A 71065-nucleotide genomic window follows, 5' to 3' on the forward strand; every position below is an offset into this window, starting at 1 on the left:
CCTACCAAGAGCAGAGAGCCCCCTCACCCCCGCAGCACTTTGGTGGAATTGGAGAAGAAGACAGGAGAGGCTGGGCTGATCACTTGCAGGCCATGGCCACACAAGGGGCTTTACCAGCAACCTCTTTAAACATAATGGGCTACTATCAGTTCCTTTTTTTGAGGTTTTCTCAAACTGGTCCATTCCCATACAACCTTCATTCCTCCTTTGGCATTTCCATGACACCTAATAGTAAGTCTCGAACAAGCCCCAAGTGCTGTTTCTGTCAACACTCAATGAGCGTGACACTCCCAGAGGCAGTAACACTCACCCTCAGTCTGGAAGGTCACCCCTGGAAGCTCTCCCATTGACCTGTGTCACTTGGCCTGTCTGGTGTGCAAGTTAATTTTCCTCACAGCAGTCTGTGTGGTGCTGTATTTTGGGTTTCTGAGCCAAACACACGCAAACACACTGCTGGTTTGGTTGTTGTGTAGCAGAGCTTACACAGTGTTGAGGTTGGGGTGTTTTTGTTGGCTTGTTGATTTTTCAGATTATTTTCCTTGGTGATGATGAGGCTGTTTCCCAGGAGGGCAGCCAGGTAGATGCCCAGGAAGAGCCAGAAGGTCAAGAGCTGCAGCTCCCGTGTGTCTGTGAATGCCGGGAGGAGGAACTGGGTGATGGAGTTGCCACTGAACATTTGTTGGACTCTGAGCATGGAGCACTGTTGTAAAAGAAGAAAACAGTGACAAGACACAGCAGACTTCTTTGAGCCTCCATTGACTCAGCTGAATCCCTTCCCTCCAAACAGGAAAAGGAGATTGCTCACTGGCATTGCCTGGGTGTCATGTCTAATAAGAAAAGAAAAAATGTATTCTTGGACCTCAAGTTGTCTCTGATTGAGAATTGAAACTCCTAGACAGAAGTGTCCCTCCCAAGCTGAGGGAGAGAACATCAGGGATGACTTCAGGCTGTTTCCCAGCAGATTGCCCTGGAGCCCCAAGGATACCCCCAGGGAGCCCAGACAGGGCAGAAATGCTGCAGTGCTACAGCCCAAACATGCGCTCTTGCCCTCAGGCAAGGGCATAGACAGGATGAGCTGGAGCATGTGCTTTTTGACATCCATGGCATAACTGCCAAGCCATGGTGAGACAAGGCAGACCCCTGGGCGAATGGGATGGGAACTGGCTTTTCAGGAGAGACAGGCTGGAAGAATCTAGAGTGGGGTAACCCCAAAGCAATGAAGTTTCTTTGATGTATGGAGCTCCTTCATGATGAAGGCTACAAGTTGGGTGAGCCCTTGTGAATGAGGGTCAGAGGAAGGGCCAGTCAAGGTGACATGGTGGTGGGAGACGAGGAACCCGCAGTCAAGGTGGGGAAGCTGGCACAGTCTTGCTTAAGGAACCCAATGGAAGTGTCTGGAGGTAGGAGCCTGGGCCTCACTGGGGACGTTAAAGGCCTTGGCATTTCCTGGAAGGGGAACACAGCAGTGTGAAAGGGTCCAGGAGGGTTCTGGAGTGTCTTGGGAGAGCTTCTCAGCACAGCTGCAAGACGCGCTGACAAGGGTAATACAAGCCTGGATGTGATCCTTGCCAGCGTGGAAGAGATGGTCAGGGACTTGAAGGTCAATGTAAGCCTTGGCTCTCGTGACACTGAAACAGTTGCAATGCAGCTCCCAAGGAGAGTGAGGAAGGAAAGGCAAATGGCAGACATCAGAGGAGCAGACTTCAGCCTGGTCCTGGGAGTTTGAGTGGGGATCTCATGGTTGGCAGCTGTGAAAAGCAGCAGAGCTCAGTACAGCTGGTCTTCAAGGACAGCATTTTCCAAGCACAGAAATGGTCTATATCAAAACTCAGCTGAAACTTCAGAGTCAATTCAAGGGCACCATAACGACCTGGTACTACTTCAGGGACAGTGGAAAAATAAGCACAGATAAGATGGTATCACTGCTAAAAAGTGGTCATAGATAGATCTGAGATATGTTGTGTGCTCTCTGACTGCGTTATCAGCAGCAAGGTCTCCCAGGTCTCTGTGCCTCAAGGCAGGACTCTAGAGGAAAACAGCCAACGGTGGATAGGAATCAAAGCAGGGGCTACTTGAGCAAAGTCAAATGTTACCAGTCAGAAGGGACCAGATGCATAATTCTGTACTTCCAGAGAGGGAGAGAAAGGGCCATCAGCTTGCTGGTGCGTGTCCATGGCCTATGAACCAATAATGACAATTTACAGACCAGCATCAAAGTTGAGAATATGAAGACTTCTTACATACTTCTAACACCGCATTGTTTCAGCTTCTGCTTAACATCTTCCTTCAGGGATTGATGCAGTTGCCCAGACAGAAGTGGCCACTGCCTCAGAGATACACATGGGTAGGTGATGCCCCCACATGACACTGGGAAAGGTGACTCAGGGCAGCTGGGAGACTTTCTGGAGCAGGAGCTGGTGGACAGATGGGGTAGGCCAAAGTTTCTCAGTTGAGACAACTCATTTCTCTCCCTTTGAGTAAAGGGAGTTCTTGACAATTGCACTCAAGCTGTCCAGCACTGGAGGGGAATGAGAAACAAGTGCGTCTAGATGCTGCAGAGTCTCCTAACGGTGCTCCTGTAACCCAGATACACTGGGATTACTGCAGATCTGGCTATTCAAAAGAGAGCATTTTGTTCACTTTGTCCCTTTGCTTCCCTCTGTGGATCGAGGGAGCTCATGACATCACCGTGTGCCTCACTGTGAGCAAAGATTGAATATGGAGAAACAGAGTCCATTACAGGGAGGGCTTTGGGTTCTTTGGATCAGGGCTTGGCAGACAAATGTGTTTTCTGTTGGTCTAAGGCCATCTGCTGTGAACAGTGGACTTGAGAGGAGGTAATGTAGACTTCATTTAAAGCAGAAGAGTGTTTTTTATTTTTTATTGAACCATCTCCTCCTTTGTTTTTGTTTCTGTGACATTTAGGAAGGAAACATCCGTCTGTGTCTGTGTGCAGCTTGTTCTCTGGGTAAAAAACGTGGAAACTGGTGCCAATGGACTGCAGTGGAGGAAGGTCAGCTGTGAACAAGGCTGCTGTAGTCCCGGGTGGCTGAAGAGAGAAATGGGGGTTGGGGGGGTTGGGAGAAAGACCGCCCACAGAGTGTCTGATATAAAGGGTCTTGACTGCCCTAAACTTTCAGCCTTCATTTGGAGATGTTCGCTTACAGTAGCGTTTGGAGATTGCCAATATCACTTAATGTTTAAGAAGACAAATGAAGACAAGTGGGGAAAAAAAGGAAGTCCTTCCTTATAGTTTTTTAATATTGAAATATTGCCACTGTTGACATCTCTCTCGTTAAGCAGATAAGAACTGAGGAGTGAAGGAAATCATGGTCAGAGACCTGGCTTGAGAGCTGTGCATGTGGATGAGCCCTCTGATGCCACGTTCCTGAACTGCAGATGCTGACAGGCTGACCAAGCCTCTGGAGAAGTAAAAGGCAGCAGCAAAGCTGCAAGTTTCTGAGGGTGTTAGCGAGCCCCACTGAGGGCCATCACTGGAGAGACCATGGAGGGAATGACCAGGAAAGGGACCATCCGTGGGGGCTGGTGAAGCAGGAAGTCAGAGGCACTGGTTACAGGTTGAAAATCCAATATGTATGCGACTGTGAAAGCCCTGGATGTGTTTCATCAAGCTGGATGTTCAAGCCCTGACCCACTTCACCTAGCAATGGGGATCCTTGCCCTCATGGGACACTCAGGGCTCCTCCTGGGGGCAGTGAGATGTGGGGGGGTGTGATGCCCAGTGCTGGACATTGCGAGGTCTCCTCCTTGGCTCTATGGAGTAAGTGGGTGGGTGAAGTGGCAGGAAAGCGCTGGAGCTGAAGGGACCTGGTGTCCTCTTGGGATCCTGAGGGGAAGAGACAGCAGCCATAGTCGTTTGCACGAGGATTTCTATACTGTTGGGTACTCCCACCAGCCTCCACTAAGATGCCCCCAGTTGCTGCCCTGTCTCTATGAACTGCTCCACTACAGCTTGCCATTCCCAGCATGCCTCTTGGTCACATCTTGCACCAAAGATGTCCCCAGGTGTCTGTGTCCGAACATCTTCCTCCTGCCCTCCCTCTCCATTACTTCACAAGGGAGCTGAGACCAGGAGCTCACATGCAGGAGCCGCTATTGTGCCCTTGTGAAGTGAGGCCAGAGGAATGCCACCTGCTGGGGGTTTGTGGTGGGCATGGGATGGAGCTAATGCCTCTTGTATCCCCAGGGACTACAAACCCAGGCTTAGAAGCTTCCATTGACTCATCAGAATCTCTTCCCTCCAAACAGGAAAAGGAGATTGCTCCCTGGCATTATTTGGGTATCCTGTCTAATAAAAAAAGAAAAAAAGGTATTCTTGGACCTCAACTTGTCTGATTGAGAATTGAAACACCTGGACAGAAGTGTCTCTCCCCAGCTGAGGGAGGAAAACAAGTGATGACTTCATCCTGTGTCACAGCAGGTTCCCCTGGAGCCCCAGGGACACCTCCAGGGAGCCCAGAGGGGACAGAAAAGCTGCCGCCCTGGGCTGGTCCTGTGCTGCTGAGCACAGGAGCCGGAGGGAGCCGGAGGGAGCTCCTGGCAAGCGGGCAGCGCTGCAGAGAGACATCTCTGCCCAGGAGCAGGGCTGGGGGCACTGCCTGCAGGCAGCGAGAGGAGACCTGCGAGGAGGAGAGAGCTTAAAGGCAGTTGGGAGTGGGGGTTGCTGAGAGCTCAATGGGGCAGGAATCTTCACCGCCCTCTGCGTGGTAAGTCTCTGGGTGTGGGGTAATGCATCTCCAGTTCCTGGAGGGATCTCCTCAGGCTGCTCCGTCTGACAGCTGCTGGGCTCTGTGTAGGAGGACTCTCTCAGTTTCTGTGCCATGGAGGAGGAGGATGTGCTCCAGAGCAGGGCTTCCCTGCTGCCTGGTGAGAGGGACAGCGCCTGAGAGCTGCCTTCTGCCGGGGATGGCTGTGGAGGTGTGTGTAGGGGTGTGCAGGCAGGGGTGGGCAGGGCTGTCCTTGCCAGCAGGGTCCCTGCACCCCGGGGGCTGTGTGCCGAGGCAGGGACTCTGCCACATGCCACGGTCAGCTCTGCGCCTGCCCGTGGAGCTCCCACGGTGCTGTGGGGAGAAGCTGTGGGTGGAAGGAGTGACCGCCAGCAAGGCAGATGCCTTCTGCTGTGGAGAGAGACCTGTGTGGGTCAGGGCTGCTCCCGGATCCCCATCACCCCCAGGATATTTGCAAAAATCTTTTTGAAGAAGGACATCGAGGCACCTTTCCCCTGAAAGGGAACAAGTCTGTGCTGTGAGGTTTCTCCTTTTGGCTGGCTGGGTGGGCAGTGCGAGGTGGGAATGGATTTCTCCCCATGGGAGCCTGCACAGCCAGAGATGTTCCTGGGCAGCGCTGTGCTGACAGGAGGGGTCTGCAGGGCAGAGCTGAGCACACAGTGGGTGGGATGGGCTCTGGAGCACTGGCAGGAGGAGACCCAGGGGCAGAGAAGCAGCTCCAGGCAGGGGCAGCTCCTGGCAGCCCAGACATGGTCAAGGGGAGAGAGGGAGCTGCTGCCAGAAATGCGCGGGCAGGGGGATCCCGGCACCTCCCGCCATCCCCTGACCTTCAGATAACTGCTCTGCAGCAAGCCTCTGCTCTCTTCTCCCACCCACCCCACAGCCACAGGGTCCAGGGCATGAGATACCTCCTCAGCAGCTGCACCTCCAGTCCAGGAGAAGTGTGTGTGTCCTACACAACAAACAGGCAAAAAACAAGTGCTGGGCAGTGACATTGTAAGGGGGAGAGCACAACTGGGTGAGAAGAAGGCTTCACTGCATGCCCGTCTGCCTCCCTCTCCTCCCTTCATTTTTTCAGAGCACACAGACATGTCTGCTGTTTCCCCACCCATCTGTTGTACTCTGGATCTTGGGGGTGTGGGTTGGCTTCTGACTGTGACTCTGGAAGTCCCGCCCCAGAGGTGTCCTCATGGAAAGTATGTGCCAAAGCTGTATTTTAAGTGGTCGGGGAGCATGTCACTGAGTTGGTGGTGTTGGGAATGATCTGGGTCATTCCATATTCAGCTGAGGGAGAGAGATTTTCATGAGGAATGGCATGGGGTTTTCCTCAGAGAAGTCTGTCAATTTGTCACTGCCTTTTCCTCTTTGTGCATGACAGCAAATGTCCAACAGCAGCTCCATCACCCACTTCCTCCTCCTGGCATTCGCAGACACACGGGAGCTGCAGCTCTTGACCTTCTGGCTCTTCCTGGGCATCTACCTGGCTGCCCTCCTGGGAAACGGCCTCATCATCACCGCCATCGCCTGCGACCACCGCCTCCACACCCCCATGTACTTCTTCCTCCTCAACCTCTCCTTCATAGACCTGGGCTCCATCTCCACCACTCTCCCCAAAGCCATGGCCAATTCCCTCTGGGATACCAGGGACATTTCATACTCTGCATGTACTGCTCAAGTCTTTCTGTTTATCTTTTTCATTTCAGCAGAGTTTTCTCTTCTCACTGTCATGGCCTATGACCGCTACGTTGCCATCTGCCATCCCCTGCACTACAGGACCCTCCTGGGCAGCAGAGCTTATGTCCACATGGCCGCAGCTGTCTGGGGCACTGCGTTTCTGTATTCTGTCCTGCACTCATCCAATACGTTTTCACTGCCCCTCTGCCAGGGCAATGCCTTGGACCAGTTCTTTTGTGAAATTCCCCACATCCTCAAGCTCTCCTGCTCAGACTCCTACCTCAGGGAAGTTGGGCTTCTTGTGGTTAGTGCCTGTTTAGCCTTTGTGTGTTTTGTTTTTATCGTGCTGTCCTATGTGCAGATCTTCAGGGTGGTGCTGAGGATCCCCTCACAGCAGGGAAGGCACAAAGCCTTTTCCACGTGCCTCCCTCACCTGGCCGTGGTCTCCCTGTTTGTCAGCACTGGTGTATTTGCCCACCTGAAGCCCCCCTCCATCTTTTCAAAATCTCTGGACCTGTTGGTGTCATTTCTGTACTCGGTGGTGCCTCCAGCAGTGAACCCCCTCATCTACAGCATGAGGAACCAGGAGCTCAAAGATTGCTTTAGGAAACTGATGTCATGGTCACCTTCTAAGTAGCAATAAAATTACTATCTCTCTCCACAGATTACTCACAGGATTTTTTACTCCAGTCCTGAGCTCTCTGTCCTCTTCATTATTTATTTTATTCTTTGTTTTTTCTTTTTTTATTTGAATGTTCCTGCAGAAATGTCTATATTCCTGCCACTTCTAAAGAGGCATTAACCCACTACCTCTCAACTAGTGCCTCAATAATGGTTTCTAACCATTCTAACACTAGGTCAGAACTGAAACTCTCACAGCATCTCTATAACAAAATGGGATCTCCTTTGTGCCATGGTCCTTTCTTCCAAAGCTGGTCTTAGAAGTTGGCTTGAGCAATTGCATCCTTAAAAGGACTGTTGCTTTGGGTTCTGCACAGCAGCATGAGCAAAAACCTCTCAGTCACATTGTGACCTTTTAGAGCTTGAGGATTGGATTTAGGACTTACTTGTTAGCATGTAGTGACAGTGGAAGCAATGGCTGGTCACTGAGTGGCATAGCCAAGGCTGTCACGTACAAGCCATGACCGACAACTTTATTCTCAAGGGGGAAATTGAGCTGCCTGGAGATCCCCCATGCTCTCCAGGAACAGTGAATGCCTGGGGTGAGTACTGAATGGAGCCCCACAAAGTGAGAAATCACCCAAGATGGAGTCACCAAGCTGAGTGGTGCGGTTGACACGCCTGAGGGATGGGACGCCATCCAGAGGGACCTGGACAAGATGGAGAAGTGGGCCCATTTGAACATCATGAAGTTCAACAAGGCCAAGTGCAGGGTCCTGCAGCTGCGTCAGGGCAACCCCCAGTACCAATACAGGTTGGTGGATGAAGGGGTTGAGAGCAGTCATGCCAAGAAGGACTTGTGGGTACTGGGGGATGAAAAGCTGGACATGAGCACGCAATGTGTGATCACAGCCCAGAAAGCCAACCATGTCCTGGGCTGCATCAAAAGAAGCGTGGCCAGCAGGGCGAGGGAGGGGATTCTGCCCCTCTACTCCTCTCTTTTGAGGCCCCACCTGGAGTGCTGTGTCCAGCTCTGGAGTCCTCAGCACAGGTGTCGTGGTTTAACCCCAGCCAGCAGCTAGGGCCATGCAGCCACTGGTGCAGTTCACCTCCTTCCCCCAGAAGGGCAGGGAAAAGAGGGAGAAAGAGAGGAAAGGGAAAGAAAAAAAAAAAAAACTAAACAAAAACCTCCAAAATTATGCATTGAAGTAAAGATAGTTTAACAGAATGATAACAGAAAAGGAAAAAAACAACAGCACCAACAACACTACTACTACTACGGCTGCTACTAATGACAATACACGTCACTCTCACCACTCAGTGAATCAGTAGCTGCCCGAGCAGTGCTCGCGCATACCCGCCCCCTGGCTGAACCCATCCAAATACTGAGCATGACCTCTATGGAATGGAATATATCTTTGCCCATTCCATCGTTCTCTTGAGGCCCTTGTTAGCTTCGATGGACAGCTGAAAATAAAGTCCTTGAAAAATATAAACAACACCTGGCAACAACTAAAACAATATGTATTATTGACATTCCTTTCCTACCAAATCTGGAACACAGCAGCCACTGGAAAGAAAATGAGAGTTGTGGTCAAGAGCTCTGTGTCCAAGTGGCAAGCAATGACACGTGGCTTTCCTTAGGGGTTGGTACTGGGACCGGTGCTGTTAAACATCCTTGTTGGTGACATAGGTGTTGGGATGGAGTGCATTCTCAGCAAGTTTGCCAATGACACCAAGCTGTGTGGAGCAGTCAACATTCTGGAGGGGAGGGATGCCATCCAGAGAGACCTGGACAGGCTGGAGAGGTGGGCCTGCGCAAACCTCATGAAGTTCAACAAGGCCAAGTGCAAGGTCCTGCGTGTGGGTCAGGGCAATCCCAAGCACAAATCCAGGCTGGGAAAAGAATGGATTTAGAGCAGCCCTGAGGGGAAGGACTTGGGGGTGTTTGTTAAAGAGAAGCCCAACATGTGCTTGCAATGTGGCTTGGCAGCCCCAAAAGCCAACTGCATCCCGGGCTGCATCACCAACAGCGTGGCAAGCGGGGTGAGGGGGGTGATTCTGCCCCTCTACTCACTCTGGTGAGACACCCCGCAGTGCTTCATCCAGCTCTTGGGCCCCAGCATAAAGAGGACATGGATCTGTTGGAGCGGGAAAAGAGGAGGCCACAAAGGTGATCAGAGGGGTAGAGCACCTCTGCTGTGAGGCCAGGCTGAGAGAGGCCAGGGGTTGCTCAGCGTGGAGACTCCAGGGAGACCTTATAGCAGACTGAGTATAAGAAGGGCGCCTCAAGGAAAGCTGGAGAGGGACTTTTTTCAAGTGGTAGATTTGAGCCAGAGCTGGTGGACAGGCAGGGTAGGGCAAAGCATCTCTGTGGAGACAACTGATTTCTCTCCCTCCAGGAGAAAAGGAAGCCTGGACGGCTGCACCTAAGTTGTCCAGCGCTGGAGGAGGAGGAGAAATAAGTGGGTCTGGATGTTGCAGAGTTTGCCTGAAGATGCTCCTGTAACCCAGACACCCTGGGGTTAGTGCAGATTTGGCTATGAAAAATAGCACATCGTTCACTTTGTGTCTTTGCTTCCCTCTGTGATTGGAGGGAGCTCGTGACTTCAGTGTGTGACTCACTGTGAGCGCATATGAACAAAGAGACTCTGGTGCAGGGAGTGCTTTGGGGGTTCCTGGGATGCGTGCTTGGCACAAAAATGTGTTTTCCTTTGGTAAAAGGCTGTCCTCTGTGGAGAGTGGACTTCAGAGGAGGTAAGGTGGACTTCATATACAGCAGAGTATTTTATTTTCTGTTGAACCGTGCCTTCCTTTGGTCTCTGTTTTTGGCTACGAAGCAAATACTGTGTGTGGGTGCAGTTCATTCCCCAGGTGAAACAAGTGGAAACTGGTGCCAAAGGGCTGAAAACTGCAACTCCAGACTGTAGTGGAGAAAAGGCCGATTTGAAGAAAGGCGCTGTAAGTCCCAGGTGGCTGATGAGAGAAACGCGGGGTTGGAGGTGGGGACAAAGCCTGCCCATAGACTGTCTGACATGCAGGGTCTTGACTGCCCTACACAGTCACACTCCGTTTGGAAAGGTCCAGTTTCAGTGTCATTTGGAAATTGCTGATATCAATGAAGATAAACACACAAATGAAGCAGACAAATAAAGAAAATGAAAGAAAAAGAAATCCTTTCTTCTTGTTATTTACTCTTGAAACCTTTTCAATTCTGAAATCTCTCTAATTAACCACAGAAGAATTGTAGAATAAGAAAATTATACCCAGAGCCTTGGCTTGTTATGGCATTTTGCATGTTAATGAGCCCTATGGTGCCCAGTTCCTGAACTGCAGGTACTGAGAGTGGATTGAAGTTATCTCTAGAGCAGTCAAAGTCAGCCTCCAAGGTTCTGAGGGTGTCAGCAATCCCCACTGAGGGCCATCCCTGGCTGTGCCTGAAGCAGAAAGTCAGAGGCACTGCTTACAGGTTGGAAATGGAATGTTTAGGTGACTGTGAAAGCCCTTGATGTGTCTCATCAAGCAGGATGTCCAAGCGCTGACCCCCACACCCTGGAAATGGGGATCCTTTCCCTCACGGGATGCTCAGGGCTGAGCCTGGGAGCAGTGAGATGAGGGGGTGTGCGATGCCAAGGGCAGGACAGTGGTAGGACACCTCTCAGGCTCTCTGGAGGGTGGGGGAGGAGGCAACAAACCAGTGTGGCTGTAAGGAACTGGAGTGCTCTCAGGGGCCTCGGTGGAAGAGACTGCAGCCATAGTGGAAAGGACAAAAATTTCAGTTCTTTTGGGGGGTCCCAGCCCCAACAAAGAGGCCATCCTTCCACCCCCTCCCTCCCCACAGGCTGTCCTACACTTCCCTATGCCTGTGCCTGTTTCTCTGTAGATTTCAACCACCACCCCTGCTTCCCCGCCTCACTCCCACCCCATGCTGGCCCAAGTTCTACTGATGACTCTCTGACTTTACTATTTCCTCAAAAACAAAAAGCCATGATTTTCTGAGATTTTGCCCAATGGCTGTGAGTTCCCCTTAACCTGTGCAGCTTTTTCTTAATCCCCTCCTTCTTTTCCTCCACCCACAGGCATCAACTCCTTTTAATTTCTGGGCTCAGACATGCTGTGAAGGATTTGCTAAAGCCATTAGCCACCACCTTGTTTCTCCCTGACAGCCCCCAAGCCTCTCACCCACACCTACATGGAGACAATCACTGCTGCTCAGGGCCCCTCACTCTTCAGAAGTGGCCTTGAGCTTCCTGGGTCTCCCTGGTGCTTATGATAAATTTCCTGGTTCTCTCCAAGAGCTCGTGATGAGCTGGCTTCTCCCTAACAGGGCCTTTGTGACTTTCTCTTATGAAATGGTGCTCTTTTTACGATCATCTGTGCAGAAAGAGTAGTCACAGAGAAGCACCAAATATAGCAAAACAGAGGCCGAGTGAAATGCTGTAAGAACTTGATGTCATTCTGGCAAGGAGTCTGTCCTGAGAAGGGCATCCAGCCTCTGCCGCTCTCTTGAGAGGCAAATGAGCAAGGTGCACGCCACCTGGGGACACAAAGGGTGACTTCTGCAAGACCACCCTTCATCTGAACTGCCAGGGATGTGTACTTCAGGATGGGATATCATGCCTTATATGGCAAACACTGACTGAAATGGCATTTCCAAGAGTTGTTACTACTACTTGGCGTACAAGTATCTGAAGGGTGGTTGAAGGAGGATGGAGCCAGGCTCTTTTCAATGGTTCCAAGTGACAGGACGAGGGGCAATGGGCACAAGTTAGAAGACAGGAAGTTCCGCTCAAATACACGGAAAAACTTCTTTACGGTGAGGGTGACAGAGCACTGGCCCAGGCTGCCCAGGGAAGCTGTGGAGTCCCCTTCTCTGGAGATTTTCAAGACCCGCCTGGATGCGGTCCTGAGTAATGTGCTCTAGGCAATCCTACTTTATCAGGGGAGTTGGACTAGATGGTCTCTAGAGGTCCTTTCCAACTCTGAAAATTCTGTGATTCTGTGATACAGAAGCAGACTACTGCTTTTGTTTGGTTGGTTTTTGTTTGGGGTTTTTTGCCTTTTTTTTTTTTTTTTTCAGAGATACCGCCACTCTTTGTGAAATCACAGAATCAAAAACCCCTGAAGGATTACTGATTGAGAGAAGACCCACCAGGTTTGCATCTCAAGAAATGGGACACCAGAGGCCAAGGGAAGCATGGTTTGGGCACTCTCATGGGATTTGGGAAACTGAAGCATGGTCGTTTCTCTCTGTCTCCTGATACTCTGCCCTCCTCACTGAGATGTGTCATTAGTGACACAGCGTCTAGTTGGAGGCTTGTAAGAAGTGGTGTTCCCCAGGGGTCAGCACTGGGTCCAGTCCTGTTCAATATATTCACCAATGACCTGGATGAAGGCATAGAGTGTACCATCAGCAAGTTTGCTGATGACACAGAGCTGGGAGGGGTGGCTGATATGCCAGAAGACTGTGCTGCCATACAGCATGACCTGGACAGGGTGGAGAGATGGGCAAAGAGGGATGTTATGAAGTTCAACAAGGGCAAGTGTAGGGTACTGCACCTGGGGAGGAATAATGCCATGCATTAGTACAGTTTGGGGGCTGACCTCCTGGAGAGCAGCTGTGTGCAAAGGGACATGGTTGTCGTGGTTGACAAGAAGATGACCATGAGCCGGCAATGTGCCATTGTGGTCAAGAAGGCCAATGGCATCCTGGGGTGCATCAAGAAGTGTTGCCAGCAGGTCAAGGGAGGTCATCCTCCCCATCTGCTCTGCCCAGGTGAGGTCGCATCTGGAGTACTGTATCCAGTTCTGGGCTCCCCGTTTCAAGAAGGACAGGGAACTGCTGGAGAGTGTCCAGCAAAGGGCTACAAAGATGATTAGAGGATTGGAGCATCTCTTTTATGAGGAAAGGCTGAGGGACTTGGGGCTTTTTAGTCTGGAGAAGGAAAGGACAAGGTCCAGCAGAGCTCCTGTCCTCGTTGGCTCCTCTACCACTTGGAGAAAGAAGTTGTTGCCAATACAATCCAAGAACTTCCCCGATTGCCTATGCCCTGCAGTGTTACCCTTCCAACAGATGTCAGCAAACTTGCTGAGGGGACATTCTGTCCCCTCATCCAGGACATTGATTAACACGTTGAGCAAGACTGGCCAGTACTGACCCCTGGGGAGCGCTGCTACTTACAGGCCTCCAACTAGACTCTGCGCCGAACACTATGCTATATCAGCCTCATTCCCCACAATATTCTTGTGTCCAGTTAGGACATTATGGTCTGATTGGCTGGATAAGTAGATGGGTAATAACTGAGAAGGATAGTCAGGCTTGGAGGAATGTGGTGAATGCGTAGTGTTCTGCCCAGAGGGATGTATCTAGTAGGGTTCCACCATGTTTCAAGAGCTTTTAGTTACCCAAAGGAGATGAGAAAATGTTTTTTCATAACATTTGTAGAGGACACCTCATTGAGGAGAGCAGACACTATATTAGGTTTCCATCCCAAGGGACCTAGACAGGCTTGAAGGACAGGCCAATAGTAACAACATGTTATCCAACAAGGACAGATCTAAAGTTCTTTCCCTGAGGTTGACTAAGCGCCTGAAGTGACAGAGGACAGGGACTGCCTAGGTTGGTATCAGCACTGCAGGAAAGGCTCTGGTGGTCCTTCAGTTTCATTAGGCAAAACATGGAGCCATCAGCAAAAGCCAAAAGCATCCTGGGCAGTATGAGCAGGCGCACAGCCGGTGGGAGTGATTATCGCCCTGGGCTTAGCACATCTGAGAATAGATCCAGAATCCTCCCCTAGGTTCTGACCCCCCACAATGCCTGAGAGGCACTGGTTAACTGGAGCCCGTTCAGTGGAGGGCCACCAAGGTGGTCAGGGTTGGGACACTGTGCTGTGAGAAGAAGCTGAAAAATCTGGGCTTGTCCAGCTGGAAGAAAGGAAGATCTTGGGGGAACATGCAGCAGCATGTCCTGGTGCACAACAGGATGCCCATGAGCCAGCAATGTGCCTTGGTGGCCAAGAAGGCCAGTGGGATTTTGGGGTGCATCAAGAAGAGTGTGGCCAGCAGGTCGAGGGAGGTCATCCTTCCCCTCTACTCTGCCCTGATGAGGCCTCATCTGGAGTATTGTGTCCAGTTCTGGGCTCCCCAGTACAAGAAGGACAGGGATCTGCTGGAGAGGGTCCAGCAAAGGGCTACAAAGATGATGAGGGGATTGGAACATCTCTCTTATGAGGAAAGGCTGAGGGACTTGGGGCTTTTCAGTCTGGAGAAAAGAAGACGGAAGGGGGACCCTATCTATGCTTATAAATACTTAAAGGGATGGTGTCAGGGGATGGGAACAGTCTTTTTTTCAGTGGTGCCCAGTGATAGGACTATAGGGAACGGGCACAAACTTGAACGTAGGAAGTTCCATCTTAACATGAGGAGGAACTTCTTTCCTTTGGGGGTGGCAGAGCACTGACAAAGGCTGCCCAGAGAGGTTGTGGAGTCTCCCACTCTGGAGACATTCCAAACCCGCCTGGACGCCGTCCTATGCAACTGCTGTAGGTGACCCTGCTCTGGGAGGGGGGTTGGACGAGATGATCTCCAGAAGTCCCTTCCAACCCTGACCACTCTGTGATTCTGTGAAACTGGAGAGTCATGGATTTGAAGGGTGGACTGTTTGGTGGATGAGGAACTGGTTGGATGGTCCCATCCAGAGGGTAGTGGTCAATGGCCTCATGTCCAGGTGGAGACTGGTGACAAGTGGTGTCCCTCAGGGGTCCATACTGGGACCAGTACTGTTCAATATCTTCATCAATGACACAGGCAGTGGGATCGAGTGCACCCTCAGCAAGTATGCTGATGACACCACGCTGAGTGGTGTGGTTGATGCTCCCAAGGGACAGGATGTCATCCAGAGGGACCTGGACAGGCTTAAGAAGTGGACCCGTCTGAACAGCATGAGGTTCAACAAGGCCAAGCACAGGGTCCTGCACCTGGGTCGGGGCAATCCCTGATATCCATACAGCCTGGGGGACGAAAGGATGGAGAGCAGCCCTGCCGAGAAGGACTTCGGTGTGCTGGGGCATGAAAAGCTGGACATGAGCTGGCAAAGCGCCCTCGCAGCCCAGAAAGCCAACGGTATCCTGGGCTGCATCAAAAGAAGTGTCACCAGCAGGTCGAGGGAGGGGATTCTGCCCCTCTGCTTTGCTCTGGTGAGCCCCCACCTGGAGTGCTGCTCCAGCTCTGGAACCCTCAGCACAGGAGAGACTTGGACCTGTTGGAGTGGGTCCAGAGGAGGCCACAAAGATGTTCCGAGGGCTGGAGCCCCTCTGCTGTGAGGAAAGGCTGAGAGAGTTGGGGTTGTTCATCCTAGAGAAGAGAAGGCTCTGGGGAAACCTTATTGTGCCCTTCCACTACAGGGGGCCTATAGGAGAGCCAGGGATAGAGTTTTTAGCAGGGCCTGTTGCGATAGGACAAAGGGTGAGGGCTTTAAACTAGAAGGGGGAAATTTACCCTAGATATGAAGACCTTTTTAACTATGAAGGTGGTGAGACACTGGCCCAGGTTGCCCAGAGAGACGATAGATGCCCCATACCTGGAAACATTCCAGGCAAGGTTGGCCGGGGCTTGGAGACAGCTGACCCAGTTGAAGGTGTCCCCGCTCATGGCGGGGGGGTTGGACTAGATGACCTTTAATGATCATATAATGACCATATAATGGCATGGGGCCCAGTCGTTATAGGGAGGGGGCCATGGGATCCTGTTTGTGCTGGCACCTGACCCAGTTTCTGTGTGGAGGGGATTATGCGGTCGAGTTTGTACTGGGACAGGAACTAGTTTTTACTAAGAGGGGATCAAGTTTGTACTAGGAAAGGGCCCCATCTCTACTGGCAGAGGTTGAGGGGATCCACTTCGTACTGGGTCAGGGCCAAGTCTCTACTGGGAGCGGTTGAGGAGATCCACTTTCTAGTGAGACAGGGCCCAGTCTGTCATGGGAGGGGTTAAAGAGATGCAGTTTATCCTGGGACAAGGCTCAGTCTGTACTGAGAGGGGATTGGGGATCCAGTTTGTACCGAGACAGGGCCCAGTCTTCTTAGACTTGGTTAAAAGGGACTCATTTTGGACTTGAAAGGGCCCAGTCTGTGCTGGGAGGTTGCCAGTAGATCCAGTTTGTACTTAGATGTTTCCCAGTCTGCATTCCGAGGGGATCAGGGGATCCCACTGGTACTGGGATAGGGCCCAGTCTATACTGGGATGCCTTAAAATAATCCACTTTGTACTGGGACAGGACGCAGTCTGTACTGGGAGGTGTTAAATAAAGGCCAAGAAGGCAGATATCATGGTGGGAGTCTGTTATAGACCACTGGGACTTCCGGAGGGCAGGCTTTGGCCTGTTTAGGGGTCTGGTTAACAGAGTCCCTTGGGAGGCAGTCCTGAAGAGCAAAGGAGCCCAGGAAGGCTGGACATCCATCAAGAAGGAACTTTTAAAGGCACGGGAGCAGGCTGTCCCCATGTGCCGAAAGATGAGCCGTCAGGGAAGAAGACCTGGCTGAACAGAGTACTTTGGATGGAACTAAGGGGAAAAAAAGGGTTTATGACAGTTGGAAGAAGTGGCAGGCAACTCAGTTGGACTGCAAGGATGTCACGAGGTTATGCAGGGAGAAAATTAGAAGGATTAAAGTCCAACCCTAATCTGGCCATGCCATAGATGACAATGAAAAATGTTTCTGTAAATACATCATCAACAAAAGGAGGGCGAAGAAGAACCTCCGTCCTTTATTGGATGTGGAGGGAAACACAGTGACCAGGGATGAGGAAAAGGCTGACGTACTTAATGCCCTCTTTGCCTCAGTCTTTAAGAGTAAGACCAGTTGCTCTCTGGGTACCCAGCCCCCTGAGCTGGAAAACAGGGTTGGGGAACAGAATGAAGCCCCCACAATCCAAGGGGAAATGGTGAGGGACCTGCTACATCACTTAGAAATACACAAGTCTATGGAGCCGCATGAGATACACTCAGGGGTACTGAGGGAGCTGGCGGGAGTGCTCACCAAGCCACTTTCCATCATTTATCAGCATTCCTGGCTAGCTGGTGTGGTCCCAGATGACTGGAAGATAACAAACGTGGCACCCATCTACAAGAAGGACCAGAAAGAGGACCTGGGGTATTACAGGCCTGTCAGTCTGACCTCGGTGCTGGGGAAGGTTATGGAGGAGATCATCCTGAATTCCATCATGCGCACGTACAGGACAACCAGGCGATCAGACCCAGCCAACATGGGTTTATGAAAGGCAGGTCCTGCTTGAGAAACCTGACCTCCTTCTATGACAAGGTGACCCGCTTAGTGGATGAGGGAAAGGCTGTGGATGTTGTTTACCTGGGCTTCATTAAAGCCTTTGACACTTTTTCCCATAGCATTCTCCTGGAGAAACTGGCTGATCATGGTTTGGGCAGGCGTACACTTCGCTGGGTAAAACACTGGCTGGACAGCCGGGACCAAAGAGTTGTGGTGAATGGAGTTCAATCCATTTGGCGGCCGGTCACAAATGATGTTCCCTGGGGCTCAGTACTGGGGCCGGTTCTCTTTAATACCTTTATCAACGATCTAGACAAGGGGGTGGAGTGCCCCCTCAGTAAGTTCCCAGATGACACTAAGCTAGGCGGGCGTGTTGATCTCCTTGAGGGTAGAAAGGCTCTACAGAGGGATCTGGACCAGCTGAACTGATGGTCCAAGGCCAATGGTGTGGGGTTCAACAAGGCCAAGGGCCAGTCCTGCTCTTGTGTCACAACAACCCCACGCAGTACTACATGCTTGGGGCAGAGTGGCTGGAAAGCTGCCCAGCAGAAAAGGACCTGGGGGTGTTGGTGGCTGAATATGAGCTGGCAGTGTCCCCAGGCAGCCATGAAGACCCACAGCATCGAGGCTTGTACCAGTAATAGTGTGGCCAGTAGGACTAGGGAAGTGATCGTCCCCCTGTACTCGGCACTGGTGAGGCCCCACCTCGAGTACCGTGTTCAGTTTTGAGCCCCTCACTACAAGAAAGACATTGAGGTGTTGGAGTGTGTCCAGAGAAAGGCAACAAAGCTGGTGAGGGCTCTGGAGGACAAGTCTTATGAGGAATGACTGAGGGAGCTGGGGTTGTTCAGCCTGGAGAAGAGGAGGCTGAGGGGAGACCTTATAACTCTCTACAGCTCCCTGAAAGGACGTTGTAGCGAGGTGGGGGTTGGTCTCTTCTCCCAAGTAATGAGAGATAGGACGAGAGGAAATGGCCTCCAGTTTCTCCAGGGGAGATTTACACTGCGTATTAGGAACAATTTCTTCAGCTAAAGGGCTTTCACGCACTGAACAGGCGGCCCAGGGAAGTCGTTGAGTCACCATCCCTGGAGGTATTTAAGGGACGTGTAGATGTGTCACATAGGGACATGGTTTAGTGGTGGACTTGGTAGTTAGGTTTGCAGTTGGCCTCTATGATCTTAAAGGTCTTCTGCAATTCTAAATGATTTTATGATTCTTTTGGGACTCTGGACTTTGTTTTGTCCTTGCCCCTTTTTGGGAGGCCAGGAGGTGTCACAGAATTTTCCTACACTCGGCCTCGCTCCCCCTCACACCCCACCACCCCCAGGAAGAGCCCTGAGCCAGCAGTGAGGGGCAGGACATGCCTTCCCAGGGCCTGGGGGTCAGGGTTTGGCCTTTCTGCTGCATCAAACAAGCCAAGGGGTTCCTCAGCATTACAGCCACCTGCACAGTGCCTCTACCTGCAACCAGAGCCTCCAGTTATCTCCTCTAACGAGTCCATGGGGAGGCTTTGGCAGTAACGACCCTCAGTGGGGCCAATCAAGGCTTCCAGGTACTTTGCTTCTGACTTGGACTTCTTGAGCACTTTGTTCAGTCTTCTCTCAGTGTCTGAGGCTTATGGACTCAGCACCAAACACACCGTGGGGCTCATTAAAAGACAGAAAGCCCTAACAAAGTGTTTATCTTTATTGTCATTTTCTTCCAATCTTCAAGACTTGTAGAGCCAATTAGAGAGGTTTCAGAGTGTAGTTAAAGAGGAGATTTCAAAGTGCACCTAATAAAAATGTATTTTTTATTTTAAAGGATATAATGTGTTACTCATGATTATCGCTTATGATTGTGATAGAAGAATTCTCTGATTGTTATGAATAGAGGGTGTCCCTTCAGGAGGTCTGGACAGGGAGGAAAAGCAGTCCCTGGAGGTCTGACACTGTAGGACAGCTTTGCTCCTCACCTCCCCACCCTCCCCATTTCTGACATTGGCCACCTGGGACTGACACCGCTGGTCCTTGCATCAGACTTCTCCACTGAGGTCTGCAGCTGGATGTCACAGCCCCATTGCCCCATCTCCCACCCGCGCTCCTCAGAGCCCTGGCTGCACCCAGGCACAGGAGAACTTTTCCTGGTTGTAAGAAAAGAAAAGTAAAGCAGAATCGGTTTTCCTACACAATAACACACACTCCGCAATCGCATGCTCAGGACAAGCTCCCTCTCATGAGGCTGCCTTTCTACAAGGGAGTTCTTAGGAGAAATAGATTAGGAAGGTAGATAGAAAAGACAGATATAAACACAATTAAAGAGTTGGCCAAGGAGACAATTAGACTGTTGAAAGACAGGCAAGGTTTTAACTCCCTGAAAGTCAAAGCAGCAACGCAGGTGAGAGGTATCTGAGTGACGAAAGAGTATAGGGAGGAGAAAAGTGGCGAAGAATGGAGAGGGCCTTTGCCCAGAGAGTCTGCATCTGCAAAGATGACTTTAGAAATGAACGTTGTCTCAGGAGAAGTATAAGCACCTGAAAGATTAGAGAAAGTACACACACTGTGTAACGGGAGAGGAGTGGTAATGAGGTTACAGGGGAAGATCAATATTTCTTTGGAATATCCCTTTTGACAGGTCATGGGATTGGCAGAGGTCTCCGGTGAGAGAGGACAAGCAAGTGTAGCACCTGTCTTTGAAAGAGTCCAAATGTGCGACCCAGGGAGCCACTGGCTGTACAAGCTCACTTTGGTGAGGAGTGTTGGTCCATCAGTCAGAGTTCTCCCTGGTGACACTTCTGGGCACCGACAACAGAAGAACGTGTCCAAGAACCATTAGCATGGATTTCATAGAACAGAATCATAGGATCATAGATTTGTTGAGGTTGGAAGGGGCCTTTAAAATAATCAAATCCAACCATTAACCTAACCTGAAAAAAAACACTTCTAAATCATGTCCCCAAGTACCACATCTACCCTTTTTTTAAACACCTCCAGGGATGCTGAATCCACCACCTCCCTGGGCAGTCTATTCCAATGCTTGATAACCCTTTCAGTGAAAAAAAAAATTCCTAATATCCAATCTAAATCTCACCTGGCTTAACATGAACCCACTTCCTCTCGTCCTATCACTTGTCACTAGGGAAAAGAGGTCAGTCCCCACCTCTCTACAACCTATTTTCAGGGAGATGTAGAGAGTGATAAGGTCTCCCCTCAGCCTCCTCTTCTCCAGGCTAAACAACTCCAACTCCCTCAGTTGTTCATTGTGAGACTTGTCCTCCTGACTCTTCACCAGCTTTGTTGCCCTTCTCTGGACCCGCTCCAACACCTCAATGTCCTTCTTGTACTGAGGGGCCCAAAAGTGAACACAGTACTCGAGTTGGGGTTTCACCAGTGCCGAGTACAGGGGGATGATCACTGCCCAAGTCCTACTGGCCACACTATTTCTGATACAGGCCAGGATGCTGTGGGCCTTCTTGTCCACCTGGGCACACTGCCGGCTCATATTCAGCCGGCTGTCCACCGACACCCCCAGGTCCTTTTCTGCTGGGCAGCTTTCCAGCCGCTCTGCCCCAAGACTGTAGCATCCATGGGGTTGTTGTGCCCCAAGGGCAGGACCCGGCACTTGGCCTTGCTGAACATGAAACCATGTTGAACCTGAAACATTGTTGAACCTGTGCTTATGAGAATAAGCACAAAGAAAGAGCTGCCTGAAGACAGAATTCCACAGAGTACTCAAAGACAGGCGAGTTTTAACTGCCCGAAGCTCACAGCAGCAATGGGATTGTGGAGAGGTTTCTGAATGATGAAAAAGGAGGGGAAGGGAAATGTAAAGCGTAATCGCAAGCGCTTCTGTGCACGTGCACTGCTGGAAAGGTGCCTTCAGACATGGTCAGGTTAGTTAGGAGAGATGGAAATACATGGAAGATGAGGGAGATTAAATGCAGAGCCTGAGAGAGAGAGTCCTGACAATGCAAATGGAGGGGGAGGTCCATAGCTCTCCTCTTGCTATCAATGAACATCCTGAAAACTCCTCATTTGGATCTCATGGGAGAACATCAAATCTTTATTAAAAGCATTCATGTGTGTCAGGTGATGAGGTGGTGCTTATACACTTGTCAAAATGTCTCAGGCTTTCAGGCAGCGCTCTGCTGTCTGACCATCAGTACCCAGTGGTACCTCCAGAGGACCCCGTGTCTCTGAAGCACATGCCTGGGCCTGGCCGCTGTCCCAGAGGAGCTGCTGGAGACCAGAGCCCCTGGGAAGCTGCAGCTGGAGCCTGGGCAGAGGGTCCCAGGCACCTACACTGGCACCACCATTCCGTGTCCCTGTAATTGCATCCCACCCCAGTTTTATCATCACTTGCCTTTGCAAACAGAAGCAGCACACAAAACTCCCCCGAGATCAGTATCTTAAAATAAGATAAAACCAAGCAAGAAGGATAACACCACCAACAATGTTTGAATTTTACGGTTCTAAGAGAAAGTTTTATTCACTCTGTATCTTTCATTCCATTTCTTGGTTGTTTTATCTTATTAAAATGTTCTTATCATTTCCATCATACTGGGACCTACAGCATTACGAAAGCTAATTTTTCTGTCTGGCACAGTCCCCAGGACCCCCCCAGCATAGCTCCCTTCCCTGGACTGTTTATGCCACCTCCAATCTTGGCACAGAGTGAGTCCCACTCGGTGCTGTGGACCACTCTTGCCTGATGGAGGAAAGCAGGTGGTGTGGTTTAGGCTGGGCTGGACACTAAACAAATGACAGATACTGCCTTTAAGCTCTTTCTCTTCCCAGAAGAGAAGAGATAAAAACAACGAGAGATATATGGGTTTTAAGGAAAACTAAAACTACTGTAATGAAGTATTAAAATAGAAACAAATGATAATATTATCAATAAAAAATGAAAGATAAACCATATATAAAAATCCAGCATCGAGCTCCCAGGGTAACGATCATGTCACTGGGAAACACTGGGAACATCCCAGCCTAGTTTCAGTGATGGACGGGAACGGGATTCCAGATCTGGATTCAGGAACACACCGATCAGGGTCAAAGGCAGACGAACAGATAGACTCCTCCTTGGACACTGTCCACTGAAGAAAGAGGGCTGACCCTTTGATCCCTCCGCTTTTATACTGAGCATGAGGCACTGTCCGTTCCTCCCCGCAGGTGCGACCCGGCTATGCTGTTCTGCTTCCCACCCTTCAACGGGGCACATGACAAAGGTCACTGCCCTTGGGTGTTATAGCAATAAGTATAAGCAAGAGCCTCTCTGCGCATCATTCTGTGGCATCAACTACAAACATCAGACTTTGTTGGCTAGAAGCAGACACTGTCTGAAGAATACCCCTTTAATTTCAGAGAGTGCAGGTAGTTAGAAGAGGTTTAGCTGAAAGGTAAAATTCTGAAAAAAATTGGTAATGTTTTACTTCAAAGCAGGACATCAGCCCAGCTGTCAACAACTGGCTATAAGGAGACTGCAGGAGACCACGTTCATGAGGAATCTAAGGAAGAGTGGGCTAGATGAGGAGACAGTGAGGTAGATTGAGAGCTGAGTGTGTGACAGAACTTAGAGGGTTGTGGTTAATGGAGCAGTGTCAAGTAGGAGGCCTGTAACCAGTGGTGTCCCCCAGGGGTCAATACTTGGTCCAATTTTGTTCAATATATTCATCAATTACCTGGATGAGAGGATAGAGTGTATCCTCAGCAAGTTCGCTGATCATACCGAACTGGGTGGGGTGGCTGACACTCCAGAGGGCCACGTTGCCATCCAGCATGACCTGGACAGGCTGAAGAGCTGGGCAGAGAAGAACCTAGTGAGGTTCTACAAGAGCAAGTGTGGGGTCCTGCACCTGGGGAAGAAGAATGCTAGGCACCGGTATAGGTTAGGGGTGGACCTGCTGGGAAGTAGCTCTGAGGAGAAGGATCTGGGGGTCTTAGCAGACAGTAAATTATCCATGAGCCAGTAATGTGCCCTTGTAGGCAGGAAGGCCAATGGCATCCTGGGCTGCGTAGGGAAGAGTGTGGCCTGTAGGTCGAGGGAGGTCATTCTCCCCCTCTACCCTCCCATCCTCCCTGAGGATGCGGAGAAGGCCGATCTATTGAATGCCTTCTTTGCGTCGGTCTTTACTACCCGGCCGAGCCCTCAGGAGTCCCAGGCCTTAGAGAAAGTAACAGGGAAAGAGGAAGACTTCCCCTGGGTTGAGGAGGATCAAGTGAGGGACCAATTAGGTCAATTAGATATTCACAAGTCCATGGGCCCTGATGGGATGCACCCGCGAGTGCTGAGGGAGCTGGCAGAGGTCATTGCTGGGCCACTCTCCACCATCTTTGAAAGGTCCTGGAGAACAGGTGAGGTGCCTGAGGACTGGAGGAAAGCCATTGTCACTCCGGTCTTCAAAAAGGGCAAGAAGGAGGACCTGGGGAATTACAGGCCAGTCAGCCTCACCTCCATCCCTGGAAAGATGATGGAACAGCTTGTTCTGGGCGTCATCTCAAAGCATGTGGAGGAAGAGAAGGCTATCAGAAGTAGTCAGCATGGATTCACCAAGGGGAAATCATGCCTGACTAATCTGATAGCCTTCTATGATGGTGTGACTGGATGGATAGATGAGGGAAGAGCGGTAGATGTGGTCTACCTTGACTTCAGCAAGGCGTTCGACACGGTCTCCCACAGAGAGACCTGGACAGACTGGACAGTTGGGCGGAGAGGAATCTTATAAAATTCAATAAGGGCAAGTGTAGGGTGCTGCACCTGGGGAGGAATAACCCCATGCAGCAGTACAGGTTGGGGGCTGACCTGCTGGAGAGAAGCTCTGTAGAAAGAGACCTGGGAGTCCTGGTGGACAAGAGGATGACCACGAGCCAGCAAGGTGCCCTTGTGGCCAAGAAGGCTAATGGCATCCTGGGGTGCATCAAGAAGAGTGTGGCCAGCAGGTCAAGGGAGGTCATCCTCCCCCTCTCCTCTGCCTTGGTGAGGCCACACCTGGAGTACTGTATCCAGTTCTGGGCTCCCCAGCTCAAGAAGGTAAGGGAACTGCTGGAGAGGGTGCAGCATAGGGCTACCAAGATGATTAGGGGAGTGGAACACCTCTCTTATGAAGCAAGACTGAGGGAATTGGGTCTCTTTAGTCTGGAAAAAAGATGGTTGAGGGGGACCTGACCAGTGCTTATAAATACTTAAAGGATGGGTGCCAGGAGGATGGGGCCAGGCTCTTTTCGGTGGTGCCCAGTGACAGGACAAGAGGTAACGGGCACAAACTTGAGTATAGGGAGTTCCACCTAAACATGAGGAGGAACTTCTTTACCTTGAGGGTGGTAGATCACTGGCACAGGCTGCCCAGGGAGGTGGTGGAGTCTCCATCTCTGGAGACATTCAAAACCTGCCTGGACGCGTTGCTGTGCAACCTGCTCTAAGGTGTCCCTGCTCTGGGACGTGGGTTGGACTAGATGATCTCCAGAGGTCCCTTCAAACCCTATGATTCTATGATTCCCCCTCTACTCTGCCGTAGTGAGGCCACAACTGGAATACTGTGTCCAGTTCTGGGCTCCCCAGTTCAAGAGGGACAGGGAACTGCTGGAGCGAGTCCAGCGAAGGGCAACTAAGATGATGAAGGGATTGGAGCATCTCCCTTACGAGGAAAGGCTGAGAGCGCTGGGACTCTTTAGCCTGGAGAAGAGAAGGCTGAGGGGAGACCTTATTATGGCGTACAAGTGTCTAAAGGGTGGGTAGAAGGAGGATGGAGCCAGAAACTTTTCAGTGGTTCCCAGTGACAGGTCAAGGGGCAACAGGCAGAAGTTAGAACATAGCAAGTTCCATTGAAATACAAGAAAAAACTTCTTTAACTGTGAAGAAGGGTGACAGAGCACTGATCCAGGCTGCCCAGGGAGGCTGTGGAGTCCACTTCTCTGGAGATTTTCAAGACCCGCCTGGATGCAGTCCTGAGTAATGTGCTCTAGGCAATCCTGCTTTATCAGGGGAGTTGGACTAGATGATCTCTAGAGGTCCCTTCCAACTCTGAACATTCTGTGGTTCTTAGAGTCTGTGATAATGACAGGGGAGGGTGAGGTGGCACACAGGGGAATTTGCAAGGAACCAGAAAAGGCAGGTGAAGGAGATCTCATTGGAATGGTGGGGGCTGTTAAAAAGGTGGTAGTTGTCTGCTAGGTGTGTGACGATTGTCCTGGGGGATATTCGGTGGCGTGTCCAGCACAGACAGCTCCAGTGAAGACCCTCTTCTGCCAGTCCTTCATGTCTTTCCCAGGAGTCCTGGCTGTGGGAGCACACTGCTTCTTGCCTCCGCCCTGAAAACCCACATAGTTATGCTGTACACTGGTGTTTTCTTTTGAGCGGCACAACATTCTTGGGAATATTCTTGAGGACAAATTTGGAAGAAGACCTAAGCCTTCAGGCCCTGCCCTGAGGAGACCCCCTGGTACGCTGGAGGTGCTGTTAGGGAGGCCAGCTCTGTCAGAGCAGTGCTCAGTGCCTGTCCCTCCTGTGCTCACAGGGCTGCCACACAGCAGGACTAGGAGCTGCCCAAGCACTCAGCCTTACAGCAAGGCAAGTGCTCCGGAGGAGAGAGTGGAAGTGGCAAGAGAGCAGCTCTGGCAAGACCAAGGGCAGTGCTGCTGTGCTGGGACTCTTTCCCCTCCAGCTCTGCACACAGGCACTCCCCTGCAGCTCCACAGAATGTCTCAAAGGAAGGGTCTTGGGCAAGCAAGTCATAGAATCACAGAATGGAATTGTTTGGGTTGGAAAGGACCATTAAGATCATCAAGCCTAACCATCAACCTAACCCTGCCAAAACCACCACTAAACCATGTCCCTCAGCACCACGTCTACCCACCTTTTAAATTCCTCCAAGGGTGGTGATTCCATCACTTCCCTGGGCATCCTGTTCTGATGCTTGATAACGCTTTCAGTTAAGAATTGTTTCTTAATATCCAGACTAAAAATCCCCAGGTTAAACGTGAGGCTGTTTTCTCTAGTCCTGGAAGTTTCTTTATTTAGTTGAAATAGACAGAGAGCATGGGTCCTCATTTACACAGTCTGTGGGTCCCACAAATTTGGGTAGATGTGTAATTGGAAACAGCTCACACAGTGACATTTCATTTGAGACAACATTACACAAAGCAAAACAAGCAAATCCCAGAACAATCAAAAAAACAAAACCCAAGACAAAAAATACGGCAGATGGGCTTGGTCTATAATGAGATAGATTAGGAGTGATTTGCAGAAGAAGAGACTTTCTTACTTCAGAAAATCATCTGGTCATCAATTTCCATATTGCATCCTTGAGTTCCTGGTTCCTCATGCTGTAGATGAGGGGGTTCACTGCTGGAGGCACCACTGAGTACAGCACAGCCACCACCAGATCAAGAGATAGGGAGGAGATGGAGGGGGGCTTCAGGTGGGCAAATATGCCAGTGCTGAGAAAGAGGGAGACCACGACCAGGTGAGGGAGGCACGTGGAAAAGGCTTTGTGCCGTCCCTGCTCCGAGGGGATCCTCAGCACGGCCCTCAAGATCTGCACATAGGACAGCATAATGAAAACAAAGCAAACAAAAGCAATCAAGGCACTGAACACAAGAAGCCCAACTTCTCTGAGGTAGTCTGAGTGTGAGCAGCAGAGCTTGAGGATGTGGGGGATTTCACAGAAGAACTGGTCCAGGGCATTGCCCTGGCAGAGGGGGAGTGAAAATGTATTGGCCGTGTGCAGCACAGCATTGAGAAACCCACTGCCCCAGACAGCTGCTGCCATGTGGACACAAGCTCTGCTGCCCAGGAGGGTCCCATAGTGCAGGGGTTGGCAGATGGCAACGTAGCGGTCATAGGACATGACAGTGAGAAGAGAAAACTCTGCTGTAGCAAAGAATAAGAAAAAGAAGACCTGTGCAGCACACCCCTGGTAGGAGATGGCCCTGCTGTCCCAGAGGGTATTGGCCATGGCTTTTGGGAGAGTGGTGGAGATGGAGCCCAGGTCCAGAACAGAGAGGTTGAGAAGGAAGAAGTACATGGGGGTGTGGAGGCGGTGGTCGCAGGCGATGGCGGTGATGATGAGGCCGTTTCCCAGGAGGGCAGCCAGGTAGATGCCCAGGAAGAGCCAAAAGATCGAGAGCTGCAGCTCCCGTGTGTCTGCGAATGCCAGGAGGAGGAAGTGGGTGATGGAGCTGCTGTTGGGCATTTGCTGTTCACTCTGGGCACAAGGACCTGCTGAAGGAGTGGAAGACATTGACAAGTTAAGGCAGACTTCTTTGAGCCCTTCCTGTGCTTTTTCCTAAAATATCATTCCAAAATGACTTCATTTTCTTTGTAAGCGTTTCATTCAGGTTTGTGCTGTTGAGGGCAATTTCCCTTTGCAATGTCGCTTTGCAATGTCCATTTCTCCACACTGTTCTCTCTCCCTGTGCAGCTGAGCAGAGAGGGATGCAGAAGGGTGGAGGGGCTCTCTGCTTCCTGGAGCTGTCCCTGCCAGGAGCTGTTGCTCTGTCCCCAGGTCTCCCCCTGCCAGTGCTGCCAGAGCCCATCCCACCCGCTGTGTGCTCATCTCTGCCCTGCAGCCCCCTCCCAGCAGCAGGGCACTGCCCAGGGCCACCTCCCTCTGTGCGGGTCCAAAGGAGTGGAGCAGATCCAGCCTGATGCTGCAAGCAGAGGGGATGCTGGTGCTGTCTGTAGGTGGAGGAGTGGGTGAAGGCACCTGATGAGGTTTTTGGCAGATGTGGTGATCCCTCATTGTCACAGTGACAGCTCCTTCCCCTTAGGAGACAGCTGAGAGCACAGAGCCTGGAAAGGTCTCTGTCTTTAAGGTAGCCCCTGCCTTGACTTTCCTCTGAACAGCAGAAGGACACTGCCCTGCCAGAGGTTGTGTTCTTTCCACCCACGGCTTCTCCCCTGAGAATCTCTGTGGGGAGCTCCCTGGGCAGGCGGAGAGCTGACCCTGGCAGGCGGCAGAGTCCCTGCCCCGGCACACAGCCCCCGGCGTGCAGGGACCCTGCTGGCAAGGACAGCCCTGCCCACCCCTGCCTGGACACCTATCTTCAAACCTCAGAGCCATCCCTGGGAGAAGGCAGCTGACCTTCATTGTCCCTCTGATGGTGCAGTGGGGCATCCCTGCTCTGAAGCACAATGTCCTTCAACACACCAGAAAAGCCAGGAGAGCCAACCTGACAGCTCCTATCAGCCATGGCATATGCAGGTGTAGGAGACATTGCCAGGAACTCATCCGCATTGCCCCACAGCCAGAGACTTACCATGGGAAAGGCTGGGAAGATGTCTCTCCCAGGGAGCTCTCAGCTATAGGAACGACACCCCAGACTGCCCTTATCTGAGACAGGGAGACCTGGGGACAGAGCAACAGCTCCTGGCAGGGACAGCCCCAGGCAGCAGAGACTCCCTTCTCTTGTCTGCCCTCGCTGCCTGCAGGCAGTGCCCTCAGCCCTGCTGCGCTGTGCAGAGGAGCTGCTCCTGGGCAGAGCTGTCTCTCTGCAGCGCTGCCCGCTTGCCAGGAGCTCCCTCCGGCCCAGCAGCCCGGCCCAGCTCAGCAGCAGAGGACAAGCCCACGGTGGCACTGTCTCTATCGCCTCTTGGCTCCCTGGAGGTGTCCCTGGGGCTCCAGGGAAACCTGTTGGGAAACAAGCTGAAGTCATCACTGATGTTTTCTCCCTCAACTGGGGAGAGACAATTCTTTCCAGCAGTTTCAATTCTCAATCAGAGAAAGATTGAGGTCCAAGAATAACTTTTTTTTTGGTTTAGTATTAGAGAGAACACGCAGACAATGCCAGGGAGAAATCTTTTCCCGTTAAGACGGAAGGGATTAAGCAGAGTCAATGAAGGCTTCTCAGCCTGGGTTTGTAGTCCCTGGGGTTACAACAGGAGTTAGCACCATCCCATGCCCACCACAAACCCCCAGCAGGTGGCATTCCTCTGGCCTCACTTCACAAGGGCACAAAAGCGGCTCCTGCATGTGAGCTCCTGGTCTCAGCTCCCTTGTGAAGTAATGGAGAGGGAGGGCAGGAGGTAGATGTTCAGACACAGACACCTGGGGACATCTTTGGTGGCTGGGGTGACCAAGAGGCATGCTGGGAATGGCAAGCTCTAGTAGAGAAGTTCATAGAGACAGGGCAGCATCTGGGGGCATCTTGGTGGAGGCTGGTGGGAAATCCCTTTGGCCAACTTCAATGACACAAGGTGTCCATGTGGAGGACAAGTGCCCCTGAAACTCTTCCTTCTGCCCAGGGCAGCCCATAGAGGGATTCAGCTGACCAAATGGAGTCACGTGGCACAGGCAGAGCTCAGTTTCTCTCTTTCTCTTCTCCATCAGCTGTCTTTTCCACATGTCCCCGGAGTATGATGGCAGTTGTCTCACGTGCATCCCTTCATTGCCTGACCTAATTCATGGCAGGGGAACCTCAATTTAGTTTACAGATTCCGTCCTGTAGTGCACGAGGAGGTTCCAGGGATCTCCAGCACAATTGCATGCACCTGACAGGGACAGCAGACGTCCTCTACAGGAGCCCGGTCCCCAGCCAGCCTGGCTGTGTGACAGGCATCACCCAGGGCATCTCAGACAGAGTGGGTGCCTTTGGGCCAGTGACCGAATCCCACCCCTGCAGTGGCACAAGCTCTGTCTCTTCTCTCTTCAGTAGATACTGGGCAGCTCCTGAACAGCAAGCACATCACACCAGGGTCTCCTCTCGTGTTCCTTCACTCTCAAACTATGTTGGTTCTTCTCTCCTGAATTTTTTTAGCCATCCCCTTGACGATACAATCATGGATTAGGCCAATGATTTTCACAGTGAGCCTGAATCACAGCATGTCCACACCAAGGACATTTTCAACATCATCTTGTTTTTCTTGAGACTAGCTTCATCCCCACCACAGAGCTTGCTCCCTTTGTGTGCACCTCATTTCTTCTTCACACTGCCATCTGCCACCCACTTCAGCATGTCTCTGCTCTGAAGCAAAGATTTTGCACAGCTGAGGTCTTGGGGCCTTGGAAGCAGGTTTCCCTCTTGTGAGTCTGCTCTCAGCCCAAGTGTGCCAGAGCTGAGGTGCTGCAGCCCAGCCATGCCCCAGGGCCTTCAGCCTGGGCACAGAGAGGAGGGGCTGGAGCTGTGTGTGCCATCTCTTCATTGCACTTGGAGGGAAGAAGAGCTGAGCGGTGTTGGGACATCTGCCACGACTGGGGTGCTGTGATGGGTGGGTACAGGATGATCCGGAGGGTAGAAATTTTGAGAGGCTTGCCCTCAGGGTGAAGGACCTGCTTAGATTTGTGGAGCTCCTCTAGGTGATAAATAAACTGGGTGAACCCCTGTGTGTAAGGGTCAGAAAAGGGACCGGTAAGGGTTACATTGTGGTGGGAGACAACAAACCTATTTACATCACCTTGTGAACTTTAATTGCCCTGGCATTCACTGGAAGGGGACCACAACTGCATGCAAACTGTCTTGGAGGCTTCTCGAGAATATTGGTCAAGACACAGCTTAGGATCCCAGTCTCTATAGCACAGCTGCCAGATTGGCCAACAATGGTAATACTCATCTGCATCTGTTAATTTCAAAGAAGGTAAGAGCTGGACACGGACGTTACAAGAATGTCAGCTTTGGCTATCGTGTCCATGAAATAGCGGGGTCTGCCCTCCCAAAGGGAAGGAGAATACAAGAGTGTAGGTGCTAGACCTCGGAGGAGCAGCCTTTGGCCTAGTCTTGTGACTTTTAGTCGGGGAGCCCATGTGAGCGGCACAGAAGGACAGCAGAGCTCAGTATACCTCATCTGCAAGGACAGCATCTGTCAAGTAGGAGAGTGTAGTCATACCAATAGTCAGAAAAAACAAGCCCAGCTGTCAGGAGAGGAGCTTGGGGAAACAGGAAATTCATGGGGAAGCTCCATAGAGATAATGAAGCATGCGAGATGTGGATGCACATGTCAAAACACAGGAAGAATTCAGAAATATAGTTGGTTTTAGAAAAGCCACAGGTATTATAGAGCTGACACTTGCATGGAAAGTTCAAGGGCACGAGGATGAGCTGTCACTGCTCCAGGAACTTTTAAAGAAGAATTGAACATAATGTGCGGCCGCTGCTGAATTTGGTAAGAGCATGTGTAGATAGATCTGAGATTTTCTGTGTTTTCTTCTCTCCTCCTTCTTCACCAGCAAGGCCTCCCAGTTCCATGTGACTAAGAGGCAAAACCCCACGCAAAAGCCAGCAGTGGATGGAGATCAAGTCTGGGGGTACTTATCTAAGGTCAACCCTTAGTAGTCCATTGGAGCAGATGGGATGAATCTAAAGATGTTGGGAGAGCAGCCCAATGTCAGAAGAGGGCTGCTGTGATACATTTTGGAAGGTCTTCATGACTGAAGAATCCACATGCATTGTAGGGAAGTCACAGGCATTGGCAAAGCCTCAGAAAACCACAGTGCTGGCAGGAAGGAAGCAGGCACAGGCGTAGGAGTGTGTAGCTGTGGTGGGGATGGCCAAGGGCCTTGGTGGGGCTTTGACACCCCAACAGAACTGAGACCCTTGTCTGCTTAGCTATGGCTTCTGTCTCTTCCACTGTGCGCCATGAGAGGACACCAGATTCTGACAGCTCTGGTGCAGTTTTTTCTCCTCGCCTGCCCTCCACAGAGCCTGGGACGTGCACTACTGCTGATCTGCACCTGGTGTTACACAGTCCCACATTGCATTGCCCCCAGGAAGTGCCCAGAGTATTTGAAGAGGCAAAGGATACCCCTCCACAGGGGATGGGGCTTTGGGCTTGACCACTCTGCTTGGTGAAGCACATCAAGGGCTTTCACAGGGGTCTTCACCTTTAAATTTCCTCCTGTACCAAGTGCCTTCAACTTCCTGCTTTACCAGTCCCCAGAGACAGGTGCTTTGTCTGCTCCTTCCCTCCATGGTCTCTTCAGTGAGGGATGTCAGCAGGGCCTGCTAACACCCTCAGAAACCTGCAGGTTTGCTTCTTTTACTTCTCCAGAAGCTTCGTCAGTCTTTCAGGAGCTGCAGTTCAGGAACTCGGCACCAGAGGGCTCATTCCCACACAAAACACCCAAAGGAACCAAGTCTGGACATAGTTTTCCTTTAGTCTTCAGTTCTGATTTGGCTTATTAGAGAGATTACAGACGTGCAGTCACAGTGAAAAGATGTCAAAGCAGAGAGACAAGGGGAATAAAAAGTTTGATTTTAACTAACCAGTTTTGCATTAATGCCAATGTTTTGTCTTATAGGAATGTCTTCAAGTAGACTCTGCACCATCTAGACCCACGTGGATGGACTGGCACAGCTCTTGCACCATCCCTTGCAGGAGGAACCCCCCTCTGCTAGGCTGAGATATGCATCCAAGATGCAAACCTATGCAGCGCCCAGTTGTCACAGGCCTCCAGGCAGAGGGTGACTCATTCCCCATGACCCTCCAAGCCTGGAGGGTCCAGGAGCCCCCTCTGGCCCAGCAGCCCGGCCCAGATCAGCAGCAGAGGACCAGCCCACTATGGCACCATCTCTGTCCCCTCTGGGCTCCCTCAGAGATGTCCCTGGGGCTCCAGGGGAACCTGCTGGGAATCAAGCTGAAGTCATCACTGATGTTTTCTCCCTCAGCTGGAGAGGGAAACTTCCATCCACCAGTTTCAATTCTCAGTCAGAGAAAGATTAAGGTCCAAGAATACCTTTTTTTGTTTCAGTATTAGAGAGAACACCCAGACGATGCCAGGGAGCAATCTCCTTTTCCTGTTAGGAGGGAAGAGATTCAGCAGAGTCAATGAAGGCTTCTCAGCCTGTGTTTGTAGTCTCTGGGGCTACAACAGGAGTTAGCTCCATCCCATGCCCACCACAAACCCCCAGCAGGTGGCATTCCTCTGGTCTCACTTCACAGGGCACAAAATCTGCTTCTGCATGTGAGCTCCTGGTCTCAGCTCCCTTGTGAAGTAATGGAGAGGGAGGGCAGGAGGAAGATGTTTGGACACAGACACCTGGGGACATCTTTGATGGCAGGGGTGACCAAGAGGCATGCTGGGAACTGCCAGCTCTAGTGGAGCAGTTCATAGAGACAGGGCAGCATCTGGGGGCATCTTGGTGGAGGCTGGTGGGAAATCCCTTTGGCCAACTTCAATGACACAAGTTGTCCACGTGGAGGACAAGTGCCCCTGCAACTCTTCCTTCTGCCCAGGGCAGCCCATAGAGGGATTCAGCTGACCAAATGGAGTCATGTGGCACAGGCAGAGCTCAGTCTCTCTCTTTCTCTTCTCCATCAGCTGTCTTTTCCACATGTCCCTGGAGTACGATGGCATTTGTCTCACGTGCATCTCTTCATTGCCTGACCTAATTCAGGGCAGGGGAACCTCAATTTAGTTTACAGATTCCGTCCTGTAGTGCTCGGGGAGGTGCCAGGGCTCTCCAGCACAACTGCATATGCCTGACAGGGACAGCAGAAGTCCTATACAGGAGCCCCGTCCCCACCCAGCCTGGCTGTGTGACAGGCATCACCCAGAGCATCTCAAACAGAATGGGTGCCTTTGGGCCAGTGACTGAATCCTACCCCTGCAGTGGCACAAGCTCTGTCCCTTCTCTCTCCAGTAGAGTTCATGAACAGCAAGCACATCACACCAGGGTCTCCTACTGTGTTCCTTTGCTCTCTAACTCTGCTGTTTCTTCTCTCCTCCAGTGTTTAACCCTTGATGACACGATCATGGATCAGGCCAATGATTTTCTCCTTCTTCACCAGCAAAACCTCCCAGTTCCATGTGTCTAAGAGGCAAAACCCCATGCAAAAGCCAACAGTGGATGGAGATCAAGTCTGGGGGTACTTAGCTAAGGTCAACCCTTAGTAGTCCATTGGAGCAGATGGGATGAATCTAAAGATGTTGGGAGAGCAGCCCAATGTCACAAGAGGGCTGCTGTGATACATTTTGGAAGGTCATCATGACTGAAGAATCCACATGCATTGTAGGGACGTCACAGGCATTGGCAAAGCCTCAGAAAACCACAGTGCTGGCAGGAAGGAAGCAGGCACAGGCGTAGGAGTGTGTAGCTGTGGTGGGGATGGCCAAGGGCCTTGGTGGGGCTTTGACACCCCAACAGAACTGAGACCCTTGTCTGCTTAGCTATGGCTTCTGTCTCTTCCACTGTGCGCCATGAGAGGACACCAGATTCTGACATCTCCGGTGCATTTTTTCTCCTCGCCTGCCCTCCACAGAGCCTGGGACGTGCACTACTGCTGGTCTGCACCTGGTGTTACACAGTCCCACATTGCATTGCCCCCAGCAAGTGCCCAAAGTATTTGAAGAGACAAAGGATACCCCTCTGCAGGGGATGGGGCTCTGGGCTTGACCACTCTGCTTGGTGAAGCACATCAAGGGCTTTCACAGGGGTCTTCACCTTTACATTCCCTCCTGTACCAAGAGCCTTCAACTTCCTGCTTTACCAGTCCCCAGAGGCAGTGCTTTGTCTGCTCCTTCCCTCCATGGTCTCTTCAGTGTGGGGCGTCAGCAGGGCCTGCTAACACCCTCAGAAACCTGCAGGTTTGCTTCTTTTACTTCTCCAGAAGCTTCGTCAGTTTTCAGGAGCTGCAGTTCAGGAACTCGGCACCAGAGGGCTCATTCCCACACAAAACACCTGAAGGAACCAAGTCTGGGCATAGTTTTCCTTTAGTCTTCAGTTCTGACATGGCTTATTAGAGAGATTACAGACGTGCAGTCACAGTGAAAAGATTTCAAAGCAGAGAGATAAAGGGAATAAAATATTTGGTTTTAACTAGCCAGTTTTGTATTAATGCCAATGCATTTGGCTTAGAGGAATGTCTTCAAGTAGACTCTGCACCATCTAGACCCACGTGGATGGACTGGCACAGCTCTTGCACCATCCCTTGCAGGAGGAACCCCCCTCTCCTAGGCTGAGGCGTGCATCCAAGGCGTGCATCCAAGGCGTGCATGCAAACCTCTGCAGCGCCCACTTGTCACAGGCCTCCAGGCAGAGGGTGACTCATTCCCCATGACCCTCCAAGCCTGCATCAGCTCTTTTTGCTTTTGCTCCCCAGCCCTGAAACTCTCCAGCCCATGGGAGCTTTGGCTTTGGCACCCTCCCTCCATGCAGGGCCAAGGGTTCTCAATTCCTCCTTGGCAGCTGCCCCTGCTTCCACCTCCTGCCGGCTGCCTTTGGGCCCTGGCGCTCACTCACTTTACACCAGCAGCCTCCTCAGAGCGGTGTTTCTCTTCATGGCTATTCAGATAGACCATTCCTGTCCTTGGAGGAGGCTGTCCTGCACGGCCTATCAGATTTCCTGAGCTCCTTCACCCTTCAGAGCTGCTTCCCAGGGCACCGCTTGTATCAGTCTCCCAAGCACGTCAAAGTGTTCTCCTCTGCAGTCCGACCATCTGTGCTCCACTGCTGGCCTTCCTCACTCCTCTTTGGCACCTGGGACCCCACTATTTCCTGGTCATGATCGCCAGGGCTCACACTGATGATCACATCTTGACCAGCTCTTCCTTGTTGGCCAGGACCAGGGCCAGGTGAGCATCACCCTTCCTGGCCCACCTGGCAGCTGTGTTAAGGAGTCATCCCAAGATCCTCCAGACTGTTGGCACCCTGTTGCTTTGCCTGGCCAGTGAATTCCAGGACACTTACAGGTCCCCATGGAACCTGCTCATGAACCCGGAGACTTCTCTGGGTTGTTGTCAGAAGAGGTTTTCTGCCTCCTCTCCCTGATCAAGGAGTGGATAACTGCCAAGACAGTGTCACCTGGACTGACTTTTCCTCCCATCCTCTCTCACACCAGCTTCCTCAACATGTTGCCCGTCTCGTAGAGGTGCTCCATAGATATGAGCTGCTCCTTCACAAAGAGGGCATCCCCCCATCTCATCCTCTCTGCCACTCCCTCCAGCAGAGCCTGTACCCTTCCGTTGCAGCACCCCAGCTCAGCAAGCTCTCCCACCACATCTCATTTCACCCCAAAACATCTCCATGCTGTGACAAGACATGGGGCTCCTCCTGGCAGTGCACATTTGGGCTGCAGCCCCTCAGCTGTGGCACCAGGTTGCAGCCCAGGGAAACCTGAGCGCTGGTGCTGACCCGAAGACCCATTGTGCACCGAGCAGTTGGTGTTGCGCTGCGCTGGGCTGCACGTACGGCATGGCCTTCACACCTGCGCTTTACTGCACAGGGCTTGTGGCCGCAGGACAACCTCAGCAGTGTATTGGCACACAAGAGCCTGCAGGCAGGTCCCACTCTGTACTGGACAAAAAGCCTCCTGCATGGCCTGGCCTGTCTGCAACGCTGCAGCAAGAAGTTCTCATGAAAACATCGTTGATGTTTAACTGCAGAGATGAGGAATAGTGTTGTTTCCTTGTAGGAAACTCCTACGGTAGCTTGACTGACCAAAACAGGAGACTGTCTTCTATGGAGGGGGTCTGCATGGTTTGCTGCATTCAGGGCAAAGCCCATTCTCTGCGACACCTCCTGGGGTTCGTACCTTCTAAAGGAAACAAGATTGCCTCTGTGATATTGCCCTCACTGACAGCAGCTTGAAAGATCCTTTATGGAATCTCAGTTCCTTTTTTACTGGGATCATCACAGACTGGAACCTCCTGGAGAAAACCACTGTCTCAGCACCCTTGGATGCAAACCTTCTGGTCCCACGGACTGGTAAGGGTGTAGCTGGCTCAAGAACACCTCGCTTGGTCTCCATCCTCTGCAGATTGTTCTAGGTGAACCTGCTTTGCAAGGGGGGTTGGACTAGATGATCTCCAAAGGTCCCTTCCAAACCCCTACCATTCTGTGCTTCTCCTCAAGAGTCCTGCCTCAAAGCCCAGAGGCTTTGGAGACCTCGCTGGTGGTAACCGAGGCAAAGAGGACATTAAGTACCTCAGATCTAACTGCACCCACTCTTAATGAATTCAGCAGCGGTCCTACTTAAGATTTTTTTCTTCTGTAACTGTTCCTAAAGAACCAAAAGCTCATCTTGCTGCCATGGAATTCCTTTTTCACAGAATCACAGAATCATGGAATGTTCAGAGTTGGAAGGGACCTGTAGAGATCATCTGGTCCAACTCCCCTGCTAAAGCAGGATTGCCTAGAGCACATTACTCAGGACTGCATCCAGGCGGGTCTTGAAATCTCCAGAGAAGGGGACTCCACAACCTCCCTGGGCAGCCTGGGCCAGTGCTCTGTCACCCTTCTTCACAGTTAAAGAAGTTTTTTCTTGTATTTGAATGGAACTTCCTATGCTCCAACTTGTGCCCATTACCCCTTGTCCTGTCACTGGGAACCACTGAAAAGAGCCTGGCTCCCATGCCATGGACAGAGACATCTTTCACTAGTTCAGGTTGCTCAAAACTTCTGTCCTCGGACACTTCCAGGAATGTGGCATCCACAGCTTCTCTGGGGTACCTCTTCCAGTGTCTTGCCACCCTCAATGCAAACTCTTTCTTCCTTATAGCCAATCTGAATCTACACTCTTTCAGTTGAGAGCCATTGCCCCTTCTCCTGCTCCTACAGGCCTTGATAAAAAGTCACAGTCCATCTTTCTTGGTCTATGACCACTATATTTTCATCTGCAAACCTTGTAGAGAGTGCCCAGAGACCGCCCAAGATGGGGTTTGGAGGCCTCAAGCACATGACCATAGAGGTTGAGGGCCGTGGGCTGACTGGTGTGGAAACTGAGGACAGGATAGGAGTAGCCTGAGAGTGCTTGCAGGGTGGTTTCAGAGCTGGTGGAGCTTTTCTTCCTGGTGCAAAACAGCATGAGAAAGAAATAATGGCACAAAGTGAGCTGGGGAGTTCCAGTCTGGACACGAGGAAGAAGAATTTTCCCTCCTAGGGCAGTGCCGTGGTGCAACACATCACCCAGAAGGAGTCTGGATGAGCCCAAGGCTAGGTGTTTCACGGAAGAGCCATGGAGGACAGAGAGAGCAGTGAAGGAAGGTGACAGCAAGGTGGGGCAGCCGGGGGGATGGCTACAGCCTGCAGGGAAAGAGGCACCGGTGAGGTGAGACTGTAGGACAGCCTGTGGTGGAGATGACAGGGGGATGTGGCAAAGCTGGAAGAAGCCTCCTGACACAGCCAACCTCTTCACATCTCTGGTCATGGCTGCTGTCTCTGCCACTCATCCCCATGGGACCCATTAACACCACAAGAAACTTTGGAGTTTGCATCTGACTTGGAGTCCCTGAGAGGTTTCTTCAGCTTCCTCTCAGGTCTGAGGTTGGTGGACTCAGCACCAAACCCACCAGAGGGGTCATTAAAGTGCAGTGGGCAGGTGCTGTGCTGCTGAGCTGGGCTGGGCTGCTGGGACGGAGGGAGCTGCCGACAAGTGGTCTGAGCTGCAGAGAGACATCTCTGCGCAGGAGCAGCTCCTCTGCACAACGCAGCAGGGCTGAGGGCAGTGCCAGGGGACCTCAGGGAGATGAGCGAGGCAGAGAAAGAGCTTCACGGTGGTCAGGACTGGGAGGAGGAGTGAGAGCTCACTGGAGGAGAAATCTTGGCAGTGCTGCACAGGGTGAGTCTGTGGGTGCAGGGCAGTGCCGGTGGAGCTGCTGGAGGCATCTCCTAACGCTGGAATAACCCACAGGTTGTGGGATCTGTAAGGGGGGATGGAGGGCTCTTGTTGGGAAATGTGAATATGTGTGAAGGTGGGTGTGCAGGCAGGGGTGGGCAGGGCTGTCCTTGCCAGCAGGGTCCCTGCACCCCGGGGGCTGTGTGCCGGGGCAGGGACTCTGCCGCCTGCCAGGGTCAGCTCTGCGCCTGCCCGGGGAGCTCCCACGGTGCTGTGGGGAGAAGCTGTGGGTGGAAGGAGTGACCCCCAGCACAGTAACATAGGGATGAGCAGGTCAGGACATGGTGTTTCTGCTCTCAAGAGAGTGCAGCACGGGTCAGCTCTACCTCATGCCATTTTTCAGAGGACCTCTCGGGCAGCACACTGACTCTAGAGCACCTTCCCCTTTCCAGCCACATCAGGTTTGCTGTGAACTGGTGTTTAGCCCCCGCACACTCAGAGATGCCCCTGGGCAGCGCCCCTTCCCTGGGAGGTGTTTGCAGGCAGACGTAGGCGCACAGCAGTGGGAAGGGGTTTGTGAGCACTGAGCGGGACCTGAGCCAGGGACAGGGAGACGGCTGCCGGCAGCAGAGACATGGGCAGGGAGTGAGAGGGAGCTGCTGCCTGAAACACTGGCCAGGGGGATGTGGGCACGTCCATGCTGTCCCTGCAGCACAGGCACCTTCCCCTGGGCAGCTCCTGCCTGGTCTCCATTCCCAGTCTGGCCACAGCTCTGCCCTCCAGCCCACGAGGTCTCGGGCATGCACTGTCCCTGCAACAGCCAGAGCTCAGCAAAGGACGAACCCCGGATTGCCATCTGCTTTGCATGTCCCTCCTCCCTTGTCAGGAGCGTTGTGGCACTTCACTGCCGTCCCCTCCTGCCTGAGCTGCCCTTGTTCTCACTGTTGGATAAACTGAGTCAGTGCGGGGGGTGCAGGTTGCGAGTTGCAGATTCAGCTCCCGTTCAGATACCGACCCTTTGGGTCCTGCTCTGCAGTCATGTCTATGGGAGCAATGCACCCAGGTCTCCTCCAGCCAACTTCAGGACATTAACTATTTCCCTGGGGAGTCCTGCGGGGCTGCAGGGTGCTCTCCAGAAGGGCACAGCTCTCCCATAGTCTCTCTGTGCTCCCTCGGATCCACATGGAGAAGACATCTCAGTGCTCAGGCCATGGAAATGCTGCTGGGCAGCTGTACGTGGACAGCTGCAATGACCCCTCCTGGTCCCAGTCTGGGAGGGGAGAGATGAGAAAAGGCAATGAGTCTGTATATCTGCCCTTTGAACCTGGATTCCTCTCCTCTCCGTAGTGTCCTGCATCTTTTGATGGGAACACCCGAGAGGGATCCTCCTCCAGCTGCAAGCTGCCAGCACAGGGCAGCGGAGAAGAGGGCTGATGGGCAGAACAGGTCTCCTCTCTCTGCACTAAGGGATGATCCCTTTGCATCTCAGGACCCACAAGACTTCACCTGGAGTGCATTAGAAATGTCAGTGATTTCAGCCATCCTAAACCCCTCAGAAATAGGGCAGGTGCAACCAGAACAAAATAAAGAAAACAAAATCCCCTCTCGTCTGCTGTGCAGTTTGGCAACTTGTATAAAAGCTCTTTGATATAACATGATTACATTTAATTGGAGATTACCCTGCTGCCCTAGTTCCCTCTTGCTTCACAGCAAGGAGGAATTCTCGGGAGCCCATTGCAGAGTCCCGGTTCCCAGAGGCAGCCGCAGCCAGCAATACCCGAAGCTCAAGTGAGGGAGCTGCAGAGAGGTGCTCCTGGATAGAGAGTCTGAATGTGGGTCTGCAAAGAGACGTGCAATACACTATGCTGGGAGAAGTCTGGTCTGACTCAGTACTGCCTTTTCCTTCTTATTAGATAACCACATTTAATATTAACAGATACCCAGAGGAAGCAAATGTCCAACAGCAGCTCCATCACCCACTTCCTCCTCCTGCCATTCACAGACACGCGGGAGCTGCAGCTCTTGACCTTCTGGCTCTTCCTGGGCATCTACCTGGCTGCCTTCTTGGGAAACGGCCTCATCGTCACCGCCATCGCCTGCGACCACCGCCTCCACACACCCATGTACTTCTTCCTCCTCAACCTCTCTCTTCTTGACCTCGGCTCCATCTCTACCACTCTCCCCAAAGCCATGGCCAATACCCTCTGGGACAGCAGGGCCATCTCCTACCAAGGGTGTGCTGCACAGGTCTTTTTCTTTGTCTTTTTCATGTCAGCAGAGTTTTGTCTTCTCACTGTCATGGCCTATGACCGCTACATTGCCATCTGCCAACCCCTGCACTACGGGACCCTCCTGGGCAGCAGAGCTTGTGTCCGCATGGCAGCAGCTGTCTGGGGCAGTGGGTTTCTCTATTCTCTCCTGCACACGGCCAATACATTTTCACTGCCCCTCTGCCAGGGCAATGCCCTGGACCAGTTCTTCTGTGAAATTCCCCAGATCCTCAAGCTGTCTTGCTCAGACTCCTACCTCAGGGAAGCTGGGGTCCTTGTGCTCAGTGCCTGTCTGTTCTTTGGGGTTTTTGTTTTCATCCTGGTGTCCTATGTGCAAATCTTTAAAGCAGTTCTGAGGATCCCCTCAGAGCAGGGACGGCACAAAGCCTTTTCCACGTGCCTCCCTCACCTGCTTGTGGTCTCTCTCTTTCTCAGCACTGGTGTGTTTGCCCACCTGAAGCCCCCCTCCATCTCCTCCCCATTCCTGGATCTGATGGTGGCAGTGCTGTACTCAGTGGTGCCTCCAGCAGTGAACCCCCTCATCTACAGCATGAGGAACCAGGAGCTCAAAGAAGCATTGAAGAAATGGATTCTATGGGTTCACCTTCAGCAGCAGTAAGCTGCCCGTGTCTCCTCACAGGCTGTTCCTAGCTCTTCTCAGGTCAGGATTAGGTTTTATTTTTTTTCATCTGTGATGATCCTGTTCGTACAGGAATGTTTGTATTCACTCCACATCTCCAGAGGCGTGACCATACTGTGCTCAATAATAGTGACGCCTTTGGGAAATGTGTCATCACAGTGTCAGAACTGCCTTCCTGTGGAGCCTCTCTGTAATAAAAGGGCAGCTCTCTCTGTTGCAGTAAAATCAACGTAAACTAGGAAAATGAAACGTAAAATGTCGCTGTAACTGAAGCAACCAAGGAAACCTGCTGCTGTTCGAGCCCTCTGTACTGACCCCAGCCCTATTTAATTATTTACCTCATATTGAAGTAGAGAAATAGTAACTAGACATGATTTATCTACGATTCAATTAAGGAACTAACCAGCAGACAATGGAGCATTGTTGATAAGCAGGGGATTCCTGTCAAGAGAGCCATGAACTGTGGGCCTGCTCAGCAAAGCGAGTAAACCGCTTGGAACTGCCAAGATGAGAGGAGCAGTAGGTAAAAGGTAATTCGGGCAGGGGGAGATCACGACCATCGACTCACTGTCCACATACCCTAATGATAACTCCTACTCAAAAGAGGACACTGGAAGAAGACGACAGAGTTTGTGCACTAATTTACATGGGAAGCAAAGAAATCTTGACCAATCCTTCAAGAGAATAACAATGAATATGTATTAATTGTTTGAATATGTAATAACCAATGCATAAAAGTGGAGATTTTTGAAAGCAAGGCGTGCTCCCATTTCAGGCATAGCACTCCATTTCTGCGCATTAATGGAATAAACTTGGAAATACCTCTGCTCTGTGTGTTATTGGCTTGCACACCGAGTAAGGAACCCAGATTTGGGATAACAGGAGGGTGCCATACGGAAGTGAAATAGGTCTAGTTTTGACTTTGAGGCAGCAGCAGAAGGAGGATGTGCAGTTCAGTGCTGGGACATGGAGCTAAATAGAGGATTCAAAGGAGTCTATGGGCTGAGACGTCTTTGGTGTCTGAGGAGCTTTAGCAGAGCTTTGGAAGAAGCTGCACAGGTTATGGGGAACTCACAGCCATTGGCAAAAGCTCAGAAAATCATGGCTTTGTTTTTGAGGAAATACTTGGTGAAGACAGAGTCATCAGTAAACTTGTGACAACATGGGGCCAGAGTGGGGTGGGGAGCAGGGGTGGTGGCTTAAATCTGCAGAGAAACAGGCACAGGCATAGGGAAGTGTAGGACAGCCTGTGGGGAGGGGGGGCAGGTAGGTGGAAGGATGGCCCCTTTGTTGGGGCTGTGACCCCCCAGCAGAACTGAAATCCTGGGGAGAAGCTGTGAGTGGAAGGAGGCATCCCTGGAAGGCTAGAGTCATAGACTCATGGAATGGTTAGAGAGAAGGGACCTTAACTATCATCTAGTTCAACTGCCCTGGGCAAGGAGACCTCCTACTAGACCAGGTTGATCACCGCCCCATACAACCTGGCCTTGAACCAGGGTTGGGGAAACCACAGCTTCTCTGGGCAACCTGTTCCAGTGCCTCACCACCCTCAGAATTAAGAATTTCTTCCTAACATCTAATCTAAATCTGTGCACTTTCAGTTTAAAATGATTACCCCTCGTCCTATCACTACACTCCCTCATAAACAGTCCCTCTGCACGTTTTCCATTGGTCCCGTTAGGTACTGACAGACTGCTATAAGGTCTCCCCGGAGCCTTTTCTTCTCCAGGCTGATGGACCAAAACTCTCTCAGCCTGTCCTCATAGCAGCAGTGCTCCAGCTCTCTGATCATCTTCGTGGACTTGTCTGGACCCTCTCCAAAAGGTCCATGTCCTTCTTTTGTTGGCGTAGTTGACCTTCATGAGATTTGTGTAGGCCCACCTCTCCAGCCTGTCCAGGTCCCTCTGGATGGGTTCCCTCCCCTCCAGCATGTCCACTGCTCCATACAGCTTGATGTCATTGGCAAACTTGCTGAGGGTGCACTCCATCCCAACATCCATGTCACCAACAAAGATGTTAAACAGCACCAGACCCAGTACGGACCTCTGAGGAACGCCACTTGTCACTGCTCACCACTAGGACATGGAGCCCTTGACTGCAACTCTCATTTTCTTTCCAGTGGCTGCTGTGTTTCAGATTTGGTAAGAAAGGAATGTCAATAATGCATATTGTTTTAGTTGTCGCCAGGTGTTGTTCATATTTTTCAAGGACTTTTTTTTCAGCTTTCTATAGAATGTCAAAGGGGCCTGGAGAGAACGATGGAATGGGCAATGAAATATTCCATACCACAGAGGTCATGCTCGGTATTTGGATGGGTTCAGCCAGGGGGTGGGTACACGCGAACACTGCTCAGGCAGATACCGATTCACTGAGTTGTGAGAGTGACGTGTATTGTCATTAGTAGCAGCAGCAGTAGTATTGTTGTTGCTCTTGTTGTTTTCCTTTTTCGTTACTGTTCTATTAAACTGTCTTTACCACAACATGAGTTTGGGGTGGTTTTGTTTGTTTGGTTGTTTTTTTGTTTTCTTTCCCTTTCCCCTCTTTTCTCCCTCTTCTCCATTTGCTTCTGGGGGTAGGGGGAGAACTGCACCAGCGGCTGCATGGTCCTAGCTGCTGGCTGGGGTTAAACCACGGCACCTGTGCTGAGGACTCCACAGCTGGATGCAGCACTCCAGGTGGGGTCTCACGAGAGCAGAGTAGAGGGGCAGAACAACCTCCCTTTCCCTGCTGGCCATGCTTCTTTTGATGAAGCCCAGGACATGGCTGGATTTCTGGGCTGCGAGCGCACATTGTCAGCTCATGTCCAGCTTTTCATTGCCCCTTACCCCGGGTCCTCCTCAGCGGGGCTGCTCTCAATCCCTTCATCCCCCACTTTGTACTGATATCAGAGGCTGCCCCAACCCATGTGCAGGACCCTGCACTTGGCCTTGTTGAAATTGATGAGGTTCAAACGGTCCCACTTCTCCATCTTGTCCAGGTCTCTCTGGATGGCGTCCCATCCCTCACGCACGTCAACCGCACCACTCAGCTTGGTGACTCCATCTTGGGTGATTAATCACTTTGTGGGCCTTCATTCCATACCTACCCCAGGCATACACGGCTCTTTGAGAACCCAGGGGATCTCCAGGCGGCTCACTTACCCACTTGAGAATAAAGTTGTCAGTCATGGCTTGTACGTGACAGCCTTGGCTATGCCACTCAGTGACCAGCCATTGCTTCCACTGTCACTACATGCTGACAAGTGGGTCCTAAATCCAATCCTCAAGCTCTAAAAGAACCCAAAAGCAACAGTCCTTTTGGGGATGCAAGCGCTCAAGCCTTCTCCTGAGACCAGCTTTGGAAGAAAGGACCAGTGTTTGTGCATAGCACAAAGGAGATGCCATTTTGTTATAGAGAGGCTGTGAGAGTTTCAGTTCTGACCTGGTGTTAGACACTGTTATAGAGGCACGAGTGGAGAGATAATGGACTAATGCCTCTTTAGAAGTGGAATCTTTCAAAGATGATGGAGAGCACCTTCACAATAACATCTGCCAGGTCCGTCAACACTCCTGGGTGCATGCCATCAGGGCCCATGAGTTTGTGGGTCTCAAGTTTGCCTAAATGATCTCTAACCTGATCCTCCTTGCCCAAGGGAAAGTCCTCCTTTTCACAGACTCTTTCTCTTCACTTCAGGGGCTGGGATTGCTGAGGGCCAGCCTTAGCAGTAAAGACTGAAGCAAAGAAGGCATTCAGTAACTCCGCCTTCTCTGTATCCTCCGTCACCAGAGCACCCACCTCATTCAGTAGCAGGCCCGCATTTTCCCTAGTCTTTTTTTTACTACTGATGTACTTGGAGAAGCCCTTCTTATTGTCCTTGACATCCCTTGCCAGGTTTAATTCCAAGTGGGCTTTAGCCTTCCTCGTTGCATCCCTACATACTCTCGCAATGTTTGTATACTCCTCCCAAGTGACCAGTCCCTTTTTCCACACTCTGTAAACTACCCTCTTGCACCTGAGTTTTTCCAGATGGTCCTTGCTTATCCATGCAGATTTCCTGCCTACTCTGCCTGATTTATTACTCATAAGGATGCACCGATCTTGAGCTTGGAGGAAGTGGAGCTTTTCTATTAACCATCTCTCCTGCACCCCCCGTCCTTCTAGAGCCTTTGCCCATGGGATTCCTCCAAGTATGTCTTTGAAGAGGCCAAAGCTCTCCTGAAGTCTGGGTTTGTAATTCTACTTTTTGCCCTGCTTCTTCCACGCAGGATCTGGAACTCCACCATCTCACGGTCACTGCAGCCAAGGCTCCCCCCAGCCTTCACATCCCCAACTAGTCCTCCTTTATTTGTCAGTAACATGTCCAGCAGGGCAATTCTCCTCCTTGGTTTCCCCACCAACTGTGTCAAAAAGTTCTCATCACTGCTCTGCAGAAACCTCCGGGACTCTGTGTGCCTGGCTGTGTTGTTTCTCCAGCAAATATCGGGGTGGCTGAGGTCCCCCATGAGAACTGTGATTGTGAAGCTATTTCCAGCTCTCTGTAGAAGGCCTCATCACCTTCCTCTTCCTGATCTGGTGGTCTGTAGTAAACACTCACAGCAGTGTCTCCCAGATTAGCCTGTCCCTTAATTCTTAACGATACACCCTCAACACATTCTTTGTCGACCCCCAGGCGGAGCTCAATACATTCAAGTTGCTCTGTCCCATAGAGAGCAACTCCACCACCTCACCCTGCTGGCCTGTCTTTCCGCAAAAGTACACAGCCTTCTGTGACAGCTATCCAGTCATGCGAGCTATTCCATGCAGGTTTCCCTGGAGGAGAGCAAGAGGATCCATCACAGTCATACACACCCTGGAGGTGGGTGGCTTTCTGGATATCACCTTGGGAGTCCACCAAGGAATATTTGTCACTGCTCTGGTTGGCCGTGGTTATTGCCCAGCTGGATGTGGCAGTTTCACGCCCACCTCACCAAGCTGGCCAGCCTGCTGCCAAAGATTCCCTTGCCTCTTCTAGAAGGGTGGATCCCATCCCTCTCTAAAAGGCCATATTCATATTTTATTGTCATAAAAGCAAAAACCCTCACGATGGCACCAGCCACGTAGCCTGGAGTTCATGTGCATTATCTGTCTGTTTCTGTCTTCTCCCTCTCTAACTGTTAAAATGGAGGAAAAGACTGGTGGGTGGCAGAGATGCCCAGCCAGATGCCTGGTCCTGGATTATCAGCATCCAGCCTGGAGAAGAGAAGGCTCTTGGGAGACCTCATATCAGCCTTCCAGTATCTGAACGGAGCCTACAGGAGAGCTGGAGAGGGACTTTTTACAATGGCACGTAGGGGTAGGACGAGGGGAAATGGCTTTAAACTGGAACAGGGGAGATTTAGAATAGATATTAAGAAAAAAAATTCACTGTGAGGGTGGTGAGCCCCTGGCCCAGGTTGCCTCAAGAAGCTGTGGTTACCCCATCCCTGGAGGTGTTCAAGACCAGGCTGGATGGGCCTTGGAGAACCTGGTCTAGTGGAAGGTGTCCCTGCCCAGGGCAGAGGGGGTTGGAACTAGGGGATCTTTAATTTCCTTTCCAATCTAAACTATTCTGTGAGTCTATGATTCTGCCATTCTACTCACACCGCTCAATCTGCACGGTCTATTTGATGCCGTGCAATTCCTATACTCTCTTTAAAGGGGCAAACACTCACAGAAATTTTGCTGCTCCAACCAGATAAAGCATTTTCACTGTGTTTTCTGTAAGCTCCAATTCCAGATTTACTGCCCTTCAGAGTTCCGTTGGTTTGGAGCATCCAGCGAGCCAGACCAAAAGCTGCATGGCAGGTCATTGCAGTCACCACCATCACCCACGAACCTTCCACTTTGACTGCAGGGTTTGTCCCTCAGTTTACAGACCACGCAATGAAGCTGGGATGAGGCTGTTCCTTCAGACGGCTTCCCAGACAAAACGCTACTGCAGTCCAGCAAAGGGTGTGTCGGGGACAATTCCTCGAGGCAGCAGACCAAATATTAAATGAACACGAGTTATTTGTTGATGGAATTCTGTGTGCAGGAGCAAGGACTGCCTTCAGTCCAACAGTGCAGTTCCCTTATTTTTACTGTGGTTTGGACCACACTGGCCACTGCAGCAAATGACAGACGCTCTCCCTCACCTCTCTCTCTAAGGGGAGGAGGGAGAGAGAGAGAAATAGACTTATGGATTCAGAAGGAACTCAACTACTTTAATGAAATATTAATAATAGTATTTTTAAAAAAATTAAATATATACTAAACTGGATGAAGCTCCCAGAATGATGATGATCACATCACCAGCAGGCATGGGGAAATTCCCAGACTCAACTCAGTGATGGATGGGAAGTGGATTCAGGATGTACAGATCGGGATCAAAGGCAGAAAAACAGCCAGAGTCTCCCTGGGACACCAACCATTAAAGAAAGAGAGCTGAGCCTTTGATCCCTCAGCTTTTATATTGGGCATGAGGCAGATGGGATGGATTACTCTGATGGTCAGTTTGAGGACACCTCTCCTTTCTGCTCCTCCCCGCAGGTGCAACCGCTCTATGCTCTTCTGCTTCTGACCCTCCAATGGGGCAAAGACAAAAGTCTTGGATCTGCTGGCAGATGGTGAAGGAAGCAAGGCAGAAAGAGTGCAAAAGAGAGAGGCCTGGTCTGTGCCAGTTTCTTGGACACCCGAGAGAACCTGCCCCAGGAAAATTGTCCCAGACCAGTCCCACACACCGGCCATTGCTGTCTGTGACCATACACCTCACCTCTGGGTCTTCCTTTTTTTTCCTTTTTTGAAAACAGGGGTTATGTTTCCCCCTTTCCAGTCAGCAGGAACCTCACCAGACTGCCACGACTTCTCAAAGTCACACTCAAAGAGTAGTGGTCAAGAGCTCCATGTCCAAGTGGAGACCAGTTACGAGTGGTGTTCCTCAGGGGCTGGTACTGGGACCAGTGCTGTTCAACATCTTTGTTGATCAAGGTTCTGCTTGGAAATACATACAGAATACGGAGGGATGTAACTTGTAGGGTCCTGCAAGGGTCTATAAAACAACCTGCACTGGTTAATCTGTTTTTAATGACTCAGAGGAGTCAAGAGTGCTTATTCATAAGATTTGTAGAAGACATTACATCAAGGAGAGGATCATCTTCTTCTCCTGGTATCATTTTGAGGAGGGGGAGCAACTGAGCAGCTGGTTGTCTGGCTGGCTGCTGGTCAAAGATAACCCTCCACAGAACGGCATCAGCTCTGCTGTGCCCAGTATGGGGCTCCCCAGCACAAGACAGACTCTGGCAGACTGGAGTGAGTCCTGCAGAGGCTGGAAGGATGGTTGTGGCCTGGAGCACATTATGGACAAGGAGACCCTGGGAGAGCTGGGTCTACGTTTGTATTGTAGATGATGCTCAATCCCGACAGCATATGCCCTCTTTTCTGCCCCCACCGGCCAAACTCGGCAGAAGAGCACGAGCACCCTGGGCTTCCGCAGGCAGCTCCCGTATCTCGTATCCCATATTATAGCAGCTTTCCAGTATCTGAAGGGGGCCTACAAGAAAGCTGGAGAGGGAATTTTTAGAAGGGCATGTGGGGATAGGATGACGCGTATTGGCTTCAAACTAGAAGAGCAGAGACAGTGTAGGTATTAGGAAGAAATTTTTCACTCTGAGGGCGGTGAGGCACAGGAAACTTGTGGATGCCCCATCCCTGGAAGTGTTCAAGACCAGGCTAGATGAGGCTTTGAGAAACCTGGTCTACTGGGAGGTGTCCCTGCCCATGGCAGAGGGTTGCAGCTAGATGATCTTAAATGTCCCTTCACACCAAAACCATTCTATGATTCTATGATCTCACCAGTGTCCCTTTCCTCTTCCTGCTGGGTGTCCACTGACTCCCATGGAACTTGTTTGTGGGTATCCCAATTCAGTGCTTTATTTTTGAGGGACTTCACCTTTGAGGGTGTTTCACCTTCTGAGTCCCATTTACTCCCAGCTCAGGACAAGTGGCCACTGCCCATCCTCTCCTGACCCCTCCAAATTCATTTCCAGAGAGACCTCTACGTGACATCAGTCCTGTCATACAGGACGCAGCTAGAGGTAATTGGGAGCTCATGCACCTTCTTCTGCCATCAGACACCAAGCAGAGAGCCTGTAAAAACAGAACTCTTGGTTCAATAGAACCCAAGGGTACCGTGTGCTTAACCCCAAACACAGGAAGAAATCAAAGAGAGCAGACACTTTAAAAGAGAAATTTGTGCAACATTTTTTTGGCATTAACTCTGGAGGAAGAGTCCAGGCTTCAGGCACTGCACCCAGGAGATGCCCTTTTATTGAAGACCTGCTATTGGACATTGCTCATCTAACCCAGTAACGTACAAGTGTCAGACACAACATGATCAAGCCTGAGGAGAAGTAGTATAAGCCTAGAATATGATCTATAAGAAAGATTATCAGAAGGGAAAAAATTAGGCACCTGGCCAAAGATAAAGTCCAGAAAAAAGTGCAGAGAAGGGGAGAGAGGTTAGGGTTGGTGAAACAATGTCCATTGAGCCAGTTTCCATAGGGCATCCTTGAGCTCCTGGTTCCTCATGCTGTAGATGAGGGGGTTCACTGCTGGAGGCACCACCGAGTACAGAAATGACACAAACAGGTTAAGGGATGGAGAGGAGATGGAGGGGGGCTTCAGGTAAGCAAACATTCCAGTGCTGAGAAAGAGGGAGACCACGACCAGGTGAGGGAAGCACATGGAAAAGGCTTTCTGCCGTCCCTGCTCCGAGGGGATCCTCAGCACAGCCCTGAAGATCTGCATATAGGAAAAGAGAATGAAAACAAAACACCTGAAACCTAGTAAGGCACTAACTACAAGGAGCCCAGCTTCCCTGAGGTAGTCTGAATGCGAGCAGGAGAGCTTGAGGATCTGCGGGATTTCACAGAAGAACTGGTCCAGGACATTGCCCTGGCAGAGGGGCAGTGAAAGTGTATTGGCTGTGTGCAGGAGAGAATAGAGAAACCCACTGCCCCAGACAGCTGCGGCCATGCGGACACAAGCTCTGCTGCCCAGGACGGTCCCGTAGTGCAGGGGTAGGCAGATGGCAACGTAGCGGTCATAGGCATGATGGTGAGAAGGTAAAACTCTGCTGACATGAAAAAGAAAAAGAAAAAGGCCTGTGCAGCACACCCCTGGTAGGAAATAGCCCTTCTGTTCCAGAGGGAATTGGCCATGGCTTTGGGGAGAGTGGTGGAGATGGAGCCCAGGTCAAGAAGAGAGAGGTTGAGGAGGAAGAAGTACATGGGTGTGTGGAGGCGGTGGTCGCAGGCGATGGCGGTGATGATGAGGCCGTTTCCCAGGAGGGCAGCCAGGTAGATGCCCAGGAAGAGCCAGAAGGTCAAGAGCTGCAGCTCTCGTGTGTCTGCGAATGGCAGGAGGAGGAAGTGGGTGATGGAGCTGCTGTTGGACATTTGCTGCCTCTAAGCATTGGGCACTGTCCAAGAAAGAAAAGGCAGTTCAAAGATAGTGAAGACTTTTATAAGAAAAAAACCTGCTCTCTATCTCTCTGAAGCTTGAGAGACTGCATTCCGCTCTTAACGACAACCTTTGGCACGTCCCTCTTGTGAGCTCTGCTTTGTGGTGGCTGAGGGTGCCCCAAGGAGCAGAGAACTCTGCTGTGAGCTCTGGAGGGGTCAGTCATACCTTGCAGAAATAGGCAAATAGGAACATGGTGTTATCTCAGATTAAATCCACTCATAATGTCCAAGAGCTTTTCAGCATTGTTGCTCCCAGTTCACCTGACTGCAGAGCACAGCTGTGGGGATTTTGTTTTGTTTCTACTGTTCTTGTTTCCCCCATGCACCTGAGGAGTGTTTTTAAGGCAGAAATTGTTGGACTTTCTGCCACACTCTTTGTGAAGCCTTGTGGGTCCTGAGAGGCCGAGGGGCTGTCCCTCCGTGTGGGGTGAGGGCAGTCGGTCTGTCCAGCAGCCCTGCTCTCAGCTGCCCTGTGCTGGCACCTCTTGGAGCTGGATGATGATGGACTCAGCTGTTCCCCTGAGAAGGAACTGGCCACTGCTGGGACCAGAGGAATGCAGTTTCCCTGTGCCCCTCTCCAAAGCCCTCAGCCCGTCTCATCGTACCTGAGGAGGATCTCAACCCTCCCCTCCCAGACAGGGACACAGAGGACTCCCTGCAGCTGACTGCACCAAGACGCCCGGCAGCATTGCCATGACCTGAGCACTGAGGGGTGTCCTCCATGGGGCTGCTGGATAACACAGAGATGCCACGGGAACGCTGTGCCCGTCTGGAGAGCAGCCTGCAGCCTAGCACGAGCCCCTCCGAGAAGGAGTTGAATGTCCTATGGGTGGGGTGTCTGGAAGGGAGAATTGGGTCATTTGGTTTGCACTGAGCCCACAGATTATGAGGAGACTTTACTCCCATGGACACATTGTCATGGCAGGAGCGAGAGGGTTGGTCTGTTAACTGCAGCTTAGCCCCAGCCCTCATCCCAGCAAGTCAAGTGCTGACAAGAAGAGGAGCAGACAGAGGAGGGGAAAACTGGAGAAATGCCCCAGTGCTGCTGCTGAGGGCGGCAGAAAGGGACAGGCGGTCGGGGATTGGGTCATTTCCCCTCTGCAAGGGTGAGGCCGCTGGGCAGGTGCCCCATGGCCGTCAGGGCAGAGGCTGGGCTGGGTGGGAGAGGAGAGCAGGGGTGGCTCCAGGGAAGGCGTCTGCCCTGCAGGGGATGGTGGGAGGTGCTGGGATCCCCCCTGCCCAGGCATTTCTGGCAGCAGTTCCCTCTCTCCCTGTCTATGTCTCTGCTGCCTGGAGCTGTCCCTGTCGGGACCAGTTTCTCTGTCCCGATGTCTCCTCACTGTCATTACTCATAGACCCCATCCCACACTCTGTCCAGCTCTGCCCTGCAGACCCCTCCTGGCAGCAGGGCACTGCCCAGGGGCATCTCTGGGTCTGCGGGGGATCAGGAGAGACTCAGACAAGTGCTAAAAAGAAATGGTGTCTCCATGCCAGCTCCACAAAGGAGAAATCCATTCCCACCTCGCACTGCCTACTCAGCCAGCCAAGAGGAGGAATTTCCAAGCACACACTCCTTCCCTTTCAGTGCAATGCAGACCTGATGTCCTTCTTGAGAAGGACCCTCTGCAAATGTCCTGGGGGTGATGCGGAACCGGGAGCAGCCCAGACCAACACAGGTCCCTCTCCACAGCAGAAGGCATCTGCCTTGCTGGCGCTCACTCTTCCACCCGCTGCTTCTCCCCACAGCGCCGTGGGAGCTCCCCGGGCAGGTGGAGAGCTGACCCTGGCAGGCGGCAGAGTCCCTGCCCCAGCACACAGCCGCCGGGGTGCAGGGACCCTGCTGGCAAGGTAGCCCTGCCCACCCCTGCCTGCACACCCCTACGCACACCTCCACAGCCATCCCCGGCAGAAGGCAGCTCTCAGGCACTGTCCCTCTCACCAGGCAGCAGGGAAGCCCTGCTCTGGAGCACATCCTCCTCCTCTAAAGCACAGAAAATGAGAGAGAGTCCTCCTGACAGACCCCAGCAGCTCTAAGATGAACCAGCTTGAGAAGGTCCCTCCAGGAAACAGAGCTACATTGCCCGGCACCCCGAGACTTACCACGCAGAGGGTGATGAAGATTCTTTCCCCATTGAGCTCTCAGCACCCTCCACTCCCAACTGCCTTTAAGCTCTCTCCTCCTCGCAGGTCTCCTCTCCCTGCCTGCAGGCAGTGCCCCCAGCCCTGCTCCTGGGCAGAGCTGTCTCTCTGCAGCGCTGCCTGCTTGCCAGGAGCTCCCTCCGGCCCAGCAGCCCGGCCCAGCTCAGCACCAGAGGACCAGCCCAGGGCAGCAGCTTTTCAATCCCCTCTGGGCTCCCTGGAGGTGTCCCTGGGGCTCCAGGGGAACCTGCTGGGAAACTGCATGAACTCATCACTTGTTTTCATTCCCTCAGCTGGGGAGAGACACTTCTGTTGAGGAGTTTCAATTCTAAATCAGAGACAAGTTGAGGTCCAAGAATACCTTTTTTCTTTTTTTATTAGACAGGATACCACAACAATGCCAGGGAGCAATCTCCTTTTCCTGTTTGGAGGGAAGAGATTCTGATGAGTCAATGAAGGCTTCTAAGCCTGGGTTTGTAGTCCCTGGGGCTACAACAGGAGTTAGCTCCATCCCATGCCCACCACAAACCCCCAGCAGGTGGCATTCCTGTGGCCTCACTTCACAAGGGCACAAAAGCGGCTCCTGTATGTGAGCTCCTGGTCTCAGCTCCCTTGTGAAATAATGGAGAGGGAGGGCAGGAGGAAGATGTTCGGACACAGACACCTGGGGACATCTTTGGTGGCTGGGGTGACCAAGAGGCATGTTGGGAAGTGCAAGCTCTACTGGAGCAGTTCATAAAGACAGGGCAGCATCTGGGGGCATCTTGGTGGAGGCTGGTGGGAAATCCCTTTGGCCAACTTCAATGACACAAGGTAACCACGTGGAGGACAAGTGCCCCTGCAACTCTTCCTTCTGCCCAGGGCAGGCCCTAGAGGGATTCAGCTGACCAAATGGAGTCATGTGGCACAGGCAGAGCTCAGTCTCTCTCTTTCTCTTCTCCATCAGCTGTCTTTTCCACATGTCCCTGGAGTACGATGGCAGTGGTCTCACATGCATCCCTTCATTGCCTTACCTAATTCAGGGCATCTGAACCTCAATTTAGTTTAAAGATTCCGTCCTGTAGTGCTCGGGGAGGTGGCAGCCTCTCCAGCACAACTGCATGTGCCTGACAGGGACAGCAGAGGTCCTGTACAGGAACACCGTCCCCACCCAGCCTGGCTGTGTGACAGGCATCACCCAGGGCATCTCAGACAGAGTGGGTGCCTTTGGGCCAGTGACTGAATCCCACCCCTGCAGTGGCACAAGCTCTGGCCCTTCTCTCTCCAGTAGAGTTCATGAACAGCAAGCACATCACACCAGGGTCTCCTACTGTGTTCCTTCGCTCTCTAACTCTGCTGGTTCTTCTCTCCTCCAGTGTTTAACCATTGATGCATGATCATGGATCAGGCCAATGATTTTCACAGTGGTCCTGAACCACATGATGTCCACACTAAGGACACTCTCAACATCATCTCTTCCTTCCTGAGATCAGCTTCACCTCCACCACAGGCCCACAGGGCAGCAGAGACACAAAACATGGTGGTTTTCTCTGTGCAATACTCAGTGAGGACAGAGACTCATCAGTAGAGCTTGGCATGTCATCGGGTCAGAGTTAGGTTGGGACGCAGGGTTGGTGGTCAGTATCTGCTGAAAAATAGTCACTGGCATAGGACAGTGTAGGACAGCCTGTGATGGGGATGGCCCCTTTGTGGGGGCTGGGACTGCCCAACAGAACTGAAATCCTCGTGCAACTGACTATGGCTGCTGTCTCTTCCCCTCAGGATCCCGAGAGGACACCAGGGCCCTACAGCACCAGCGCTTTCCTGCCACTTCACTCAGCCAATTACTCCATAGAGCCAAGGAGGAGCCCTCGCATAGTCCTACACTGGGCATCACACACCCCAACATCTCACTGCCCCCAGGAGGAGCCCTGAGTGTCCCATGAGGGAAAGGAATCCCATTCCCGAGGGAAAGGATCCCCATTGCTAGGGGAAGTGGGTCAGGGCTCGAACATCCAGCTTGATGAAACACATCCAGGGCTTTCACAGCCACTTACACATTGGATTTTCAACCTGTAACCAGTGCCTCTGACTTCCTGCTTCACCAGCCCCCACGGATGGTCCCTTTCCTGGTCATTCCCTCCATTGTCTCTCCAGTGATGGCCCTCAGTGGGGCTCGCTACCACCCTCAGAAACTTGCAGCTTTGCTGCTGCCTTTTACTTCTCCAGAGGCTTGGTCAGTCTGTCAGGATCTGCAGTTCAGGAACGTGGCACCAGAGGGCTCATTCACATGCACAGCTCTCAAGCCAGGTCTCTGACCATGATTTCCTCCACTCCTCAGTTCTTATCTGCTTAATGAGAGAGATGTCAACAGTGACAATATTTCAATAATAAAACAAAACTATAAGGAAGGACTTCCTTTTTTACCCACTTGTCTTCATTTGTCTTCTTACACATTAAGTGATATTGGCAATCTCCAAACGCTACTGAAAGTGAACATCTCCAAATGGGGGCTGAATGTGTAGGGCAGTCAAGATCCTTTATGACAGACACTCTGTGGGCGGACTTTGTCCCAACCCCCAACCCCATTTCTCTCTTCAGCCACCCGGGACTACAGCAGCCTTGTTCACAGCTGACCTTCCTCCACTGCAGTCCATTGGCACTGGTTCCAACCTGTTTTACCTAGAGAACAAGCTGCACGCAGACACAGAGGGATGTTTCTTAAATGTCACAGAAACAAAAACAAAGGAGGAGATGGTTCAATAAAAAATAAAAAACACTCTTCTGCTTTAAATGAAGTCCACATTACTTCCTTTCAAGTCCACTGTTCACAGTAGATGGCATTAGACCAACAGAAAACACATTTGTCTGCCAAGCCCAGATCCAAAGAACCCAAAGCCCTCCCTGTAATGGACTCTGTTTCTCCATATTCAATCTTTGCTCACAGTGAGGCACACGTTGATTTCATGAGCTCCCTCGATCCACAGAGGGAAGCAAAGAGACAAAGTGAACAAAATGCTCTCTTTTGAATAGCCAAATCTGCAGTAATCCCAGTGTATCTGGGTTACAGGAGCACCTTTAGGAGACTCTGCAGCATCTAGACACACTCGTTACTCATTCCCCTCCAGCGCTGGACAGCTTGGGTGCAATTGTCAAGAACTCCCTTTACTCAAAGGGAGAGAAATGAGTTGTCTCAAGTGAGATGCTTTGGCCTACCCCACCTGTCCACCAGCTCCTGCTGCAGAATGTCTCCCAGCTGCCCTGAGTCACCTTTCCCAGTGCCATGTGGGGGCATCACCTACCCACGGGTATCTCTGAGGCAGTGGCCACTTCTGTCTGGGCAACTGCATCAATCCCTGAAGGAAGATGTTAAGCAGAATCTGAAACAACGTGGTATAAGAAGAGTGAGAGAAGTCTTCATATTCTCAACTTTGATGCTGGTCTGTAAATTGTCATTATTGGTTCTTAGGCCATGGACATGCACGAGCAAGCTGATGGCCCTTTCTCTCCCTCTCTGTAAGTACAAAATTATGCATCTGGTCCCTTCTGACTGGTAACATTTGACTTTGCTCAAGTAGCCCCTGCTTTGATTCCTATCCACCGTTGGCTGTTTTCCTCTAGAGTCCTGCCTTGAGGCACAGAGGCCTGGGAGACCTTGCTGGGGATAACGCAGTCAGAGAGCACACAACATAGATCTATCTATGCCCACTTTTTAGCAGTGATACCATCTTATCTGTGCTTCTTTTTCCACTGTCCCTGAAGTACTACCAGGTCGTTATGGTGCCCTTGAATTGACTCTGAAGTTTCAGCTGAATTTTGATATAGGCCATTTCTGTGCTTGGAAGATGCTGTCCTTGAAGACCAGCTGTTATGTGCTTGGCTGCCTTTCAATGCTGCCAACCATGAGATCCCCACTCAAACTCCCAGGACCAGGCTGAAGTCTGCTCCTCTGATGTCTGGCATTTGCCTTTCCTTCCTCACTCTCCTTGGGAGCTGCGTTGCAACTGTTTCAGTGTCACGAGAGCCAAGGCTTACAAGGACCTTCAAGTCCCTGACCATCTGTTCCATGCTGGCAAGGATCACATCCAGGCTTGTATTGCCCTTTTTGGCCCCTCTAGCAGCTGTGCTGAGAAGTTATCCCAAGACACTCCAGAACCCTCCTGGACTGTTTCACACTGCTGTGTACCCCTTAAAGGAAATGCCAGGGCCTTTAACGTCCCCAGTGAGGCCCAGGCTCCTACATCCAGACACTTCCATTGGGTTCCTCAAGCAAGACTGTGCCAGCTTCCCCACCTTGACTGTGGGTTCCTCGTCTCCCACCACCAATGTCACCTTGACTGGCCCTTCCTCTGACCCTCATTCACAAGGGCTCACCCAACTTGTAGCCTTCATCATGAAGGAGCTCCATACATCAAAGAAACTTCATCTCTTTGGGGATACCCCACGCCAGATCCTTCCAGCCTGTCTCTCCTGAAAAGCCAGTTCCCATCCCATTCGCCCAGGGGTCTGCCTTGTCTCACCATGCCTTGGCAGTTACGCCATGGATGTCAAAAAGCACATGCTCCAGCTTATCCTGGCTATGCCCTTGCCTGAGGGAAAGAGCGCATATTTGGGCTGTAGCACTGCAGCATTTCTGCCCCCTCTGGGCTCCCTGGGGGTGTCCTTGGGGCTCCAGGGCAATCTGCTGGGAAACAGCCTGAAGTCATCCCTGATGTTCTCTCCCTCACCTTGGGAGGGACACTTCTGGTCCAGCAGTTCATTTCTCAATCAGAGACAGATTGAGGGCCAAGAATATCTTTTTTCTTTTCTTATTAGACAAGTCACCCAGGCAATGCCAGGGAGCAATCTCCTTTTCCTGTTTGGAGGGAAGGGATTCAGCTGAGTCAATGGAGGCTCAAAGAAGTCTGTTGTGTCTTGTCACTGTTTCCTTCTTTTACAACAGTGCTCCATGCTCAGAGTCCAACAAATAAATGTTCAGTGGCAACTCCATCACACAGGTCCTCGTCCTGGCATTCACAGACACACGGGAGCTGCAGCTCTTGACCTTCTGGCTCTTCCAGGGCATCTACCTGGCTGCCCTCCTGGGAAACGGCCTCATCGTCACCAGGGAAAAAAATCTGAAAAATCAACAAGCCAACAAAAACACCCCAACCTCAACACTGTGTAAGCACTGCTACACAACAACCAAACCAGCAGTGTGTTTGGGTGTGTTTGGCTCAGAAACCCAAAATACAGCACCTTAGAGGCTGCTGTGAGGAAAATTAACTTGCACTCCAGACAGGCCAAGTGACACGCGTCAATGGGAGAGCTTCCTGGGGTGACCTTCCAGACTGAGGGTGAGGGTTACTGCGTCTGGGAGTGTGACGCTCATTGCGTGTTAACAGAAACAGCACTTGGGGCTTGTTCAAGAATTACTATTAGGTGTCATGGAAATTCCAAAGGAGGAATGAAGGTTTTTTGGGAATGGACAAGTTTGAGAAAACCTCAAGAAAAGGGGCTAAAAGTAGCCACTAATGTTTAAAGAGGTTGCTGGTAAAGCCCCTTGTGTGGCCATGGCCTGCAAGTGATCAGCCCAGCCTCTCCTGTCTTCTTCTGGAATTCCACCAAAGTGCTGCGGGGGTGAGGGGTCTCTCTGCTCTTGGTAGGTATGGAGCTGTGAGTGCGAGCCACTGGAGTGGGGATGACAAGTCACAGGGGCTTGTGCACCTGAGGGGGCAGAAATGGAGAGCCCAGCATGCATCCTTCTCGTGTTGCTGGGTGGCTCAGTGTGTGTAACTGCTGGCAAACATGAGGCTGGAGAAGCCAGCCAGTAGGATGGAGACCTGGGAGCCAGGTATGAGAGAGACCATGACTGGATACCGGAGAGTCCAGAGGCTCTGGGAGCTGGCTAGTGGAGGGAGCAGGTGGTCCAAATCTTCTGCTGGAGAAACTGTGGGGTCCTGGGACTCTGGTACTGGTAAGGTTATAGGCCTGGACCAGGAGGGGAAGGGACTGTATGAGAGAGCTGCAGGAATACATGGACCTCTGCTAGGAGATGGACAATGAGTCAGCTGAGAGTTGATGGCTGAGGATTATCATGCAGACCAACACGGGCAATGCTATGGTGGGTGTCTGCTACAGACCTGCTGATCTGCAGGGGAGGAGAAAGAATTAGATGAGGCCTTCTGCGGGTCCTGATCTTCATGGGGCACTTGAGCTAAGACCTGGATGGTCTCATAGCCCTTGGTAGCCAAGAGAAATGCAATCGCCCAGACGGCAAAGACCTGGGTTCTGTTTTTGCCTTCCAGCTTTGCCAGCAGCCTTGGCAATTTCCAGTGCAGGTTGTCCCACTCCTGCCCCAGTTTTCCTCCAGGCTGTAGACACCCATCTTGCTTCCCCCCCTTACTCTCCCCTGGGAATTTCTGTACCTTCACTGATGTCCCTGTGCCCTAACAGGCTGTTTCTGGGAACACAAAGGCACGGGCTGATCACCAACTCTCTCTGGGTGACCTCTTGCATCACAGCTCTACCTTTCATGTGACCTTGCTTCTTCCTCCTGTCCAGTCTCCACTTTCCCAGCTGCACTATACAGCATTTTTTCTCTCTCCTGCATTTTCCCACTTCCAACAAAAGCTCAAAAATCTCAGAAAGCACCCTGCAGGCAGGCAACCTAACTCATCAGTGACTTACACCATCAGGCCTTTCACCTGACCAGATAGTGGTGACCTCACGGTGATCTTCTAAACCACCTGGCTGCTGCTGCTGCCCTTTCAGCTTTGTGGGTAGACATAGGCAAGCCATCTGCCTGCTGCTGTCCCTTCAGATACTCAGGCAGAAGGGACATGCCAACCCATAGCCATGTCCTCTTTCTGGGTGGGGCTTCCACGTTCAGGGGGGCAATAAGGGCACTCAACAGTGTTGACCCAACTGCTGATCACTGAGGGATTCTGGTTATGACTGGCTTCTGGGAGCACTTTGTGCTACTCTGGACATTTTGGCCTGATCATCTAGCCAACTTCCCACCCACCACACCATCCACTGCTTCAGCCCAGACAGCATCAATATGGCTATAAGGACATGATGTCAAAGGCCATGCACAAGGCAAGGCACACAACATGCCCTTGTCTCTCCTAACTATTCTGGTCCAGCAAAGCCTTTCTTGTCCTTCCACTGCCTGGAGATGTATGCGGGAGGACGGACCCCATCACCCTCCAAGGGACTGAGGAAGGCTGATCAGTTTGTAATTACCCAATTCCTCACCTCTGCCCTTCTTGAAGATGGGTTTGATGTCTGCCCTTTCTATGGACCCCAGAAACTTTCTGACTGCTTTGGCCCTCTTGAGGGAACTATCCACAATCACAGGACAGGGTGACATAGCAGACAGGAGCACTTGCAGTGAGCCTGTCCACGGCAGCAGAGATGAACGTCCCTGGGACGGTGGGGATTTGTTCCTGCAGTCACACACAGAAATGTCAGAGCTCTGTCAGGTGCCCACACCTCCGCTGGCCTCGGGCACTCCTCATACACACACGGCTGATCAGAGACACGAGTCCTTCCCTTGCCCATGCAGAGGCAGTGCACTGCAGCAGTCACAGTGTCTCTCTGACCTCCTGCCGCCACCCCCAGAATCTGGGAGGCACCGCATCCCTGCGGTGTGTCGCCCTGCTCTGCTGTCCTCCGGAGGAATGGACACGGGGATCTCGGTTCAAGGAAGCACATCCCAGTGCTGCATCCAGGTGTTTCCCCAGTGGGTGTTACTCTCCTAGTGAAGTGACCTCATCTGTCACACTCGCCTTCATGGCACCCCCAGGAACAGCTGATGGCATTTATGCTCACCCTTGTCTATCTACCCACATGCACACGCTGTGCATACTTAGGACGCATCTGTACAATGCAAAGGTGGACTTCTGACCTCCTCATTTGGTGTCCCTCTATCTGAAGGGACAAAGAACCTCTCTGAGCTGGGGTGAAAGGCCATTGCTAGAAATGGAGGTTTTCTTGGCAAGAGCATGATGGCAGCCTTGGGACAACTTCCCCGGGTTGTCCAGTGGGCACAGGCACAGCCCAGACGCTGCTCTGCTGGTCCATCATGTCTCTCGCAGGAGCCCGGCTTTGCCAGGACACTGCTGTGTGACCCCAGCCTGCACATTGCCACACTTCAGCTCTTCCCTGGGGTTTTCCTCTCCGGGGCACTTGCCAGCCCCGCCAGCCCAGACCCTCCCTGAATCTGGCCACCTCCTGCCCTCTCCCCAGCACAGCCCAGCAGAGCAGACCCATTGGGACTGGTCCCACAGCAGCACATGGAGGCCACTGAGAATGTCCACCCAGACGGCATGCTGAGGAGATCTCCTACCCAGACAGCTTGCAGACCCAGCTGACAACCTTCCTGCCCAGGGTGGCGTGAGAGAATTGGCCCAGGGCATCCTCAGGAAGGTCCTTTTGCCACAGGGACAGGGCAGCAGCCTGAGATGCCCCACCACAGCAAAGGGTTTCTCTGTCCATGTCTGCCCTGCTCTTCTCCCAGCACAGCCCATCTCCCCTCAGAGCCTCTTCCCGAGAGGACTCATCTGTGCTGGCGTGGCCAGCCATTCCTGCACCCCCTCCCCAGGTGTCCCACAGCCCCCGATCTGGTGGTGCAGCTCTGCAGAGCCAGGGGCTGTGTTGCCCAAGGCCATACTGGTCAGGCTGGGAGGCAGACCCAGCTTAGGTTGCTCCTTCCCCTTCCACCTCAGCACACAGATGCTGCCCCTGCAGCTCCAGAGAAGATCTCGGAGAAAGGATATCAGATCAGTGTGACGGGGCAGGGTCTTTTATTTTGTTTAAACACACTGAGAGAGCAGGTCTTTCTTTATAAAAAGTCTCCGGCTCACATAAGACAGGCAGATGCTGACACAGAAACAGGATACAGGGTGACTCTTCTCTTTTGTTCACAGCATTAACACACCCCAGGAAAGATAAAAAACAAAGAAAGAAAGGAAAAAACCTAGTCAAGAGAGTCTGGACCTGTAACGAGTTACATCATGTGTGATCTGTAGAAGAAGACTGAAAATTTAATTGCTGCTTCTGAAAAGAAACCAGTCATAAGTTTCCTTAGGGCATCCTTGAGCTCCTGGTTCCTCATGCTGTAGATGAGGGGGTTCACTGATGGAGGCACCACCGAGTACAGAAATGACACCAACAGGTCCAGGGATGGGGAGGAGATGGAGCGGGGCTTCAGGTGGGCAAATACGGCAGTGCTGACAAAGAGGGAGACCACGGCCAGGTGAGGGAGGCACGTGAAAAAGGCTTTGTGCTGTCCCTGCTCCGAGGGGATCCTCAGCACAGCCCTCAAGATCTGCACATAGGACAGCACAATGAAAACAAAACACCCAGATACAAAACAGGCACTAACCACAAGAAGCCCAACTTCCCTGAGGTAAGCATCTGTGCAGGAGAGCTTGAGGATGTGGGGGATTTCACAGAAGAACTGGTCCAGGGCATTGCCCTGGCAGAGGGGCAGTGAAAATGTATTGGCCATGTGCAGGAGAGAATAGAGAAACCCACTGCCCCAGACAGCTGCTGCCATGCGGACACAAGCTCTGCGTCCCAGGAGGGTCCCGTAGTGCAGGGGTTGGCAGATGGCAACGTAGCGGTCATAGGACATGACAGTGAGAAGAAAAACCTCTGCTGAATTGAAGACGACAAACAGAAAGATTTGAGCAGCACATCCGGCATAGGAAATGACCCTGGTGTTCCAGAGGGAATTGGCCATGGCTTTGGGTAGAGTGGTGGAGATGGAGCCCAGGTCCAGGACAGAGAGGTTGAGGAGGAAGAGGTACATGGGGGTGTGGAGGTGGTGGTCGCAGGCGATGGCGGTGATGATGAGGCCATTTCCCAGGAGGGCAGCCAGGTAGATGCCCAGGAAGAGCCAGAAGGTCAAGAGCTGCAGCTCCCGTGTGTCTGCGAATGCCAGGAGGAGGAAGTGGGTGAGGGAGCTGCTGTTGGACATCTGATCTGTTTGTACATGAGGTTCTGCCAAAGGAGGAAAGCACACTCACAAGTTAGGACTGCTCTGAGCAAATCTCCTCACATTCCCTGTGTCTCATTCTCCTCTGTCCTTCCCAAACACACATGACCTTCCTCTTTCCTTTTAGAAACTTTTGACTTCCCCAAGTTCCAAGCTCTGCTTTCTGCTGGCCAAAGATGACACAAGGAGGAGGCTTCTGCCCACGGGCTCCCGAGCAGTCACTCCTGCTCGACAGCAGTGGGCATCTGGGAACGTGTGGCAGCTTCTGAAAGTCACCGTTTGCCTCATCACTAACCCATGTGTCATGAAGACAAGCTGGTCATCATTTTCCATCAGGAGAATGCCAAATAAACTCCCACCTGAACCCCCTTGTCCCCGTAGAGTACGAGGGTAAGAACAAGAGCAGCATGGACAGGAGGGGAAGATGGAGAAACGCTCCTGCTGAGGGAGGAAAGGGACCTATAGACAGTGCTCAGGAGTTTCTTCTCCTTGGTGTGTGGCTGCTGAGGAGGCACCTTGGCCAGAAGCCCCACAGCCTTGATGTCAGAAGCTCTGCTGAGTGAGAGAGGAGACCGGGGGTGGTTTCAGTAGAAGGCGCCCTCATTACAGGAGATGGCAGGAAGGTGCCCGAATCACGCTCCCAAGGCACATGGGAGCTGCTCTCTCTCTCCCTGCCCAGGGCTCTGCTGCCTGGAGCTGTCCCTGCTGGGAGATCTTTCTCTGGCAGCACGTCTCCTCCCCGGCAGTGCACACAGAACCCATCATAGACGCTGTGTGCTCAGCTCTGCCCTGCAGACACCTCCTGGCAGCAGAAGACTGCCCAGGAGCATCCCTGTGGGCGCAGGCTCTGACAGGAACATCTGACCTACCCTGATAAGGCTGGAAAGGTGATGCTGAGTGCTGTCTGTAAGCTGTAGGGCATTGATTTTTCTTAATCCCAGAATTATTCACCTCTCAAATTTGGAGACTCAGTGCCTTCTCAAGAATGGGGAGATGAATCTCCATGTCTCACTCCTCACACAGAAAAAGAAAATCAGAAGACTGAAAGCACAAAATCCTTCCCTTTCAGATGCCCCTGCCTTGATGTTCTTCTTGAAAAGTGTCCTCTGCCACTGCCCTTGAGCTGTGAGCAGCCCTGACCCACGCACTTCTCCCTCTCAGAAGCAGAACCCTGCCATGCAAGGAGTTGCTCCTTTCACCCACAGCTTCTCCCCACCGCGCCGTGGGAGCTCCCTGGGCAGGCGGAGAGGTGACCCTGGCAGGCGGCAGAGTTCCTGCCCTGCCACAGAGCCCCTGGGGTGCAGGGACCCTGCTGGCAAGGACAGCCCTGCCCACCCCTGCCTGCACACCTATCTTCAAACCCCAGAGCCATCCCTGGGAGAAGGCAGTTGACCTTCATTGTCCCTCTGATGGTGCAGTGGAGCATCCCTGCTCTGAAGCACAATGTCGTCCTCCACACCAGAAAAGCCAGGAGAGCCGTCCTGACAGCTCCGATCAGCCATGGCATGTGCCAGGTGTAGGAGACACTGCCAGGAACTCATCTGCATTGCCCCACAGCCAGAGACTTACCATGGGAAAGGCTGTGAAGGGTTCTCCCCCGGTGAGCTCTCTCCTGTCCTCCCACCCCAGACCTCCTTTACCTCTCTCGTCCTCCCGTGCTCTGCCCTCGCTGCCTGCAGGCAGTGCCCTCAGCCCTGCTGTGCTGTGCAGAGGAGCTGCTCCTGGGCAGAGCTGTCTCTCTGCAGCGCTGCCTGCTTGCCAGGAGCTCCCTCCGCCCCAGCAGCCCGGCCCAGATCAGCAGCAGAGGACCAGCACACGGTGGCAATGTCTCTGTCCCCTCTGGGCTCCCTCAGAGATGTCCCTGGGGCTCCAGGGGAACCTGCTGGGAAGCAAGCTGAAGTCATCACTCATGTTTTCTCCCTCAGCTGGGGAGAGACACTTCTTTCCAGCAGTGTCATTTCCCCTGTGAGAGACAGAGTTCGGTCCAAGAATCCCCTCTTCTTGTCCCACTTGCAGATAGACACCCAGGCAGTGAAAGGCAGAAATGTCATGTTCCTCCTGTTGCCATGCAAAGCACAGGTGACACATGAGGTGCCAGAGGTGCTGCAAGACAGTTGCAGGAAACTGATGGAGCAATTCAGAGGGACAGGGCACCGTCTAGGGTCATCATTTTGGAGGCTGCTGGGGCATGTCTTTGGCCTGCTGAAGTGTCAGCAGATGCCCACCTTTAGGAAAATCAAGCCTGATCCTGCTCATGATGTCAAGGGCACCCTATAGAGGTATTCCGCTGAGCGAATGGAGTCATTCCCATCAGGAGAGCTGAGAATCTCTCTCTCCTCCACCAGCTGTCTTTACCACATCTCCTTTGGCACCCATGGCCGGTTTCTCACAGACACCCCTACAGTGCCTAACCTCCTTCAGGGCAGCTGCTCCACTGGAAGGGTACCTACACCCTGTGGTGCCACGGGAGGTGCCAGGGCTCTCCTGCACAGCCGCAGGCAGCCCGCAGGGACAGCACAAGACCTGCAGGAACACCATCACCATTCAGAGCAGCCGTGTAACACACCTCAAGAGAACCTCAGGGACGTTCAGTGCTTTTGTTGAGGCAGCTGCAGTGGGGCAAGTCCTGTCCCATTTCCATCCAGTAGATGTAGGCAGTGCTTCTCCCACAGCCTTCAGTCATTCCTTTGATGATGTAATCAAGGAACAGAGTAATGATTTTCCCAGTGTTGTTGGATCATGGGATGTACATTGCTGAGGACATTTTCCAAAGCACCCTGTCCTTCCTGGAGATCAGCCTCCCTTGCACCACAGGGCCCTGCAGGGCTGCAGAGACATCCAAGACAGCAAAGCCCTCTCCTGTCAGGGCTGTACAGTCTCTCTTTGGTCCCAAGGGTTTGCTCTCCTTTTGGTCACCTCATTTCCTCTTTCCATTGCCATCTGCCATCCACCCCTGCATGCTCTGAACAAAACCTTTGCCTTGCATGTGGCCTTGGGCACTTGGTACTGCCTTTCTTTGTTACGCATCTGAGCTTGGTCCTGGTGCTTGGCTGAGGTCCAGCACATCTCTGCTCTGACCTAAAGAACTTATAATGAGGGAGAGGAAGGGGGCAAATTCTTATCTAATCAGCAGGAGGAAGTCTTGGTGTCAATGACATCACATCTTACTGGGGACTTAAATGACCTTGTGTGTTTTCATGGCAAGTTTTTCAAAGTATTAAGTGGAGGGGGGGGGGTGGGGGGGGAAGACGACGATGTGTCACAGAAAGCTAGTTTCATCTGGCTCCAAAATGGAACAGCCACTCCCCAAATCTGAGCCAAGAAGCTGTGCGATAATCTGGAGGTTCTTTGTGTCAGATTTTTAGCACAGCTGCCAAAGGGGCCAACAAATGTGATGCTCAGATGGATCTTAAAACCCATGTTGTCCATATCAGCCTTGGCTCTAGTAGCAAAGAAACAGTGGAGCCTCAGCTGCCAGCGGGAGTGAGGAAGGAGAGGAGCAGAGCGCAGATGCCAGGTGTCAGCGTAAGAAGCTGGCCCATGCCGGGAGCTTTCAGTGGGCAGTATCACTCAATAGGAGCAGAATTCAGCTTAACTGCTTTCAAGGACAGCATCCTCTAAGCTCATAGAGAGTCCATGCTGATACTCCAGCAACCAAGCGGACCTCTCAGGACACCAGCTTGGCTAAACAAGCCACTCATGGTGAAGGTCCACAGAAAAAGGGAAGCAGAGATAGTGTGGATGTGTGATGTCACTTCAAGAAAGGAATAAAGAAATAGAGCGTGTTTTAATTAAGCCAGAGCTCCCCTGGAGTTAATACTTACAAGAGCAGCAAGAGCTGTTAGTACTGAAGTTACAGTTCAAGAACAATCAAGAAAAATAGGGTCTGACCACTGCTGAATTGTGTAAGGGAAGGTGCAGATGTATCTGAAATACTCTTTGTCCTCTTTGTCTTTGTTTTCACCTACAAGGTCTCCCAGGCCTTTGTGCCTTGAAGCAGGACTCTTGTGGAGAACAACCAGCAGTGGGTATGGATCAAGTCAGGGGTTACTTGAGCAAGCTGAGAGATTAGCAGTCCCCAGAACTGGTGGGGCGGCATCCAAGGGTGCTGAGAGAGCCAGCCAATGTCATAGCGACTTCAGTCTGTATTGTCTTTGCAAGTTCAGGGAGATCAGGGAATCTCCCTGACAACTTGGGAAAAGGAAAAGAATGGAATGGAATGGAATGGAATAGAATAGAATAGAATAGAATAGAATAGAATAGAATAGAATAGAATAGAATAGAATAGAATAGAATAGAATAGAATAGAATAGAATAGAATAGAATAGAATAGAATAGAATAGAATAGAATGGAGTGGAGGAGAAGAGAAGAGAAGAGAAGAGAAGAGAAGAGAAGAGAAGAGAAGAGAAGAGAAGAGAAGAGAAGAGAAGAGAAGAGAAGAGAAGAGAAGAGAAGAGAAGAGAAGAGAAGAGATTTCAATTGGAAGGGACGTTAACAATCATCTGGTCCAACTGCCTGACCAATTCAGAGCTGAACAAAAGTTGAAGCATGTGTTTAAGGGCATGGTCCAAACAATCCCTCTCTACTTCCCCTCCTCAGGAAGCTGGAGAGAGCAAGGAGGTTTTCCCTCAGCTTCCTTTTCCCCAAGCTGACAAGCCCAAATTCCATAGCTGTTCTCCATAGGACATTCCTTCCAGCCCTTCACCAGCTTTCTTGCCCTCCTCTGGATGCATTCCAGGACCTTCATGTCCTTCTCAAATGGTGTGCCCCAGGACCACACACAATATTCAAGGTGAGGCTGCACCAAAAATGAATGCAGTGCCACAAAATCACCTCTCTTGACCGGCTGGTGATACTGTGTTTGATGCATCCCAGGATGCAGTTTGCCCTCTTGGCTGCCAGGGCATACTGCTGACTCCTCGTCAGTCTGCTGCCAACCAGCACCCCCACGTCCATTTCCACAGGACTGAAACTCTTCCATCTATACTTACGCCCAGCGATAGTCCAACCTAGGGGCAGGATCCGTCATTTGGACATGTTAAATATCATCGCTGTCCTGGTTTGAGCGGCACAGGACTAATTTCTCTTCTAATACTTGGGAAAACTGCACTTTTAGAAGACTCCGGTGTCTGAATTTGTGAAAATATTTACTTTATAGCCAGCTATGGTGTGTGGGTTTCAAGGTCTCAGGGTTTTCAAGCTCACAGGTGTGGGGATGAGAAGAAGCAAGACCCAGGCAATTGACCCAATTTACCAACAGAGTTATTTCATACCATCAACGTTAAATTCACTATAAATTAGAAAGTTTGCTGTGAAGCTCTCTCTCCCTTCATGTCTGCCATCCTGAGAACTTCATGCCCTGGTGCCAGACCCCTGAGCCCTTCCCTTCCTCCTGAAGCTGTAGCACTCGCAGTGTCCCATATTTGCTCTCCACTGCTGGGAGTGCACAGCTTCCTACGGATAGAATGGGCTGAGTATAATCTTTGCATAATCTGTATTGGTATCGGGATCAATATTGGTTCTTCAGTGCTATTAATGTTCATTATCCAATATTACTCAAATCTGTTTATACTTCAACTCCCGGGTTTCCTTGTTTTTTCCCAATTCTCTTTCGTGGGTGGGGAGGGGTCATCGGGTGATAGAATGACTGTCTAAATGACAATAAATTGTTATGGGTCTCTCAAACCATAACAATTGCATTAATTTTTGATCAATGCTCCAATTTATCTAGATCTCTCTGACAGGCATCTTGTCCCTCAAGAGAAACAACAGCACCACCCAGTTTGGGATGACCAGCAAACTGTCTCATGGTGCCTTCAACTCCTCCATCCAGATCACTGATAAATATCTTGAACAGAACTGGCCCTAGAATTGAACCCTGAGGAACACCGCTGGTGACCAATCCCCAGCCAGATGTAGCCCCATTCACTACAACCCTTGGAGCTCTGCCCTTCAGCCTGTTCTTCTCCCAGCACACCGTGAACACACTCGTCCAGAAGAATGCTGTGAGAGACATTTTGTGTTTGAAGACAGAGATAGTGAGGACAGAGAGATACCAGAAAGATCAGAAGGGATGTCTGGGACATCCTGTGTCAGAATCAGGTGAGGAACCAGGCGGGTGGTTAAAGTCTGCAAGGAAACAGGCACAGTCACAGGACGGGGTAGGACAGCCTGCGGTGGGGACGACCAAGGGCCTTGGAGGGGCTGGGATACCCCCCCAACACAACCGACATCCATGTCCTCTTGGCTATGGCTGCTGTCTCTTCCACTGATGCCCACAAGAGGACAGATGTTCCTTATGTCGCCAGAGCTTCCGTACCCCCTCACCTCCACAGGGGCCGGGAGGTGGCCCACTGCTGTCCTACACTCAGCATTGCACAGCTCCACCTCTCCCTGCCCCCAGGAAAAGCCCTGAGACTCCCAGGAGGGAAGAACACCCTTTCCCAGGGGACAGGGCTCCGGGTTTGCTCTCTTCATTCATGACGTGCAGCAAAGGTTTGCAGAGCCACCTCCACAGTTGGGTCTCTTCCTCGAACCACTGCTTCTGACTTTCGGCTGCACATGGATGGGAATCTTGCCTGGGCATTTCCTCCAGTGTCTCTCCAGTGATGGCCCTCAGTGGGGACCACTAACACCCTCAGAATCATGGAGCTTTGCTGCTGATTGTTTCTTCTCCAGAGGCTTGGTCAGTCTTTCAGGAGCTGCATGTGGAATGTGGCACCAGAGGGCGCATGAACATGCAAAGCACCCCAACAAGCCAAGGCTCTGAGCAGAGTTTCCCTGAATTCTTCACTTCTTAGGTGGTTGATGAGAGAGATTTCAGATGGGAAAGTATTCCAGTACTAAACAAGAATAATGAACAATTTCTTCTTTTTCTATTGTTTTCTGTACTTTTTTCTTACACATGAAGTGACATCAGCAATTTCCAGTCAATGTTGATCCTGACTGTCTCCTCATGTAGTCTGAAGACAGAAGTCAAGACCCTTTCCCTCAGACCATGCTCGGGCAGTCTTTGTTCCTGTCCTTACAACCCCACCATTCCTCTCAGCAGGTACCTGGGATTTACAGCAGCCTTCTTCAAGTCTGAATTTTTTCCCAGTAAAATCTGTAGCTGCATTTTTCGGCTCGCTGGCACCAATTCCCACCTGCTTTACTTGGAGAAAAAGCTGTACCCAGACACAGGGGGATGTTTCAAAATGCCCACAAAGAAGAACAAAGGGAGGCAGAGTTCAATCAACCATCAAAGACATTCTTCAGCTGTTTATTAAGGCCACATGACCTCCACTGAAATCCACATCCCACAGTGGAGAGATTTTCACCAACAGGAAACATAGTTCTGTGTCAAGCACAGACCCCAAAGTCTCCCAAAACACTCCCTGCCCCAGAATTTGATTGTTTGTCTGTCTTCCCTCTTTGCGCACGAGTCACACGCTGAAGTCAGAAGCTGCTTTGCTTCACAGAGGGAAAGAAAGAGACAAAGTGAATTAAACTCTTTCTTTTGAATAGCCAAAAGTGCGTAATCCCCATGCATCTGGGTCACTGGAGCATCTTCAGGCATGACAACCCACACCGAAGTACACATCCAAAGCAGTTCAGATGAAGGGTGGTCTTGCAAAAGTCACCGGTTGTGTCCCCGGGTGGCATGGACACTGCCAGTTTCCCTCTCCAGGGAGTGGCAGAGGCTGGATCCCCTTCCCAGGACAGTCTCCTTGCCAGGAAGCCACAGGCATGGGGGGAGCTCACCTGGTCCTCACTGGCACTTCCATCCGCTT

General features: G+C 51.7%; 1 protein-coding gene across 1 annotated transcript; it reads left to right on the forward strand.

Annotated features, from left to right (window-relative positions):
- Positions 1–6129: 6129 nt before the first annotated feature.
- Positions 6130–41671, forward strand: LOC309684768 (olfactory receptor 14A16-like; the record flags this gene model as incomplete). Its single annotated transcript, XM_082500636.1, has 2 exons — positions 6130–6423; positions 41030–41671. The coding sequence occupies 2 exons, from the start codon at positions 6130–6132 to the stop codon at positions 41669–41671; spliced, it is 936 nt and encodes a 311-aa protein (XP_082356762.1).
- Between the last annotated feature and the right edge of the window lie 29394 nt (positions 41672–71065).

Source organism: Vanellus vanellus (genome assembly GCF_965231255.1).
Source record: "Vanellus vanellus genome assembly, contig: HAP1_SCAFFOLD_187, whole genome shotgun sequence".
Lineage (NCBI taxonomy): Eukaryota > Metazoa > Chordata > Aves > Charadriiformes > Charadriidae > Vanellus > Vanellus vanellus.